Source organism: Silene latifolia, chromosome 3 (assembly GCF_048544455.1).
Source record: "Silene latifolia isolate original U9 population chromosome 3, ASM4854445v1, whole genome shotgun sequence".
In the NCBI taxonomy this organism is placed as follows: domain Eukaryota; kingdom Viridiplantae; phylum Streptophyta; class Magnoliopsida; order Caryophyllales; family Caryophyllaceae; genus Silene; species Silene latifolia.
The window spans coordinates 152,070,526-152,142,614 of record NC_133528.1 but is presented as its reverse complement, the minus strand read 5'-3'; the positions used below and the strand labels follow the sequence as shown (position 1 = coordinate 152,142,614).

The 72,089-nt window shown below is 39.2% G+C and overlaps 4 protein-coding genes, 3 long non-coding RNA genes and 1 pseudogene across 8 annotated transcripts; 5 read left to right on the top strand and 3 right to left on the bottom strand.

Moving 5' to 3' along the window:
* The first annotated feature begins 13,507 nt into the window (after positions 1 to 13,507).
* LOC141648536 (uncharacterized) lies at positions 13,508 to 25,036 on the top strand (annotated as a pseudogene).
* On the bottom strand, positions 17,936 to 20,386 carry LOC141648538 (uncharacterized). 2 transcript variants are annotated; one of them, XR_012546037.1, is made up of 3 exons: positions 19,530 to 20,377; positions 18,283 to 18,658; positions 17,936 to 18,116 (listed from the first exon to the last, which is right to left on the bottom strand). It is a non-coding gene; the product is annotated as an uncharacterized LOC141648538 (long non-coding RNA). The 2 variants fall into 2 exon arrangements; XR_012546036.1 differs by having other exon boundaries at positions 17,936 to 18,658; positions 19,530 to 20,386.
* A 14,510-nt stretch (positions 25,037 to 39,546) lies between the features above and the next one.
* Positions 39,547 to 41,606, top strand: LOC141648541 (uncharacterized). Its single transcript, XR_012546040.1, has 2 exons — positions 39,547 to 40,583; positions 41,064 to 41,606. It is a non-coding gene; the product is annotated as an uncharacterized LOC141648541 (long non-coding RNA).
* An 11,048-nt stretch (positions 41,607 to 52,654) lies between these two features.
* Positions 52,655 to 53,834, top strand: LOC141648535 (protein CASPARIAN STRIP INTEGRITY FACTOR 1-like). Its single transcript, XM_074457265.1, has 3 exons — positions 52,655 to 52,800; positions 53,072 to 53,115; positions 53,520 to 53,834. Exons 1-3 carry the CDS (start codon positions 52,722 to 52,724, stop codon positions 53,670 to 53,672), a joined length of 276 nt encoding a protein of 91 aa, XP_074313366.1. The 5' UTR covers positions 52,655 to 52,721; the 3' UTR covers positions 53,673 to 53,834.
* Positions 53,835 to 57,898: 4,064 nt separating this feature from the next.
* On the top strand, positions 57,899 to 61,059 carry LOC141648519 (putative receptor-like protein kinase At4g39110). Its single transcript, XM_074457245.1, has 2 exons — positions 57,899 to 59,584; positions 59,867 to 61,059. Exons 1-2 carry the CDS (start codon positions 57,947 to 57,949, stop codon positions 60,803 to 60,805), a joined length of 2,577 nt encoding a protein of 858 aa, XP_074313346.1. The 5' UTR covers positions 57,899 to 57,946; the 3' UTR covers positions 60,806 to 61,059.
* A 652-nt stretch (positions 61,060 to 61,711) lies between these two features.
* LOC141648539 (uncharacterized) lies at positions 61,712 to 62,473 on the top strand. Its single transcript, XR_012546038.1, has 2 exons — positions 61,712 to 61,880; positions 62,026 to 62,473. It is a non-coding gene; the product is annotated as an uncharacterized LOC141648539 (long non-coding RNA).
* Positions 62,474 to 62,579: 106 nt separating this feature from the next.
* Positions 62,580 to 69,406, bottom strand: LOC141648521 (SUMO-activating enzyme subunit 2-like). Its single transcript, XM_074457247.1, has 11 exons — positions 69,171 to 69,406; positions 68,884 to 68,973; positions 67,981 to 68,064; positions 67,687 to 67,905; positions 66,568 to 66,669; positions 66,024 to 66,476; positions 65,707 to 65,936; positions 65,340 to 65,433; positions 64,637 to 64,819; positions 64,454 to 64,551; positions 62,580 to 63,282 (listed from the first exon to the last, which is right to left on the bottom strand). The coding sequence occupies exons 1-11, from the start codon at positions 69,189 to 69,191 to the stop codon at positions 62,940 to 62,942; spliced, it is 1,917 nt and encodes a 638-aa protein (XP_074313348.1). The 5' UTR covers positions 69,192 to 69,406; the 3' UTR covers positions 62,580 to 62,939.
* A 326-nt stretch (positions 69,407 to 69,732) lies between these two features.
* LOC141649979 (uncharacterized) lies at positions 69,733 to 70,386 on the bottom strand. The gene has a single exon (XM_074458642.1). The coding sequence runs from the start codon at positions 70,384 to 70,386 to the stop codon at positions 69,733 to 69,735; it is 654 nt and encodes a 217-aa protein (XP_074314743.1).
* Between the last annotated feature and the right edge of the window lie 1,703 nt (positions 70,387 to 72,089).

The window sequence follows — 72,089 nt, the reverse complement described above, 5'->3', positions numbered from 1 at the left end:
CTGCCACAGGTCCATCGGCCGAGGGTACAACGGTCTTTTCACCTGATAGCCACTTGGCCACTAGGCCACTACGTGACAAAAGGTGAATGCCTATAAATACTCCTCAACCTTCATTGAGGAAAGGATCCAAAAATTGACCTAATAACCACTATTCATCTGGTAATATCTTCCTTATCTCTCTACAATATACTCTTAGCCAAGTCACAACAACTTCTCTCTAAGTTCACTGACTTGAGCGTCGGAGTGAGTACGCTCGGCCAAAGCCGAGCCCTCAGTTTGTTCATCGTTTCAGGAGACCGCAAGGAGGATTCAAGCAAGGACATCATTCTACTAGCTACGAGTGGTAACAAACATCTGCTCTGGAATTAAACCCGGAACAAAAATAAAAACACCATTTCAACATATGCACTAGAATTTTGAGTTCTTTCTTTATGGTCTCATCACCATTCAAGGTGCAAGTGAAGTTATTAGCAAAAAAATAGCAATGTTTGTAACTCTTTGGGGGATAATATGACTTCAAAAATTTATTTCTCGCATTAACTCGCTCAAATCTTATGATTTTGAGTCAATAAAAACATTGGGATGTTAGTAACATGTGACATGTAAATTTATGCATACATATATGTTGTAGAAGTTTAGATATGATCAAAACAAGAAGACTGCGCAAGAAAGCTACTATCTTCTGAAATATGGTCTGTCGCCACTCAATTTGCCATATCCACATGACCATTTTCTGATGTTTTCTGTTCAATATATTGAGGTTCGGTTATCTTCATTAGGTTTGTACTAATCTGGATAAGGGGGATACAACACGGGAGCATGGAGATTGATCGTCGGAAGTGCGCTTATAATGGATGGTTTAGATTTTCCCGGTAATTGTTTGCTCTTTTTCTTCAATATACCATCATGTAGCTTCATCAGTCATACCAATTTATTGTCATTTTTGGTGATGTTTATGGTCTGAAGTTGTTAGCGTTTTGTAGTTCTTTAGACCTTGTGTATTTTTAACATTACTGAGGTTGAAGTATTTTCAAGACTCTTCTCCAAGGCTACCATTTAGATGTAGGCATCAGTTACTCATTGTTGTCTTCAACGATGTAAAACAATCGGCCATGGTTAGTGCAAATATATTTTGGGGGCAACATTTTAGCTTATGAAGCAAAGCCAGAGACACTTGCAACTTTTTTGCTCCAAAGACCAAGTAAAAAAACCCGAAATCAAAATGCAGAATCTAACAACATAAGCACATAGGTAAGCCTGTAAACTAAAATATCTAAACTTTACCATACAACTACCAACATTAAAACGTGAAAGTCATGATAATAAAACAAGCAAAAAGAGAGAGAAAATGAAGGAATTGTGAACATATTGCAAGCTTGCGGTCAGATGATACAATCTCTTTATCGCCGATGTTGGTTGTTCCTTTGTCGCACCTTCAACTCTGATAACTATACTGATATACTCCGGAAGTTCAGAACTTTGACGCACCAAATCATAGCCTGTTCGTTTACAATACTATTAATTCGTTTGTTTGCTTATTGTACGTGGTATAGTGCTTACGTCTTCTATCTAGATCTTAGGAGACGTAAATCGCAATGTCCACTCTTACTATGACACTTGTTAATTGGGTCGTCTAAATGATTGACCAAATTAGTGCCTTGGTCACTGAGAAAGAGCTAAAACTTAGACAGGTTCGTCTCCCCTCTAATATATATGTTCAATTTTGTTTTGTGTTCCAAGAATTTTTATTTTTTTGATGTACCGAAAAGTCGAAACTAGTAAAATAAACTTACTCACACCGATCGGGATCAATAGGACAACTTACCAATAGATGTCAAAGTTGAATCAATAATTAAAAATTTTACAGCAAATTCGGTATTCAACATACAGCAAGAACAACTAATGACACAATGGTCCTTTAGACAGAGAGTGCAATTTTACCTGATGGTAAGCATTGAAGCATAGATCAGCTAGTAAAGATCTCACGTATATCTGTTTAACATTAACTCCCTGCCACAACAAAGATAAATGTATTATCAAAAATGCATTATTGAGTATTGATCTTTGGAACTCAAACACTTAAAAAAAGAAGCTTAAAACGGTGTTCTTACAGCAGCTTCTAGACACGCAGGGGTAAATTTGAGTCCTTCAGTAAACAAAGCTATTGGAGCTAACAGTTGAAATGGCATAATTGTTATGATGGAAAAACAACTTTTTTAATCATGAACATTATGATATATAAATATATTTATCTTGTGGTATATGTTTATTACCACTTCTTTGGAATCTTAATACATGAGTGAAGATAACTTTGTATACCTGAGGATAACAATGATTGGAAGCACAAAGGAAGCTAAGTCAAACCTCCATATCAAAGCAAGGAACATGAAACCGAGCTTCAGCACAAAAAGCACAAAAAGAATCATTAGAGTAAGCTATTCGTCAAATATCGTGGATCATAACAATTGTACTTGAGGAAAATAAACTTACCACAATACGGATAGTAATTGAAACTCCATAAATCTGCAAAAAAAAAATACAAAAATGTTAAAACTTAAAAAGTTTAGAAATAAGACAATAAAAATGTACAGAAAATAAAGGGGGTACAAACTGGGTAAGTTTCCATCTTTTGGAAGAGGTACCCAGTTTAGCTTTAGTTTTTGCATTCATAAATAGATAGGCCTAACACGACTACAATGGAACACAGGGCATGACAATGTTACCCGTAGTAACAATATGCTCTCCAGGAGCAAGGATACGACCAGGCGGACGCATGTAGCAGCTTTTGGTGCAGTTGTTTGAAACTGAGATAAAGTAGCGTGTGACAAATGAAAGTCAGAGTAATAGATGCTTTGCATCTAAAATCTTATCCGACAAGTAACAACTCACAAAATGAATGGAAAAAAACAGCCGCAGAATTCAAAAATGATACCTTACTTAAGAGCAAACAACATTCACAACTGCCCAGACCTCAGTACCTCGCCCAGACGCATACCAAAAGGCTTCATTCACACACTTAATTAGCTCCCAATTTGTTTATAGCATTAACAAACAAACAGGTAAAGTCTAAACTAAAAATACCTTTTAACAGTATCAACAACATCTAGGTACTTTCTTGTACTGCATTCAAGGTTTCTACTGAAAATCTCAACTCCGCCATCCTCCATTAAATGTATCTGCTTCAAAGACTGTAAATGTGATCAATAACCTGCAAATGCACACAACTCATTGTTTCGTTCTTTTATAACTCAAAATATAATACTTTCAGAATTACCTGAGCAATTTCTCCATCGTATTTGTATTCACATATGTATGGACAATTCCCAAATTTCTTTATCGCACCATGCATTGAACCAATTGCTTTGCACATCATAGGCGCCATAGCAGTCCCCACTGAAGGGACATATGACTTTTGGATCTTTCTTATGCCAATACTGAACATGAATGAGCTATCATATCCTCATCAGGAAGAACAGCGAAAGCCTACTGGATCCTTGCAGCACCCTGAAATGGAGTAAGGAAACCAAAAAAAATGCAAGTTTGAACAGGAGAATAAGATTTAACCGGGCACCAAAACTGTAAAACAACACAAGAATGTCAAGGAAACTAACTGAGAGTAACAACTGAAAGAATAGAAAGTAACATAACCAAGAGACTTCAAACTCTAAAATTCAACAGAGAATGAAAGTGACGGAGTGTTGGAAATACAATAAAACTCTAAAATTCAACAGGGAGTGAGACGAATAATATAAATCTACAATAATCACTGGGGAAAAAAAATTGAAGTAATCTTAAAATTCCAGTTTCATCCGCCGGTTGCTCCACATTGAGGAAAGTTTCAGGAGCTACCTTGTGGATGCTCGATCCATACTGAAGGACGCCAAAAACGATAGCTTGACAGAGCAGTAGCAGTTGCATCTATATGACGATATAGCAACTGCTGAACGGAACCTCCAAATAGCCAAGGAGGAGAGGACGGATATCATATAAGAGAATAGGACTCTCTATGAAAATATAAGAATTGCATTTTTATTAATGTAATTTTCTTTTTTTAATTTATGTATTTATATATATATATATATATATATATATATATATATATATATATATATATATATATATATATATTAATTATGTTTATCATGCATTCCTCACTATCATCTTGCTTCTTCTTTGTTTTAATTTATTTAATTTGTTTTACTAGCTAATTAAGCGAATAATACTTAAAGAAATAACATAATGGTCGATAAAAACACATACATGCAAATGAAATAATTAGAAAAAGAAAATAATGACGATGAAAGACGATGAAGCCAACAGTGACGGCGAGATTTACCTGATAATTAGAGAAAGTAAGAGACGATGAAATCAACAGTGACGGCGAGAAGATAAAGCGACGATGAGAAAGAGAGAAATAGACGATGGGAAAGTGTGTGTTTTGTGTTTGTGTTTGTGTTTGTGTTTGTGTTTGTGTTTGTCTGCTGTGTTTGTGTTTGTGTATTAAGGTTTGTGTTTTGTGGCTGTAGCTGATTTGTGTTTGTATGGTTTATAGTATGGAAGGTATTGACAACGGTTATTATATAAAAACCGTTGTTAAAACGTTTTAACAACGGTTGTAAAACAACAACCGTTGTCAAATAAGTTTTAACGGATTTCAAAAGTAACCGTTGTGATTACTTTTCACTAACTTTCCGTCAATTTTGCGCCAAATTATTAACAACGGTTGTGCATATGTTACCCGTTGTTAAAACTTATAACAACGGTTGTTATAACCATACCCGTTGTAATTAATTTTAGTAAAATTCGCGCCATACATTCTACAACGTCTATTGTGATTTTCGTGAATAATCGTTGTTAAAGGGGCGTTGTAGTTGTCTGGATTTGTAGTAGTGAGATTAGCAAAAAGAAGGGTAAAAAGGGGCCGAATGTTCAATCATCAAATCCCATATAATACAATTCTTTGATCTAACATAATTAGCTTGAAGGTGTACCATCTATATGATTATTTCCTTCATCTTAATCATTTACTTATATTTCAATTAAAACACTCCTTATAAATAATAAAAAGTCAACGCATAGGATGGAGAGAGTATATCCTAGAAACGACGATCAAATTGATCACTTAGAGGTGCTTCAATTGACCTTTTTAGAGATAACAAGAGCCAATACATTTATTGGGTGTACACAAAAGTAAAATAATTAATTATTAAGACTGAAGTGGTTATAAACGTTTAAGTCGTGTTACCTTCAATTGTTACAACTTATAACAAATATGAAATTATATCAGCTTATGTTATTTTACCGGAGATTAGCTACATTTTTCATGTAATTTGTCATACAGTTTCGTTAAAGAAAATGACATATAGCTTTATCAGGGATAGTGGTGGCGTATGAGAAAACAGTTTTATACTATTATGGGACAATTATATTACTTGTTTGCCTTAATTTTAGGCTACAAAATTGCATCATCACAATTTGGTCTTATTCATGCTATAATTAACAATATTATGTAAGCATAAATAATCCACTTTATTAAAATTTTAAATTAAGCATTTTGTGTATCACAAGAATTGGGAGAAAGAATACAATTTCCTTGTATTCTTTCAACTTCTTCTTGTTATCATCATTGTTTATTCAATCTCATCACCTTACCATGGTCATTTCAAAACAATTGCTTGTAATTATCTTTTCCATCATGTTAGTGTTTACCTTTGTTAATGTCGGTGAAGCTAAAGAAATTTCATATGGTGCAATCGGATATGGCGACCGCGCATTCTGTAAAGGTAGTGCATGTTTGGGTAAACCGGCCAACCCCATTTCTGGCAACCGTGCATTATGTATAGGTAGTGCATGTTTAGGTAAACCAGCTAACCCCATGTCTGGCAATCGCGCATTCTGTATAGGTAGTGCATGTCTTGGTAAACCGGCTAACCCGATGGCTAACTCTCTTAAAGGCGTAAACCGCAAGTTAATTAATGTTTGAAAGTTGTGTGTTCAGTGATTACGGAATACTCCATTCCACTCAACTAATTGTTTACTTATTATTCTCTTTAATGACGAGTATTTTAACGAAACCTAAACAACTAGTTGAATAGCAGGGAGTATATATATGCACTTAATCTAAGCTACACTCAATTTGTGGTCTTGTAAATTAAATTCATTGCTTTGGGTTGATGATGATTATCATTTTATGAAATGCTTCTTAATATATATTTATTTCATTCCAAATAATAACGTGAGTGATAATGTTTTGGTTGGAATTAATTTTTTTTCCCAAGAATGTATGGTGAATGGAATTAATTAATTAACCTTAATTTAATTGTCTTCCTCTCATTTTTTAAAGAGGTGAATATAGCATTAAATTTACTTTACGTCGTTGCGACGATATTTTATTCATTGCTTTCAACTTTAGAAAATATTATTTCCTTGTCCGATCATTTGTTTACATTTAGGGGTAAACCAAGTATTGGATGACAAGTGGGGTATAAATTGAGTGTGAAGGGTCAAGTTACCCATCAAATGCATTTCTAAGATAGTAAGGAAAACAACTGACTAAAATATCTCAATATGGAATTGGTAAGCAATTAACCGACACAAAAGGAGTATTTACGTAACACTTGATTGGATAAAATCAGAAGGTGGAGCTCTTCATAAACTATAATGTCCTCATACAGAACGCTAAGCTCACGTTCAACCCATTTGCTTAGAGTCATAGACGATCTAAAATCAATTTATAATTGAGTTGTATCATCATACATAGTATTATTTAAAAAAATAATTTAAAGAATGTAAATAGTCTAATGAAACAATTAAGTGTAATGAACATGATTTATTAAAATTTGATCTTTAACACAAATACCTGCAATACAAGTTTTCACATTTCGAGAAAAAAATTCACTCCTTCTCATTTCATAACGTCAATTTTAAAGATTGTTGAACATTGCATATTTTTTAGGATTAATTAATGAGATTAATCCATACTAAGGGTGCCCTTCCTATATTACTCCAAACTATGTATTAACTTACTATAATCCTAACTATCCTACAACCTTCTCTAATTACACCTAGCTTACCGGCTACCTAAATAAGAGGTAACCTTTTGTTTAAATGATTTCATGTCTCTTTATTTCCATATTCTCCCTCAAAGAGTCTTCCACATACTCTTCTTCCTTCTTCATCGATAATTTCCGCTCTTTCCAAAATCTTCCTCCCTAAATTGATCTGCCGTCATTATTTTTTTGGCCATTTATCATCATCAGAACATCATTTAACATATTAGCAGGAGCATATTTTGGTCATAGCCTGCTAGGCTACTACAACTTCGACCAATCTTCGGCACAACTCCTAATAATAGCCGCCATAACTTCCGCTGCAACTGTCGCGAAACTCGTCAACTTCGCATTTGGACTCCTCTCTACTGTCATTTCCTTCGTTTTTCTTCTCTTTCTCTTAGTCATTCTCAGTTTACGAATAAAAATGAATAGAAAAAGAGTACCAGGGCATTGAAGAGGACAAATAGAGTCGCCGTTATCATTGTTTTTGCTTGACAATTTAATTGTGTGAGTTTTAACTTGTGATTCTATTCAATGGCAGTGATGCACATTTGTTTGATTCTTCATTATTTAAAAGGAAATAAGTAATGAAGATATCAAATGATATGTTTTTTATATGTTTCCATCTTGTAATTATATGTAATTATATCCTTCCATATTGTTCATATTGTATCTTCTAAGTTTGGTTAGTATAGATTGTAATCTCCCCTACTACTAAGAGAATAAAATTCTCAAGTAGTTTTCCCGCCTAACTTACACTACTCTTTGATGGGCCAATCTAAGTTGGGCCGTCGACTTTTAATAAATCAAATTTGTTGCTACGTCAAGTCTAACGTATGATTTGAATGAATTGAAAACCTATACATGGAAAAAAATGTATGCTTTGACTTTTCGAATAAATGCAATCTTATACATGGAAACAACCTCTCAAATTATGCAATCTTTACAATATTATCCCGAAAATATGCAATCACAATCAATTACCCCCTAATATATTATGCAATTTTACAACATATCAATTGCACTCTCGAATTATAATATCTTTATTTTAGTAATATGGAGTATATGGAGTATTGAGTATTTTTTAAATAATGTATAACAATTTTTATGTATTTTCTTATAGGAAATAGAAAGTGAAAATGTTAGTTTTAATAATTTGTAAATTGTCTTTTTAGACGCGTAGTATATTATTTTTACCAGTTTTCTTAATAAGGCTAATAGGTTTTTTAACTAGATTTTACATCTAACTTAATCTCATAAATTAGTTCCCCTTATCGATTTAACATTATAGTGTTATTATTAAGTAAACTTTCTTTTCTATCTACTTACTATTATTATATTTAGTATATTATAACATTAAATTAAAAGTAGCTTTAATTTATGCAAATAATTTTATTAAAAGTTCCTCTTTATAAATTTCATCTTAAAAATATCGTGCTATAGCACGGGAACTACACTAGTTAGCTATATAACGTGATGTTGTAACCTTGTGAAACTCATTCAATACAATTAATCTTTTATAACTTTCATATGGTATCAAGTCCAGAGATCCATACCCCTCCTTCTTCTCCAAAACTTTCGTCCTCTTCGAGCATGGACAACCACGCCATTTCTGTCCCTACCGCCACTGATGACAATCTTCTCTTTGTCAATCTTAATCAGTTTGTCACCCTTACCTCCACCACATACGCCCAATGGTCTTTTCAGATCAAAAGTATCCTTTTCGGCCTCAACCTTTTCAAATTCCTTGACGGTTCTCATCCCCTGCCTTCCCCTACCCTCACGGTGGACGAGAAACCTCAACCTAACCCTGCCCATGACTTGTGGGTTCGCCAAGATTACCTAATTCTGGGTTCTCTTGCCGGCACCCTCGACAGTTCCATCGCCCCCCTTGTCCTCGACGCGAAATCATCTCGCGAGGCTTGGGATCTCCTTCCATCTACCTTTGGCAAAATATCTCGTGGTCGGATCTTGCAAATCAAAGACCGCCTCGATTCCATCCAGAAAGGAAATATGTCCATTTCCGAATATATGACTGCCATTAAGAAGTGTGTCATTGAACTTGCTCAATTAGGGCACAAAGTAGACATTACTACTAGAATCCTCAAAGGTCTCGACTACGTCTCCTATCTCCCTGTAATCCAAGGCGTTAATGCTCGAGACAATCCAATTGCATTCGAAGATCTCCATGAGAAACTAATTACCCATGAATTGTTTCTCAAGAAATCTTCCCCTGCCTCTGCAACTCTTTCCTCCTTCCCTGCCTCGGCTCATGCAGCCTATTACCGTCCCAATACCCCTCGTTATCCCCCTCGCAACTCTGCCCCGCTCCTCCCAACCCCTCATCCCAACACCAATAACACTCAACAGTCCGCCACCCCTCAAAATCCCTTCAATGGTAAATGCCAATATTGCCATTTCAAGGGACATTTCCTCTCTGATTGTCGTAACTTTAAACGTGATCACCCTACAATTGTGATTCCTCCTCGTCAGCCCCGTCCACCCAACCAGCCGCAGGCCCACACAACAACTGCCACGACTACTCCTCCCTCTTCGTGGCTTGTAGATAGTGGTGCCTCTCATCACCTAACGAATGACCTTAACAATCTGTCATTCCACCAGCCTTATGATGGATGTGATGATGTTATTATTGGAGATGGCTCTTCACTTCCGATCAATAACATAGGTTCCTTCACTCTCCCTTCCTCTTCTCAAACTTTACACTTTCTTAATGTTTTACATGTCCCTACTATCTCACGTAATATATTATCTGTGTCCCAATTTTGTCATGATAATAATGCGCTAATCGAATTTTCTTCTTCTCATTTTGTCTTTAAGGATTCACTGACGGGACGGGTCCTTCTTCAGGGACCACTTGATCGTGGTGTCTACACTTGGACTCCGCCCCGTCCTCAAGCCTTCGCCGCCACCCTACCTGCTGCCACGCTTCTACATCATCGTCTTGGTCATCCGTCAAGCGCCACCCTTAGTTTCCTTTCTCGTTGTTTTAAGTTCAAACATTCTCCTTTTGATTATTGTAATGCTTGCCAAATTAATAAATCACATAAGCTTCCTTTTACTGTTTCCGCAATTACTTCTCGTGCTCCACTTGAAATTATATTTTCCGACGTCTGGACATCTCCTCTCTATTCTCATGACAATTTCAAATACTATGTAATATTTGTCGATCATTTTACCAAATATATTTGGCTCTACCCCATCAAACAAAAATCCGATATTATCACTACATTTACTCGATTTAAATCCTTAGTGGAAAAAATTTTTAATCGCCCCATAATTCAATTATTCTCCGATAATGGAGGCGAATACATTAAAATGGCTTCTCTACTTGCCCAAAATGGCATCTCACATCTCACCTCGCCCCCACACACTCCGGAACACAATGGTTATTCGGAGCGTCGTCACCGTCACATAGTATAGACGGGTCTCTCCCTTTTAACTCATGCTAAACTACCACTTCAGTTTTGGCCATTTGCCTTTACAACAGCGGCCTATCTCATTAATCGACTTCCCACTCCTACTCTCCAAAATGATTCCCCCTATTATCGTCTATTCAATAAACATCCTAATTACCTCAAGCTTCGCTCCTTCGGTTGTCTAGCCTATCCTTGGCTCCGCCCCTATACATCCCATAAACTCTCCCCTCGCTCTTCCCCCTGCATTTTTGTTGGTTATTCTCCAACACAAAGTGCGTACTATTGTTATGATCCCGTCTCCACAAAACTCTACACTTCTCGTCATGTTACCTTTGTTGAAAATCAATTCCCATACCAGTCCTTAACTTCCTCTCCTACTCCCTCCACCACAACACCCCCGGACTGGTGTCTCGCCACGATACCAGTCCCCTCACCAGCCACCATTCCTTCGCCTACCCCTGCTCCTAACCCGTCCGCTGCCACTGACCCGTCCTCACCAGTGTCTCCTCAAACCCCTTCTGCTGCTACCTCCTCTTCCGCCTCTGATACTACTACTGAATCCATCACCAGTAGCCCTTCCTCCACTCCCCCCCTCCCCCTCCTCCTCCCCCTCCACCTACACGCACCATGACAACCAGACTCCTCAATGACATCACCAAACCCAACCCACGATACACTAAACCACCCAATATTTACAACAAATCAGCCTCCCCTGCCATCCCAAACTCTGCCCCCAACCTTCCAAATACCACAAAACAAGCCCTTTCCTCCCCTCAATGGCGCCAAGCTATGCTCGACGAGTACAAGGCTCTCATAAATAATAAAACCTGGACACTCGTTCCTGCCTCCGAAGGTCCAAATATAATCGGATGCAAATGGGTGTTCCGTATAAAATACAATCCTAACAGCACTATTGAAAAATACAAGGCCCGGCTCGTTGCTAAAGGTTTCAACCAACGACCCGGAGTTGATTTCAGCGATACCTTCAGCCCGGTTGTGAAACCGGTTACTGTTCGTTTACTTCTCTCTATTGCTCTCATAAATAATTGGCCTCTTAGGCAATTGGATATGAACAATGCATTTTTGCAGGGTACTCTTAATGAAATTGTATATATGCAACAACCTTCTGGTTTTATTGATGACGCCAATCCTGCCCATGTTTGTCGTCTCAATAAAGCTCTTTATGGTCTAAAGCAAGCTCCCCGAGCTTGGTATACTGAACTCAAGACTTACTTGCTTACTAATGGGTTCAAACCCTCTATTTCTGACCACTCCTTATTTATTATGCATCAACATACGCACACCTTATATCTCTTAGTGTATGTCGATGACATAATTTTAACCGGGTCCTCCCCCGAGTTTCTGTCCGACTTTATTCGTAAGTTTACTGCCCGGTTTAGTCTCAAGGATCTTGGAAATTTGTCTTATTTTTTGGGAGTTGAGGTCACACCCAATTCTCATGGTCTTCTTCTCACTCAAAATAAATATGTTCATGATATTTTATCTAAGCACAATATGCTGGATTCTAAACCCGCCACGACACCTATGATCACCCACTCTACCCTCACTCATGTTACTACGCACCCCATCGATAATGTCACGGAATACCGTGCCATTGTTGGAAGTCTCCAATACTTGTGTCTAACCCGACCTGAAATTGCCTTTTCCGTCAATAGGTTAGCACAATTTATGCAACGTCCCGACCAAACTCATTGGACAGCCCTTAAGCGACTTTTACGTTACATTCATGGCACTATGACTATGGGCATCCAACTTTATCGTGACACGCCCCTGCATTTACACGCCTTTAGTGATGCCGACTGGGCTGGGGACAAAGACAACTATGTCTCGACATCCGGTTACATTGTGTACCTAGGTAAAAATCCTATTTCGTGGGCCTCCAGGAAACAACGCACCCTTGCACTATCCACAACGGAGGCCGAATTCAGAGTTGTAGCGAATGCTACGTCTGAAATTCTTTGGGTTCGCTCTTTGCTTACGGAACTCGACATTGTCCCGCCCATAGCTCCTGTCATCTATTGTGACAATTTGAGTGCTACAAACTACTCCGCGAACCCCGACTTTCACAGTAGGATGAAGCACGTGGCTCTTGCTTTTCATTTTGTTCGTGAACAAATTCAACAAAAACAGCTGCGTGTTCAATTTGTTAACGGTGATGATCAACTCGCTGACTTATTAACTAAACCGTTGCCTCGGCCGAGACTGCTCATGCTTATTTCCAAGATTGGCCTTCATCTCCGATCGTCCATCTTGCGGGAGACTAATGAAGATATCAAATGATATGTTTTTTATATGTTTCCATCTTGTAATTATATGTAATTATATCCTTCCATATTGTTCATATTGTATCTTCTAAGTTTGGTTAGTATAGATTGTAATTAGCTATATAACGTGATGTTGTAACCTTGTGAAACTCATTCAATACAATTAATCTTTTATAACTTTCATAATAAGATGCAAATGATATTTTGGATAAATAAATTAAGTGGGAAAGAACCCAGTAATGTAATGGAAAAGAACGAAACAAAAAGATTAACAGATGAACTAAAGGGAAAGAACAATGATGAAGAAGGTCTCCTCTTTAAATAAACAAAAACTAAGATTACCGGCATCAACAGGTAAAAAATTGGATAAGTGCAATCAAGGAAGGGGCGTGGGATAGTTAGGATTATAGTAGGTTAATTCATAGTATGGGGTAATATAAGAAGGGCACCCATAGTTTGGATTATTCCCATTAATTAATCCTATTTTTTACGGAGTACTTTTTATTTCTAAAATATGCATGATATATACAAAATAGATCCTAGTTTAAATTAAGATAATAATATTATAATTAAATGAACCAAAACATTTTTAGGACATCATATTTACACAGAAACACAGTACACCATACTGCCATAATCGTAAAGGATATATGAAGTTAAAGCGGTTTTAAACGAGACGTACCGCAAAGTCTACAAGTCTTACACAATTTTCACTTGCCGATGTTCCCGCCAAATCCCCAACTTGTCTTAAAAATCTCCAATTTGTTCCCGCCATTTCCCAAAACCCTAAATTTATCCCGCAACTCTCTCTCTCCTCAATCATCATCTCTCCCAATTACCATTGCAATCGAACATCCATTTTCCAAACCCTAATTATCCAGGTATTGTCATCTATCGCTTTGTTACTTTATCTTTATCATAGCTCAATTGTTATATTTTCATTGCAATAATCAAACCCTAAGATTTGCGAATTTTAATCCTATAATTTTATGTGAAATCAAGGTTATAATTTAGAATGACACGAGAAGATGCTGATAATCGACAAGATGATATGTTAGTTGATGGCCCCGATTTTCAAAACCCTAACCCTAATCAAGGAAATGCAATTGCCGATGAATTTAATGCTAATTATCTCAAAGTTTACTACGGTAAGATCCAGCTTTTATACATTTTCCGTCCTTTTTTTTGATATAATTCTAGTTTTACTGTTTTCAATTGAGTACTGTATGAAATTTGACTTGTGTATGTTATATTTCAGCGAAGTTGTTTCCGTATTCTGATATATTCAAATGGATGTCTTACGGAAATGGTACGGCAATCATTTTCGCGATACGTCGTTTTGTTCTCGTAGTTTTCGGTAGTTTAATGTAATTCTGAAATCCTGAAATGCTGTGTTGCTGTATCTGGTAGATGGAAAGCATCCGTCATGTGATCAGTCATACTTTAGTAGAAGGGAATTTTCGTTCACATTGGATGATGATATATATCTCCGATATCAATCATTTAAGAGTGTTGCGGAATTTGAAAGCTCAGTCAAGGAGAAATGCCCCTTCAAAATTGATATCGGGCCTGTTTTCAGTAATGATGTATGGTTCCTCTTCTTGGCCGTATTTTGAATTTTGGTGGTTGATATTATATTACTCGTATCATTGTTTGATTATCATGTGTTACTTCTTATTGTTTGTGATGGAAGCTATTTTTATGTGTCATGTATGTACCTGGTGTTTAGGAATGTTTTTACCGTACAGTATTTGGGTCTCTAACTAAGTTGTTAACTGAATCAGTGCATTTGTTGAGGGAACTTCTAGTTGTAGTTGGCATATACTCCGTAGTTTGAATGTGTTCAATTTATAAGAAGGGTTTGGTTGCACCTGTAAGGAAGCGATAGAGTCACTTTATCTAAAGTAGGTTTATCTTAAAACAATTAGCAATGGGAGTCACTCCTTGTTTTAAAATCTGATCCACTCACCATTCTTTTGTCAATGTGGAACACTCAAACGTGGAAAAACATATCGAACATGTGCTCTTGAATCCCAATGCTTTCTTACTTGATCTTTGTCATTGGAATAAACCTGCTCCCATTACAGATTTTTTGGTGGACAATTTGGTGTGATTTTATGTCAACTTGGCCTTTTGATCTTCTGTTGTGTTTTAGAGTTGTTTTTCAAACTGTATAAGCAAATTTTCTCACTGCCTGGTAATCATTTGATGAATTATCGGTGATCATAACGCCACACCAAAATATACTCTGCCACTCAAAACCCACCTTAGAAAAGTCAAGTTATTAAAATAATGCCCTACATAGCGAGTGGCAGAGTACGTTTCATCTTTGGCATGATCCTCCCTTGAATTACACCTGGTATTTTTGCAAAACATGATTAATGCAGCTTGCGTTACAAAATTTGACCTATGGACTAATCTTTGTCTAATTATCGTGTACTTGAACTTCTCTGCAGCCATCCAAGCGACACGCCTATGCACAAATTACTCCTGTGGAGAGAGAGCTCGTATTTGATATAGTATGATATGCAACTACTAAGTACTCCGTATCAGCCAACATATTGGGAAAAATTAGTATGCCTTTTGCTTATGATTCGTTTCATTCTGCAGGATATGACGGATTACGACGATGTCGATTTTTCTTGCTCTGGGGTGACATATCTTTGTGATTGTTGGCCTCGATGACGATTGCTATTAAAGTTGTCGACACCGCTCTTAGAGGTATTTAACTTATAATGTGTATAATTTACAGCCGTCATCTTTCTCTCATGTTCACTTTCTTAAAACGTAATACCTAGACTTTTGATTTTGCTAAGAACTGAGAAGGCCTTAAATTGTATGATTGTATTAACACGAAATGTTGTTTTCAAAAAAAAAATTGATATTACTATTTGTGCTTTCATCCTCTAGAATTTTACTTTGGCAAGTGTATGTGATAGTTTTACGCATTATATGTGATTTGTACTTGAACAAGTTACATCTCTCGAAAATGTTACCATCGCTTTCGATATCTGATGATTTTGGTTTCAATCACATTCTCTCGGGTATTCGGTGGTCGACGTGGTGTACATTGTTGGGTTTGTGATGCAAAAGCAAGAAGGTATAAAGACGAGTTGAAAATGATCTTGATGTTAGGTATTTCATGATATGCAGGAAAATCTTTAAATCTTTAAATCTTGGGTGTCATACTTTCTTTGCAGGTTAACCAATGAACAAAGAGCTGCTATAACCTCGTATTTTCATGTGTATAAGGTGATTTATATCTTGCCAGATGGGCACCCATAATTGCCTTGATTACTGGTTATACCAAGTAACTGTGAAAGACTTGCTTAGCCTGCTCTGTTGTCTTGTCAGGGCAATGAGAACAGTCTGAAAAAGGTGTCTTTAGGTGGTCCTGCTCTTCATCCATTTCTTGCGTGAGTGTGCCTGCGATTACTTTTGGTTTTTGGCTTCCTTACATTGTCTGTATCACAAATTCATATCTAATTTTTGCAGGAGATCGTACACTGATTATTTGAAAACTTTTTTTTTTTTTTTTGAGACGTTCTGTGTAGCCGAAGCTACTATCATCTGAAGAGAGATATGAAAAAGTGTTGGACCCGATTCTGATGAGTGTATGTGATTCAAATTCGAACTGGCTTGCTATCAATAATATTCCTATTGTCACCGACATTGGTTTGTTGCATTTCAGCCTTGGTAGTCTTTCATCTATATTGTATATGTTTTATTGCAGCAATTACTTCTGAGCTCCGAGGGAAATGGCAGGATAGTCGAAGATCTTCCATGAGTAAAGATGTTAATGTGGTTCGATGGGGGCAACTGAAACAGCTTCTGCAATCTGGAAAGCAAAAGGTACTGCACTAGCTAGGAAAGCATACATGATATAATATGTGAGATTTGTTTTTGGAGAAGTTTTTCATGTACTTTCTCTGGTTTTTTGGATTCGTAATTTTTGTTCAAAATTTGAAAAGAATTTTTGAAATTGGTGCAAATCTAGAAAATGAGAGGGAGTAGATGCTAAAGCTGGGTGTAACAACTTTTGCGTAAAAGTAAATCTTGCGGTATGTTCTGGTCGCATTTTTGGACCGAAACCAGGGCTGCTCCCATCCATTAACTTATCAATGCATCGCAGAGTTATTACCATTTTGTACAAGTGTGTGACCTATTCTTAATGTACCCCAGAATTATACACAGTAATACAATATTGTATCATACTTCATGCCACCAACAAGCAAAGTTAAACTTTCACAGAGCTGTAAAAATAGCCTATACTGAGCTTCCTTTGAATCTCTTTCACATGCGTAACATGAATCATTTTCACCCTTTTTCTTTGTGTCTTTCAGTTTCTCATCTAGTGAGTGTTTCTAAATCCTAACACTGATTACCTGTTAGCTCAAGTGTTGGTCAATAGATATCTGACAAAAAGTTCTTATTGAGATTTGAGATGCTGAAATCACGTTTCAGGCACAGGGAATTCGTCGGTATGTTGAAGAGATTGTGTTCTCATATGTTTACCCCAGGCTTGATATGGAGGTGTGTAATTTTTTTTTTTTTTCCTCTGAAGAGTTATCTCAACCTCTGAACATGTCAGGAAACTCTAATACTGTAATAGACATGACTGTGCCTTCTTCAAGAAACTCTTTCTATATTGCAGGTCTCAAAGCATATGAACCATTTGCTCAAAGCGCCTTTCTGTGTACACCCCAAAACAGGTTGGTAGAGTTCTCATATATAAAGTCTTCTCTGGTCATTAAATGTCTTAGATGTTTGTGCATAAGCCTCTACTTACATTTGATGTGAACATCTTCTTCTGATCGGAGGGAGAACATAGGAATTGCCATGCCCGAACCACGCCATGGCATTTCCTAAAATTAGAATCAATCCGCTTAATCTCTAGACCAACGAGCCAAAATGTTACGCCATAATTTCTTTATTTGATAGCTTACCCTAAGCATCCCATCCGAGAGAAAGATGTATCTTGCTTTGTTGTTCAAGGTTTCCAATGACAGCTCCCTATTTGAACCGATTTCAATAGAGAACTTCCCAGCCTTATCATATTTGCCATATCTGTATGTGTAAAATAGTAAAGGAACCGAACGATAATTCCAGAAGAGAGGAGTAAAAATCCACCTTTAACTTAAACAAGCCAATAAAACTGAGGTGGGTAAACCAATATTCACAAGAGCTAAAGATGTCCTTTCTAAAGACCTCAAAAGGATATTTTAAAGGGAAATCTGTTACTTCCATGACACAGTCAGCTTGCCATACAGAATCTCCAGCGTAGCCAAGTCTAACTCCATCCTTAGCCTTCCATTGTCCCATTTCATATCAATATATCAAAGCTACACCCGCATGAAGGCAGCCATATCATTACAGGAGCTGTTAACACTAATTTCACCTCTAGTGTCTATAGATGATTTTCACTTGAATAAACCTAATTCAGCTATAAGAAACAACGATGCCATCAACGAAAGGATGGAGACCGGAAAGGTTCATGGAGAACTTTACCTGCCAGAGGTCATGAAGCTCTACTATCTCCCCATCCTGAACACTCTCTGGCAATATAAATTTCCTCTTTTGCCCCATTTCACATCTCAGCACATTTTTATCATCATCCACCACATAATAACTGTACTCACATTCAAGCCCGCTTGGAACTTCGACACTTCCATGTGATTTGTTGGAGTCAACACAAACCCCCTTTTGACATTCCATGAACCAAGCAATGGAACTGAACCACACACAAGTAGGCTCTGACCCCAGTGAGTGAAGTATGGTATTCTGAAGCTAACAGTCACTGATTTTGATTTGATTGCATTGTCATCGGAAAACAATCCGAAATTCACCATCTTTTCAATATATGGGGGGCTTCAACAACAATAATCTAGCATTTACACAAAAGAAACTTTGTTAATTAAGTATACTCCTACCCTTTTTCAGTGGTTACACACTGCCAGCTATGTTACTCCGACACTTCACTTTGGTCACGTATTGCGTGTCCCATATCAGATACTTAATACTCCCTCCATTCAACTCCACTTTACATGTATTCCATTTCCGTCCATTCAACTCCACTTTACAGGTTTCCTTATTTGGCTAAAAAAATGACAATTCTATCCTTATTAAAAATCTTTATTTACAAAAAATGCCACCCAAACCCCACCATAAACCCCACCTTTATGTTTTTTTTAATATTTTTAACCTCTTCTTTCTCTTTCCCATGTACTTTTAATACTTTTTTTAATCCGCTCCTTAATATCCGTGTAAAAACCAAAGTTGCAAAGTGGAGTTGAATGGAGGGAGTACCTTGCTGTGTCTGATATTGAAGCCGAGTCGGAGTAACATGGACTGCCAGTAAATGCAAATCTTGAAACTGTTCTCAAACTTGAATCAATAAGCTTAATTACAGCAAACTAAGAACAAATGATAAACTAACAACAATTTTGGGAAATTGGGCATTCTATAAAGCTATCCAATCATCAGCAAAGATAAGAAAATCTAGCATTTATCAAACCATATTAAAAAAATCACAATTTCACCAGAAAAAGGTAGCAAAAGACTGAAAAATACTCACTTAAAAAAAAGGTTAAAAATATTGATTCATCAATAAAATAACCATGTTTGGGAATTCCAGTCTCATTACATTCCGCTGCTAAAATTCCAACAATTAAAAAACCCCAATAATACACAAACTATATAAAGATTACAACTTTTTACCAACTTATGCAGCGAATGATACTAGTAATTTTCATTACCTAGAAAAGGTGGCAAAAAAAGTGAAAAAGTTCAAAATCCCAAAATGATGCAGAAGATGCCCAATTATTACAAATAAGCAGTAATTATCGTGTAGGATCGTTTCGTTCTAGGTATAAAAACACTCATTTATTAATAGTGACAAATGAATGTTTAACCAATAAAAATACCGTCTCATAAGGTAAAAACGTCTTATAATTAATAGCCAAATCCTCAATTTCCATATATTATCACCATTAATAACAAATCCTTACCTCAATACCTTCTCCATTCACCATAACCAATTAAAGCCACCATCTAATCAACATTTCACCCATCATTTATACACCACCATAATTACCAATTACCCACCACTAAGCCAATTCACAGCCATCGCTTTGTCGTTTAAAAAACCCGACATCAGAGCTCCTCAAATCGCACCGCCAGCTGCTAATTCGAGCTACCCACCACTTTCATTAGCACATAATATGTGTCGAGGGAATCCAAAATCCCTAATTTAGTGCTCAAGATATACCAATAAAGTTAAAGATTCATAACTTAGAAATCAAGCCATGGAACCGAAGAAATGGAGAAGATGGTGATGATGATGGATTTAATACAGGAAGGCTTTTTTTTCTTGTGGATGAAAGTGGAACAGAAAAGATCGGTAAAATTTACATAGTTTGAGAAGGTGGATTTTTTAATCAGAGTAAAGATGGACAAGGGCATTTTAGTCAATCCCTAAAAAATGATGGAAAGAGCAAATTCCTCGTCACATTTGTTGAAAAATAAAATAAAATAAACGCACAAGGCCATCAAAGGCATCAACTCTACTTGTCTCTTTTGTCCCACCAACCAACCCTTTCTCTCTCAATATTAATGTAAGTAATACTATTATTGCCATTTGCTTACACATTTCTCCTTTTTTCTTTCTTCTTCTCTCAACTTCTCCACTCAAAAATAATCTATCTGTGTTTATTTAAACAAATAAGGGAAAAAGACCTTTTTTTTTACCCCTAAAGGCAAAAGCTCATATTTGTCGTCTAAATATAATCAATAAATGGGTGTTTTAGTGTTGTGCTCATTATTAGCTGCTCTTTTGTTGAGCTTTACTACAAAGACAGATGCTCAATACTGTCTTTGTAAACCGGGTTCACAAACTCCAGATCCATATGAGAAGGTCATTAATTATGCATGTGGTAATGGAGCTAATTGTGGACCAATTCAACCAAATGGGTTATGTTACCAAGCTAATGATATTCAGGCTATTTGTAGTTATGCTGCTAATAGTTATTACCAAAATCAAAAATCAGTGGGCGCCACTTGTGATTTTGGTGGTGTTGCTGCTATTTCTACCACCCTCCCTTCTGGTATAATAATAATAATAATAATAATAATAATAATAATATCCCGACTTGCTTTCACTGTATGTAATATTTACTTGTCAATTCTAATCCTTTGGTTGTTCATTTTGTAGATGTACCATCAGGATGCACCTATCCTACAACTTCAGGCCCTGCAGGGTATGTATCACTTACTCCCTTTGTGCGGTCATTTGTTATCCTTTTCCATTTTTGGGTATCTCAGTTATTTGTTGTCCTTTTTATTTTAAGAATGAACTTATGAGTAATTTGATCATTGACATTCAATTTGTTCCACTTGTCATTAGCTATTGACTCTCTCTTCTTTCCTTGATCTTTGTGTCAAAACCAAATGTTAGTACTATTCATAATTCATTTCTTTTGATTACAGAACATGCATGGAGTATGTATATACAGTAACACATACAAACTCATCTCAGATGACTCCATTTATTTATACTACTGTTACATTACATAAATACTTTTAAATTACCGAGTTAAATTAGGGAGATCCAGAATGTTTGCACTCTTAAATCTAATCTAAATTATACCCTGTAGTATGCTATGTTTCATTGATTTGATCTTCATAATTAGGTTTGTTGGCATCAGCCTGCCTAGTGAGCTGTCAAGATGCTTAACTATCATTATTATTAGGGTAAATTGATAAAGTATATCTAGTATAACACCACTTTTTAAATTTTATATCTAAAATAACTTTTTTTTCAAAACTTATACCTTGCTTCCTATTTTCTTTCATACTTAATACCAAATTTTACCTTAGGGAGAAAAATAACCGGAATCCGGTAAAAATCAATTTTTAATTATTAAATATGTTGCTATATGCCCAATTTGCCCGTAGTCTTCTTTACCCAGTATTGTTTCAACCTCAAACAATCCACCATCACCCCCAACACTAACACCATCATCGCCCAACGCCATTAGCACCATACACCACCACCATCACGACCCAATAACACCTCCGTCTAACACTACCACCAACACGACCTAACATTCACTATCACCACCTAACGACACCACCACCACCATCCCTAACACCGTCTTCAACACCGCCCAACACCACATTATCTGACACACCGCCCACCGCCACCGCCACCGCCACAAGCATTACCTAAAACCAAACACCACTACAAGCACCTCCTAACACCTCCAGATCTGACCCACCATTTAAAAATCCACCACGAAATAAGCACACCACCACACACCTCGACTGGGGAGGTGCCGATGAAGGACCCTATGTTCTGGTGGCTGCATTGCATCATGGTAATCGATGGGCTTAGGGTCGTGGGCGGAGGTGCAGGGGAGGTCGGTATTGGGTCGAGCAGTGGTAGGCGGCTGAATGAGTAAGCGGTGACGCAAAATCGTAAAGGCGAGGGACATAGAGAAGGCGTCGGTTACAGGGATAGAGAAGTTGCCGATGAAGGTTCCTATATGGTGGATGGTTGTGATTGTTGATGGTTTGATGTGTTGGGATAGATTGTTGTTTGTTTTGAATGATGAAGAATGGGTGTTGAACGGTTAATGATGATGGGTTAAAGGGCAAGGGCAAAACGGTCACCTTGTCATTTTTTTAGGCGGAAATACAACTTGGTATTGAGTTTGAAAGAAATTAGGATATTAGCTATAAGTTTTATAAAAAAATTATCTTAGGTATAAAATTTGAAAAAGAGAATTATACATGGTATAAGTTATCAACTTATTATTATTATTATTATTATTATTATTATTATTATTAGCACCACTTTGCTATCCAAATAAATTGACTAAACAACTTATCGACCGACTACTACTCCCTACTAGTTTAGTTTGGTGTCTTTTTTCTGCTGTTTGTTGCTGCACCATCTTATGTCTTGTCTCAATACATCTTCTTTTAATCCTTCCTACTTTATCTACACTTTTAAGTATTCATTAATTGTTTCTCACCATAAACTTGGGTATTTTTGGTTTCCAAATTCTGCCACACTATTGGTTCAACGCTCCCTTTCATCGTCACCAAATCTTTACATTTGCTAATTGCTACTCAGAAATTCATAGTCCATTTCTCACTATCTATCTACATTTATATGTCATGTCATGATGTAACGTAAAGGGTTTTTCATTGAACTTTTTCATCTTTCTTCTTTCATCGCTTAACAAGATAAAAAATAAGACCATCATATTAACTTGATATATAAAATGACGATATCAACATTACCCTAGTCTTTCAAGGGCTCCCGCACATAGCCTGATGTGCCCGTAAGAAAAAAATATCATATACTCCCTCCTAGTCTCTATTTTCTTTCCTTTGTTTATGGGCACGAGTATTAAGGCGAGGAATAAAATAAGAGTAAAAAAGTTGGGTGCGATTTGGTGATATGAGAGAGGTATGAATAATTATGAGTTAAATGAGGAATTGTGGGGCCAAAACATTAAGGAAATTAATAAAATATGGGTAAAAGAGTTGGGTGGGGTTTGGTGATTGGAGAAAGGATGAATAAAATAAGAGTAAAAGTTTCCAAAATAAGAAAGAGGAATAAAATCTGAATAATCCGTTTAAGGAAATAGGGAAGAAAATAGTGAATAGGAGGGAGTATGATTGAGAGTTTCATATCTTGGTAGCCTGCTACGTACTTATCATGAAGTTAATTCATTGCTATTTGCTAGGCAGCTAGGGTAGTATCTTTGATCGTGGTTAAGGCGCTCTAGCTACCTTGATAATTACTGTCTTGCTACTATCTTCATGATTTCGTTGAAATCGATTACTTCATATAAGTTGTAGATCAGGTCATGGATTACGCAATTTCTTGTCCACGTTTACTTATTGTTTCAGGAGTTAGAGTTTTTGAAGGCTAAATTATCTATGTATTATGTTCCTTTTTTTTTTTACAATGAAATGGATAGTCTTAGACAATGTTGTTAGGATCGGGATTCTACTTTGGATCGACCGGGAGGGTAGGATCGAATCGGTAGAATCGGATCGTAGAATCGTAAGATTCTACAAACTCACTAAATATAATTTTTTATTTGCTGAAAACATATAATTGAAGAACAAAACACTTATTTATTAATATATATTCATAAAATATTGGTAATTAATGGTTTTAGTATAATTGTATGAACATGTTTCGACAACTTACACGAAATTTGGGTTTTACGGTGTCATTATATATAATGTATATTAATATTTTTATTATGGAATCGGAGCGTAGAATCGTAAGATCGTGTTATGATCTCATCTCTAGAAATTTTCAAATTAATAGGATCGTAAGATTCTACATCCATGATAGAATCGTAGGATCGAGGATCGGTTAATCATTTTTGGATCGTAAAATCGTAGAATCGTTGGATCGAATCGCGATTCTGACAACAAAGGTCTTAGAGTAGATGATTGTCACAATTTAATGATAGAGCGTTGTTTGAATTGACTACATTTTCCAACCTGCAGCCCAGTATCAAACAGTACTGGCATACCAACTTCACCTCCCGGTGGCATTAACACGCCTCCAGGTGGCATGAACACGCCTCCAGGTGGCATGAACACACCTCCAGGCGGCATGAACACTGGCCCAGGAATGACGAGTCCACCTGGCATCTTCAGCCCAACTAGCTTTGGTCCAACTGGCAGCTTTGGTGATCCAAGTTTAAGTGGTGCCACGTCTCTTCTGCAAATGTCAAGTTACATTGTATCGCTTTCTCTAACCCTCTTTGCAGGCTTATTGATTGTATGGGGTTAGAAGATTGTCATTTAATCTACAATCTCAATATTGATGGGGGTCAAGCTCAAGGATGAGATTTTACCGGAACGAAGGATATAATGTGGTCTCACTTGAGTATGTTTTTGTTTTTCACCTTTTTTTTTCCGGGTTTATTGGGTCTTTGTTATGTGAAAATTAAGCATCTGATTCCAGTTTGAGTGCTGAGAAAAGCATTCAAAGAGGGATTGAAAATGGGGATGATGAAGTGATGAACAATCCTTATCTTCCTTTGTAGATGCTCCACCCTTTCCACTTGAATCATATGTTTCCTTTGTACATCTAAAGCTTAGTTAGGTAGCCTCGAGATTTTAGACGTAGTTCTACTATTATTTGTATAATGCTACTACAATAATAATACTCATCTACTCTATTTATTTCGAATCTTTTTTCAATTATTGACAACTTTTGGCATCTAAAGTGGTTCCGTGCATTTTCTACCTTTGTCTATTGTGTATTCAAGTTCAACTTTATGGTGATAGAGCTTGTATTATTAGGGTTTTTTTTTGTCAAACACAACTTTAAAAAAAAAATATTTCCAAACACCACTTTTTTAAAAAGTGTCTCAAACACAACCTTTAATAATTTTTTTTTTGTTAAACACGATTTTTTGTCCGGATTTCGACAATTTCCTAACCACTTGCAAAAGGGTGACTTTCGGTCTATATTTGAGATAGCAAACGAGGTCGGTTTGATGTGTTCTTGGACTCGTTGGAAAGGTGGGAGTACAGGCTTTCCATGGGTTATCAACACGGTGGCCAAATGTGGCCTTATGTGGGGTCCACTGGTGCGTAAAGTAAGTCTGTTCAGAGAAAGGGTTGTAAGTCTGGGTTTACAGCGGGTGGTCTGAGGATTTTTCATGGGTCTTTTAATGGGTTTATGATGTTTTGTTTCATGTGAAATTTGTAGGTTCAGAGGAGTGTAAGGTATGTCGTAGTTGTGTTGTTTCTGGTGGTCATTGATTGCAAGTGGTGGTTCGAGGGGAGTGAATTTTTTTTTTTGGTAAAATATAAATATATTAAAACCAATAACACTTTCAATTTTACATCGGTCCACTAAGTCAGGCACCAAAGCTACTTAAGCCATTATCTCTATTCTTAGCATTGCAAATATGAAAAACTCTATTGCTAATCTCCTCTCTTATCTGTCTTACAATATATTCACGCCTACCCATGACATGCTCAAATCTACATCTATTTCTCGTCTCCCAAATTTTATAGACTAGGGCTTGAATAACAGCTGCAATAATCTTCTTCCTTAAAAGGCTTCTGACTCTCACTCTTAGCCACCATTGAATAACGTCATCAGTAGGAATTTGTATTCCCAACATGAGGGTCACTAGGTGCAAACATCTTCTACTGAAAGCACACTTTAAAAACAAATGACTGAGATCTTCGTCTTCAACTCCACATAACACGCATACTTTATCAGTGTAGAGATGCATGTTATGTAGTCTATCTTTCGTGAGAAATCTCCCATTAGCAACTAACCATCCTATGAAACAATGCTTAGGCAAACTCAGATGGGAGTATAGGCAAACTCAAAAATCATGGTTAGGGCAGTGAATTGATCCACGAAAAAATCACACTTTGACTTACATCAACCCTCTACCCTCTATGATCAGCCTTACTGTACACACCAATGTACCCCACATAAGGCCACTTTTGACCACCTTGTTGACAACCAATGTAAAGCCTGTACATCGTTTGCTATTTCAAACATCAACTAAAAGTCACCCCATTGCAAATGGTCAAATTCTAACCAAAATGTCGTGTTTGACAAAAAAAATTATTAAAGGTTGTGTTTAAAACAATTTTTTTAAGGTGTTGTTTGGAAATTTTTTTTAAAGGTTGTATTTTACAAAATAAAAAACCTATTATTATTAACAACTAGTATTGGTGCCCGGCTATGCCCGGGCTACCTCTATTTACCATTAAAATTTATTTTCAATTAAATAAAACTACATTAAAGTTGCATAACTCATAAATTTATCTTAATATATTTTTTTTATGTCATACCTTCAAATTACGGTGAAACAAATTATGAGACAAATTCACTAATCCCGCTATTAAATTTTACTTCAATCGATTAGTTAGCTAATTGTTCATATATGTTGTTGTTAGTGTTGTTATTTTTATTACATTCGTTATTACTAACGGTTACTTTCACTACTCCCGCTGTAATTATTGTTACTTTCACTACTCCCGCATGAATATTGATAATTTCACTACTCCTGTTGTTGCTTTTATTACTTTCACTACTCCCCTTACTAATACATACTTTAGCATGAATATTGATAATTTCACTACTCCCGTTGTTGCTTCTATTATTTTCACTATTCCTATTACTAATACATACTTTGACTATTCAAATGAGTGATTACTAACATATTATTATATCTGATGGGGCATATTCTGCACCGCTGACCAAGTCAACATATTGAGCAAAGTCAAGGGTATCCACAGCAAAGTCAACGACTTAGACAGTCTAGCCGATGGAGCCCATCGGCTGTCACACCGGTCTCGGCCGGAGAACTAGCCACCGGGACACAAATCCGCGTACTCATATCCAAGACCCTCGGCGAGCCCGCCACAGTCCATCGGCCGAGGGTACAAATCTGCTCTTCTCACCGATAGCCACTTGGCCACTTGGCCACTACGTGACAAAAGGTGAATGCCTATAAATACTCCTCAACCTTCATTGAGGAAAGGATACACAAATTGACCTAATAACCACTATTCATCTGGTAATATCTTCCTTATCTCTCTACAATATACTCTTAGCCAAGTTACAACAACTTCTCTCTAAGTTCACTGACTTGAGCGTCGGAGTGAGTACGCTCGGCCAAAGCCGAGCCCTCGCTTGTTCATCGTTTCAGGAGACCGCAAGGAGAATTCAAGCAAGGACATCATTCTACTAGCTACGAGTGGTAACAAACATCTGCTCTGGAATTACACCCGGAACAATTGGCGCCGTCTGTGGGGAGAGAGACACTAGAAGCTAGTCACATTCATTCCCAAACAACAAAAACAAAAACAAAAAAAAAAACCCACCCAAAAAGCTAAGATGTCAAAACAACAAGTAGTCGTGACCGACGAAACCGAGCTACACCAAGATGATACATTTCACCATTCTGGAGTAGTGCAACCCTCCACCGGCGGAGTTGTCCAACCGGAATTCGGAATGCCGATAATACCGGACACACCGCCGTCCGCCAACCAGGTCACCATCATGGGACAGGTGGTTGACGTAGCAAAACTGAAGACACTCCTGGACCTAATTGGGAGTACACCAGCTCACATAGGCACGCCGACACGAGCGGCGGAAGCCATCCAGGAGACCAGGGTCCAGAACGTGACTCCAAGAAACTTGAATGGAGCACTGGGAGAAGCAGACCCTACCAAGACGCCGGAGGAGCCCAGAGTGGTCGTGGTAAACGTAAGTCCTTCTCGCACTCGGGAGAGGACATCGCCGCCGCACCACCGACGAGACACACCCCGGAGAACCGTGGCCCGACTCGGGAGAGTCGGAGAAGAAGCCCGAGCCGGAGAAGAAGTCCTTCCCGCTACGAGGAGAGAAGCCGGACTAGGAATGCGAGGAGTCGGTCGCCGCGTGTCATCCGACACGTGGTCAAACACCCCTCGGTGATTATGTCCTAGACGCCGCCGTGCCAACCAAGTCAAGTTGCCGGCGTTCACATACAAAGGAGATAGTGACCCAACCGACCACGCCGAGGCTTTCGAGTCTTACATGTCGGTATGGGAGCAAACGATGAGGTCAGTGCCGAGTTTTCCCAACGACTCTGCATGGGATGGCTCAAAACTGGTACAAGGGGCTTCCCGACGGTTCGGTATACTGTTTCGCCGACCTAAAGGACGCCTTCTTAGCCCAATACTCTTGCAACAAAAGGACGGTCGTGGAGACGTCGGACCTCCTAACTATCAAGCGGGAGGAGGGCGAGTCTCTACGAAGCTATATGAAGAGGTTCGACGGCAAGGTCCAGGCAGATTCGGGAAATCAACCCCGAACTGGCGGCTTTCGCACTGATGAAGGGCCTCCCAAAGGGAAACTTAAAAGACGAGCTCATCAAGCACGGAGGTTTGGGCCTGGACGCCGCCAGGAAGATGACCGATCAGGCCATCAAAGTAGAAGACTACCACAAGACTGGGTAGGCCCCAGCGAGACTGAGCCCTCGAAAGAAGAGCGCGGGAGGACAAATGGATGAAAGGCGCCGTGGCGACAATAGGTCACGGTCCGATAAGTCCGCCAGAAATGTAACTCGGCGGGCGCGGGGAAGTTCGGCACCTTACTACCGAAAGCGATGACGATGATCACACCCCCGGTTGTATCCGCCGCAGGTCTTCGCCCGAGCAAAGCGAAGGTCGAAGTGGGAAAGGCCCCTAAGCCGAGGGGCGACGGTGACTCGAACCGATCGCGAGTACCACGGCCGCGCGCCACCTCCTCACAAATCTACCATCGAAGAATGCCATTGAAGAGCTAATCCGGAAGGGGAGCCTCGACAAGTATGTGGCCAAAGGCCAAGACGACGCCGGCGGCCCGGATAAGAAATCCGTTTTTCAACGGATAGGAGTTATCCATGTAGTCATCGGAGGTAACGAGAACGGTGGGTCGGCTCATGGGCACAAACGGCACTGAACGAGCCATATCGGGCCATCAACTTTGTGCCCAACGCAGCGACCACCGCCTCCAGCATTCCCGATATGACTATTGGAGGGAAGGACTACGAGGGAGTCATCGCCCCTCACAAATGACCCACTCGTAGTCAACTTGGACATATCCAACCACCTAGTGAAGAGATGTCCGATAGACACGGCGCCTACACGAACATCATGTTCGGGAGTGCTTCCACGACCTCGGCACGAGAATCAAGGACTTGAGCCCCCGCACCCATCCACTATACGACTTCTCCGGGTGGCCTGGTACCCCTGGGTTCAATCAGACTACCGGTGATGTTCGGCGAGGGGAATGCGGCCAAGAATGTCCTAGCCGAGTTCGTCGTCATCAACGGCTCATCCGCCTACAACGCCCTAATAGGCCGAGTTACTCTAAGCGATGCCGACGCAGTGATGTCCATCCGGGCCCTGACACTAATGTATGTCTCGGACCGGGGGGAAGCGCATAAGCTCGTCTCCAAAGACGAGAAGGACGAGGTGGTCAACATCCAGATATCTCGCGAGGATGCAACATGCAATCCCTTAAAGTGGCGAAGCGATCGGAGAAGGGGAAAAGCTCATCCTCACAACCGAAGGGCGACCTTATGGATGCAACCGACGGGTGACGGGGAACAGCGCCTCGATGAGGCATTAGGAAACCGATAGACTTTGTATAGCGCCGGAGGTGCCCAAAACAGCTGTGGGCACCCCGACGCATGTTAATATCAAATGTAAAATCAACCAAGTCTCCCATGAAGATGTCCATTTTCCCCATAAATCACTGGCAGGAAGAAAGAAGCCGACGCCGTCTCATGCTGTCGATTCGACAAGAGCGGCAGTCGTTATAAGAAGCCGACGCCGTCTCATACTGTCGATTCGACAAGAGCGGCAGTCGTTATAAGAAGCCGACGCCGTCTCATACTGTCGATTCGACAAGAGCGGCAGTCGTTATAAGAAGCCGACGCCGTCTCATACTGTCGATTCGACAAGAGCGGCGGTCGTTATAAGAAGCCGACGCCGTCTCATTCTGTCGATTCGACAAGAGCGGCAGTCGTTATAAGAAGCCGACGCCGTCTCATACTGTCGATTCGACAAGAGCGGCAGTCGTTATAAGAAGCCGACGCCGTCTCATCTGTCGATTCGACAAGAGCGGCGATCGTTATGAAGAAATGTAGTCTTTGTGGCGATCACCCCAAATAGTAGACGCTTGGCGATCACTTAAAGTGGTAGACGCCGCGTAACACGCTATCCGGCGCCACTCACACTTGTCATAGACAAGAGCGGTGGTCCCCATGAAGAAATGTAGTCTTTGTGGCGGTCACCCCAAATAGTAGACGCTTGGCGATCACTTAAAGTGGTAGACGCCGCGTAACACGCTATCCAGACGCCGACTCTTCTTCGTCGCATCGACAAGAGCGGCGATCTCCATCGAAAGCGACACCGCGACATCGCGGCCAAGCGCGATTGATAAACAAATCAAAATGCCTTAAAAGCGTTAAAAACAGTTGAGATGCACACTCTAAACTGCCTCGGCCAAACCAAGGCTCAAACAAAAAGAGACGCTCAATTAATAACGTAGGAGGGCAACTCAGACAAAAACGAGAAAAAACCTCGGCCAAGCCGAAGGCAAAGTGGAAACACTAAATACCGTTGAGACGCTCAAAAGAAATAAGGTAAAGACCTCGGCCATGCCGAAGGCAAAAGAAACGAACTCTTATTAATAATAACAGTTTACAGGCAAAGAGAACGGAGATGACAGCCGTCCCCATTGGGATAAACCAAAACACAACCTACCAAAGCGGTACAGAGTACAAGGAGAAAAGCAAAAAATACAATTGTCATTTGAAACACCAAAAATGGCAGGGAATAAGGGATTAATGATCGGCGCCCGAACAGCTGAAACGGATCTGCTGTAAACATGTTCTCATCAAGCAGCACATGATGGTGTGTGAGGAGCTGAAGCAGATCTGCTGTAAACTTGTTCTCATCAAGCAACCTATGCCTGGCGCCTTACCATCGATGTAGCGGTAGCCGCATCTTCTTCAATAGGCAACCCATCGCTTTTCCTAGCGGCCTCGCTTTGGCCTCGGCGTCATCGGCCGCCCTCATTCTCTCAGCTTCCTCCTTGGCCGCCTTGGCCCTCTCAGCAAGAGCTGCTTTCTCCGCGGCCGCCTCCTTCTCAATCTTCGCCCTCACCGCCTCCTTGGCCTTCTCCACCATGGCGTTCTCCTTAGCCTCGAGCTTGTCATCAAGCGACTTGTCATATCTCGCCCCACGGAAAGGAACCATCAAGAGGGAAAAGCTCCCCGATCACTTCCCTAGCAGCTCCTTCGGCCAAGTCCCGGAATTCAGCGCACAGATTGGGGAGCATGACGGTTTGGAGCATCTCAATGTCCGCCTCCTTCGCTTGATGATGGCCTTTTTGCCCCGAATCACCTCCGCCTGGGCCTTAAACAGGCCCTCGGATTCGTTCCTCTGCTGGAGATAGAGGTCGGCACGCCCCTGAACATGGTTACACTTCTCCAGCAGCTTCGCAGCCTCGGCTGCCGCAGCCTCGGCCTTGGCTCTCTCAGCAAGGACCTCCTTTTCAGCGTCCTCCCTGAGTTTTCTCTCAGCCAAGAGCGCCTTCTCAGCATCTCCCCTAAGCTTCCGCTCATTGAGGAGATCCAGCTTCGCCGACGCAGCCACCCGCTTAGTGGCATTACGCTCATGGACAGCTCGAGCCACGGCCTTCTCCTGCTCCATGAGACGAGCAGCGGTAACCACGTTCCACCTTGCAAGCTCCCTAATTAGCTTCGTGCCTTCCTCTTTGAGTTGGGAGACGGAAGCCTTCTGGGATGAAGGGACGGCGGGAACAATTTGACCACCAGCCTGCGGCTGGGAGAAGGATGCCCTCTGGGATGAAGGGTTGACGGTGGCACCTCGATCACCAACCTGCGCAGAGGTCCCCTCCACCTGCAGCCCAACGAGAGCAGAAGCCGGCTGCGGCTGGTCTACAAAAATTTAATAAAGACGTCAGTATCAACGTATATCGACATGTCAGGAAGCTTTGTCATCGGGGCACCCAATGACTCGGCTAAATTTAAGCCACGGAATGAATAGGTACCGTGCTTCGCCTTCTTGGCCGGAGGAGGCACTTCCTTGCCAACGGTAGAGGCTGCCTCCTTCCTCTTTCGGATAAGGGGAGATTCCTCCGCATCGGAGTCCCCCTCAGACGGAATATCAACAACCTCCACCGTCTCCTTTTTAGGAGGGGGGGTGGGAGTTGGAACCGGCGTCGACGCCCTCGCCGCCGAAGACATTGTTTTCCGCGTCCGACGCACAACGCCGCTAACAACCTTCGCCTGAGCCTCCTCCACGCTCAAGCCCTTCAGCCGCTGCTCCATAAGATCACACAGCGACTTCCTACGGTCGTGGGTTTGAGCCTTGGGATGCAAGTTGGCAACGGTTCCATCTTTGTGCAGCCCCATTCTCCGGAGAATATCCTCAGACAAGCCCGATCCAAAGTGGTCTGCGAAAGAAACAAAGCAAGAGTTTAGAGGAAATAAACCGAAATTCGAGGAGCAAGAGCATTAAGAACGGCGACGGGCCTCACACCGACCCCACTCACCCTGTGCTAGGGCCGGTATGAGGCCGACGTGGCAGAGCGGCTCATCCTGAAGAATGATCTGCGTCGGGGAATCCATCTTTTCGGCACCCCACTCTTGTCCACCTCAAAGAGCCTCATTGCCGACCTCTCATCCTCCCGGAGATAGACACTGCTGGGCATCCATTTTGAGCTTCTTCCGGAAACCCATCTATCGTGCTCCGCCCGAGTCTCACACCGCAAGTTAACTCGGTCTTTGGAAAAAGGTGGGCGAGCGGATAGTCATCCGGCACCTTAACGTACACCCACCGGCCTTGCCAGTCCTTGCAAGAAGAAAGTTTGTTGACAGAGACATAACCCGGCTCCATCTCCACACTGTACCACCCGACGCGGCCAGAAAATGGTTTGAGATGGTGAAGCCGGCGGAATAAATTCACCGTTGGGGCCTCTCCCTTGAAGAGACAGAGCCAGACAAAGCCGATTATGGTCCTCATAGCCAACGGGTGCAATTGTGCAACGGCAACGTTCATGGCTCTAATAATGGCCATAACGTGCTCATTCAACGGAAACCGGAGCCCATACTCCAAATGCCGCATATACACGCCGGTGTGGCCCGGTGGAGGGCAACAGACGGTCTGACCCTCCTCAGGGATAACAATTTTGTATCCCCTACCGAAGAAAAAATGGCCCTCGAAAAATTTCTCGCCTGAACAACTGGCGAGCTTATGAGTCCAAGCACGGTCAGAACGGACCTTACAGGCGTCGCCATGATCCATAACATACTGCCTCCCTTCGTTAGGACGAGGCCTTTCCACTTCATCACCGAAATCATCACCAAAATCACCATAGGAATCGTCATCCTCCCATTCCTCCAAAATTTGAGGGTCAACTTCAGGAGAAGGAGGCCTAGGGCCCCCGACGCAGTTCACTAGGTCCAAAGATCGAGAAGACATGTTCACAACAAATTATTAGCAAGATAAAAAAGAATTTGTTTGTTTACCTCAAAGAAAAACACTCACGGATCGAAGACCGAAGATTGGAAGAAAAGAAAGCCCTTGAAAGTTTAGAGAGATGAAGATTTTGGGAGAAAATTTTCGAAAATTTGAGGAAATGAAAGTAATGGCCAAAATCACGGAATAATCGCCTATTTATAGGGAAAAGCCCATGAAGAGGGACCAATCAGGGCACAGCCCATGAAGCGTCAACCAATCAGCGAACAGACACGTGTCAGACATGCAACCACGGAATGTCAATCGGCGCAACAGTTAAATGTCAAATCAATGCTACAGTTACCAAGCGTATTCAACACGCCCATTCACATCTCTTCGCCTGTTCATCTCCCTCAACAAGTTCCTAAGTACCTGCCCTCCGCCGGCAACATAATCGACCAAGCCAGGAAGCACCGGCCGGGGGCAATCAAAAATAACCGGCACTCTCAGCCCTGGTCTCGGCCAGCGTCACATTATTTCCCACATCGGATACCCTTTACGCATCCATGTGGAGGGGGGATATATGACACGGCCTAACAAGAACCACGCCGATGCTTCAGAAGAAGCCGATACCAGAAATTTTGCAAAAATACTTGCGCAGAATATACGCTCAACATACATCGGAGCCCATACCACGGCATAGACTACGCTGGGAGCAAATTGATGGGGCATATTCTGCACCGCTGACCAAGTCAACATATTGAGCAAAGTCAAGGGTATCCACAGCAAAGTCAACGACTTAGACAGTCTAGCCGATGGAGCCCATCGGCTGTCACCTGGGTCTCGGCCGAGAACTAGCCACCGGGACACAAATCCGCGTACTCATATCCAAGACCCTCGGCGAGCTCCGCCACAGTCCATCGGCCGAGGGTACAACGTCTTCTCACCGATAGCCACTTGGCCACTTGGCCACTACGTGACAAAAGGTGAATGCCTATAAATACTCCTCAACCTTCATTGAGGAAAGGATCCACAAATTGACCTAATAACCACTATTCATCTGGTAATATCTTCCTTATCTCTCTACAATATACTCTTAGCCAAGTTACAACAACTTCTCTCTAAGTTCACTGACTTGAGCGTCGGAGTGAGTACGCTCGGCCAAAGCCGAGCCCTCAGTTTGTTCATCGTTTCAGGAGACCGCAAGGAGAATTCAAGCAAGGACATCATTCTACTAGCTACGAGTGGTAACAAACATCTGCTCTGGAATTACACCCGGAACAATATCCAATATTAGTACTGAGATGTTAATACAATTATTTTCACTACTAACATAATTATTTTTACTATTTAGCCATAAAATTTTAGGAGTTTATATATTTATATAAATATATTACATATATGCATTAAATCAAATCGAAATAATTATACAATATTATATCTTTTGGAAATCTAGCTTGATTTATTTAATTTTTAATAATTTCCAAAATATAATCTACTTATATTATATTTGTGTATGTTAAATAATTGTATAATTATATGATGATACTAATTAATAACATAAGTGGGTCATGTTTATTTTAAGGAAAATCACCATATTTTGATATTATCTAAATTTATAGTTCAATCAAAACTATATAATATTTACATTGAAGTCCCTTGATCGGGTCCATCACACAGTGCTATCGTTTAAAAACTATATAAGTATAATTAAGTTGTATAGATTTATTTAATTACATTGGAGTCTTTTGGTTTCTGGAATATATATATATTAGTATTGGCGCCCGGCTTCGGCCGGGCTACCTCTACTTACCATTAATTTTTTTTTCATTAAATAAAATTACTTAAAGTTGCATAACCCGTAAATTTATCATTAATATACTTTTTTATGACATATCCTAAAATTACGATAAAATAATTTTTGAGACAAATTCACTACTCCCGCTATTAATATTTTACTCTTATTAATGAAACAATAGTAATAACATTTGACTACTTTCCCGTAATCATTGTTACTTTCACTAATCCCGCCGTAATTATTGTTACTCTCACTACTGCCGCATTAATATTGATTATTGCACTACTCCCGCCGTAATTATTGTTACTTTCACTATTGCCGCATTAATATTGATTATTTCACTACTCCCGTTGTTGTTTCTACCACTTTTATTAATCTCGTTGATAATATTGTTACTTTTACTATTCAAATGAGTATTCAAATGAGTGATTACTATCATATAACTATATCCAATGTTACTACAATTCTTTTCCTTACTGACGAAATTACTTTTACTACTTAAGCATGCAATTTTAAGAGAATTCTATATTTATATAAATATATTACATATATGCATTAAATCAAATCGAAATAATTATGCAATATTATATATTATAGAATCTAACTTGAATTATTTATAACCTACTTATATTATATTTTTGTATGTTAAATAATTAACTATACATCTAATAAACTATAAAGTTTAATAAAATTGCATAGATTTTAAATTTAATATATAATTTTATGATGATAATAATTAATGGCATAAGTGTACATGTTTATGCAAATTAATTATTTTATTTTAAGGAAATTGACCATCTTCTAGTCTTCTATAAATATTTATAAAATTACCAAACATCTTCTTTCTTTTAGTCTTCTTGAAATTGAGCATCTTAATTAATTATTTTATTTTAAGGAAATTGACCATCTTAATTAATTATTTTATTTTAAAGAAATTGACCATGTTTTAGTCACTTACAAATGTTTAGGAAAATTACTAAGTTTCTACATAATTTAATTTTAAACCAAACTATATAATATTTGCATTGAGATCCCTTAATCGGGTCCATCACACGGTGCTAGTGATTTAAAACTATATAATATAATTAATTTGTATAACTTTCTTTAATTACATGGAAGTCCCTTGGTTTCTGGATTTAATATATAGTATTGATGTTTATATACTAATACTAGGGTAGCTAAGCACAATAATTTTTGGATTGCGCGGTAGTGATCTGTTAGGGTGCAAACTCATATCCCACATCAGTAGAATAAAGATGAAAACTCATCTTTATAAGCGTCTACAAAATATAATAGTACGAGGCCTTTTGGGAAGAGCCCAAGAGTAAATCCGTGAGGACTTGGCCCAAAGCGGACAATATCGTACTATTATGGATTGTGGACACAGATGCAGCAGATCCCTAACACGGGATATTCACGCTTTCGCACAACAAGTGGTATCAGAGCCCAAGGTTCTACTTGGGCTAGACACGGAGATTCATCAGGACCAAGACTTGAAGACGTGGAACTTCTATAGCTCGAGGGAGATCTAATATGTTCGCGAGAAACGACATGGTCTCACAGCGTTGAGACGGCAGGCCGTCCAAGAGAAGATCGTCAGCGACCCGGCGAGGTGGGCTGAGGCTTAATGGAGGCAATAAAAGCGGTCCATGGTAAGTCCAATGGCAGTTCCGGGGCGACGCACACGGGGAGGTTATCAAGACTTGGTGATGCGGGTGTCTAGAAGTTGGGGCTGTAGGTGTGGGAAATTCTCCGTAGAGGCCAAGGCCGGAGTCAAGATGATGGTCCTTGGTTTGAGGGGAGGATTGTTAGGGTGCAAACTCATGTCCCACATAGAATAAAGTTGAATTTATAAGTGTCTACAAAATATAATAGTACGAGGTTTTTTGGGAAGGAGCCCAAGAGTAATCCGTGAGAGCTTGGCTCACATGGAGAAATATGGCGAAGTTTTTGCTTAAATGGGGTTAAAACCGAAACTATTTAACAAAATGGTGTCGGTTTCAAACTATTTACCAAAAATGGGTCCACGTCATTATTTCCGCATTTTCCTTTTTTTTTTTTATGAGTTCTTAGTTTCTCCATTTGTGTGGGACAAACGAGAAATGTCTTGCTATAACGAGTTGTTTGACAAGCTACTTTGTCCCCGCCGTTCTCCTTGCTCCGACCACCAAATAACGAAATACCACCACCGTTCTCTTCTTCTAACTTCCCTTATCATACACAAATCTTTGTTTGAGTTATTAGTTCAATGGTTTGTGGCAAAAACGGCCCGCAATATCACCCGTCCACTAACGATTTCGGTTTCGGCAATTCATTTATATTGGCTCAAGCGGCAAAAACTATAAAGAAGCAACAACTATTTGCACCACTGGATGCATTGGATGCCTCTTATTTCAATGATTTGGTATGGAATATGATATCTGAACCAAATTGTTGCTATTGGTTTGTTTTCGATCCTGGTGTTTTGCTCATGCACATAAACAGAGATGATATAAATGATCATACTAAGCTTTTTGAGATGATAAATGAATGGAATGCAAATGTTAACTATAAAGAAGTGCATAGCTGGGGTAAGTTATATGTCACCTTAACTTGGAGGGAAGGTCTTGAAAATTCAATTTGGTCATCTACTATAAATTATATCCGTGATGTTGGAGTTGTTACTATCAAAGCTAAGATGTCATTTGTGACACCCTTTTATCCTACAACGGTAACACTGATTTTTGATTTAGCTCTTGATTTCAATGTGTTCACTGTTTCTCCTATTAAAGTTGACTGCTATGTGAAGCTTACCATACAATGGCACAAGCATATGCTCAAGACGCATACCATTTTTCCTCTCTGCCAGTCTGAGGTTAAGGGTATGTATTTTTGTCATACGAACAAACAATCAGCTTAAGACAGTATAAATGAATTGCCGAAACCGAAATCGTTAGTGGACGGGTGATATTGTGGGCCGTTTTTGCCACAAACCATTGAACTAATAACTCAAACAAAGATTTGTGTATGATAAGGGAAGTTAGAAGAAGAGAACGGTGGTGGTATTTAGTTATTTGGTGGTCGGAGCAAGGAGAACGGCGGGGACAAAGTAGCTTGTCAAACAACTCGTTATAAGAAGACATTTCTCATTTGTCCCCACACAAATGGTAAACTAAGAACTCATAAAAAAAAAAAGGAAAATGCGGAACTAATCACGTGGACCCATTTTTGGTAAATAGTTTGAAACCGACACCATTTTGTTAAATAGTTTCGGTTTTAACCCCATTTAAGCAAAAACTTCAAATATGGCAGTATTTAGTCAATTGATTATTTTAATTAATTTGGATCTCTAGGGAAGAAAACCCTCTGGTTGAAGATCCTTACAACTTCCCTGGGATTTGAATTTACTGTCCCCAAAACAACAGACCTAAATTTGACCCGTCAGCTCATGATTTTGGATTTGATTAAAGATGTGTGCCATCTCCCTACATCACAAGAGTCAATAATGGCTTCTTCCATATTTTACTGTGTTTTTTGACACTGAATTTGTCGAAAAGTCCCGGAATATGGATGATGGTGATAACTAGTTTAAGAAAAACGATGGCTCACATGGAGAAATATGGCAGTATTTAGTCAATTGAAGAGTGCCAAATTGCTAACTAGTTATGTTCAAAGCAGCCCATGTGACGAGTTTGACGGGGCCATCTATTTTTTTTGAAGGGAGAAGAGGGTAAGAAACAATAGTCGAGGCCAATAAGGGAGCTCGCCCCCACTGAAATTAGAAAAGTCCGAATTCTTTAGTAAATTTTCGAATTCTTTTCAAACTTACCTTACAAAATTTCGTTCGTCTCCGCTGAATTTTTTCGCCCCCGCCAACCCCTCGGGGGAAAATCCTGCTCCGCCACTAGAAAGATATACGATATTGTTTTTTGTACGAATATGATTCAATATGTGCCTGTCGTTTGATAAATTATAAATTCAAGCTTTGTGATGTCTCAGAAGTCACAGCTAAGGGAGATGACGAAACAAGTTGAGGGGTGATGCCACCAAAATAATACTAGTAAAATGAGAAGATTTGTCACTTTCTTGCTTGCTTTTCAAAGATTAGGTTCCTTTATGAGATTTTAATAAGGGAATTATCTTAATTGTCGAAAAAATCAAATTGCCCACTATTAACACCATTTATTATAGGACTGTGTCATTATAAAACACTATTTTTTTTTAAAAATACATTTCATTTTTCCCTACATTAAAAAGGTTATATGAGAATATATCAAATCTGACCAGATACAAATACACAAAAATCATATAAAATAAATTTTCAAGAGAGACATATTTGTCTTAAACACCAACCGGTATATATAGGCTTAACATATGAGTATATGACCCTCCAACATTTTATAATGACACCCTTATCCTATCATCATCCTTCCATACTAGTTCTCTTTTATCAACTTCAACTCCAAGTTTGATCAATTCTTCAAAAAAAACAAAGCATGGTTTCTACTAATAATGAACGTTTAGCACAACTAAAAGCCTTCGACGAAACGAAGACCGGTGTTAAAGGTCTTGTAGATGCCGGTATAACCACCGTTCCTCCTATATTCATCCACCAACACAATGGTCCAACACCATCCAAAACACTCAACACAACCATAAGTGTTCCTACCATAGACCTAAGTGGGATCGACACGAACCTGACACGAAGGACGGATATAGTTAAGTGTGTACAAGATGCTATAGACAAATGGGGATTTTTCCAAGTGGTAAACCATGGGATTCCACAAAGTGTGTTGGATGATATGTTGGATGGTGTTAAGAGGTTTTTTGAGGATGATGATGAGGTTAAAAAGAGGTATTATACTAGAGATTATACTAAAAAGATGATTTATAATTCTAACTTTGATTTGTTTAGTGGTCCGGCTACAAGTTGGAGGGACTGTTTTTCATGTTTCTTGGCTCCTTCTCCTCCTAACTTTGATGATATCCCTACATCTTGTAGGTGAGTGTCTTTATCCATTGCTTAACTTTCATATCTTATTCTTTGTCTGTGTAGACACCGAAATTTTATATTTTGGTATCTATTTATTTTATAATATCTTTTGTATTTTAGAGATAATTATCAGAAAATAATGTGATAATATCTTAGAATATTCTAGAATTTGCCGTCTTGACCTCCAAGCTACTAGACTATAAATACAGCTCTTGTGTTTAGGGTTTAAGAGGAGAGTAGATGGATTAAGTCAAACGACCCCGTCTTCCTACTACCAAATTGTAGGTAGGATGGAATAAGTCACAAAACGACTCCATCATCTCCCTACGAGAATAAGTCGATTAGACCCTCGTAGTACTATCAAAACCCTAAATCCCTTAGAGATGGAATCAAGAGAGTTACGTAAATTATAACCCTCCATCTTTCAGTTATAAAATAAAAATCTTGTTTCCATATTGTTTTTTTGTTCCTCCTTATTTATTATCGCAGGTTCAAAATTTTATGGTTTACAAATTGGCACGCTCGGTGGGACGATTTTCGCTCTTCATCTCCATTCTCAAGGGTCAAATTCAGTAGCATATTCGAGACAAAGTTGCAACCGACATCAAAGTCTCTACAACCAGTCTCGAGGGGGCATTTGTAGACACCGAAATTTTATATTTTGGTATCTATTTATTTTATAATATTTTTTGTATTTTAGAGATAATTATCAGAAAATAATGTGATAATATCTTAGAATATTCTAGAATTTGCCGTCTTGACCTCCAAGCTACTAGACTATAAATACAGCTCTTGTGTTTAGGGTTTAAGAGGAGAGCAGATGGATTAAGTCAAACGACCCCGTCTTCCTACTACCAAATTGTAGGTAGGATGGAATAAGTCACAAAACGACTCCATCATCTCCCTACGAGAATAAGTCGATTAGACCCTCGTAGTACTATCAAAACCCTAAATCCCTTAGAGATGGAATCAAGAGAGTTACGGAAATTGTAACCCTCCATCTTTCAGTTATAAAATAAAAATCTTGTTTCCATATTGTTTTTTTGTTCCTCCTTATTTATTATCGCAGGTTCAAAATTTTATGGTTTACAGGGGCGCCACAGAAAAAGAAAGAAGAATTCCTGGGTAAAGGAAGGATTGAATACTTAGGTATCAATATCTTTCGATTTGAATTGACACTTTAGTGACATGAGGAAACAACTTACTTACAGCGAGAGAATATCTTGCGATTTGAATTCCTAGCTGAGCTTCGGTCGATACCCCCCACAACACATATCATACCTTCAGAATTGTGATCGTTCCGCGATTTTCAAAGTGCAACGCGCTCTTTTTTTTAGAGCATTGCGTTTACCTCGGTACTAATAGATGTGTTCAGAAGACTTCTCATAGTCTTTATAATCAACACACCTACGTAGGTGGCTCAAGTGCTTCTCAATAGCACTTCTTGCATGAGCCATTAAGGACATAAGTCCAACCTTATGTATGATTCATCAAGTGCGTCTCAAAAGCACCACCAGTTAAGGCTATGAATCATATAACGCCATAGGAATAGAAACTTTAGGCCTAGTCACTCTTGACTTAAGGACTTAAGTCCCATTCCCCTCGACGTTTCAACGACTAGTCTCCTAGTCAATCCCTTAGTGAAAGGGTCATCCAGATTGCTTTCGGACTTCACATAGTCTAAAGCGATTACTCCATTATCAAGGAGTTGTCTAACTACAAATAAGTGCTCGATTCGAATGTGTCTTTTCTTCGCATTATAGACATTATTCTTAGCGACCAATAGTCGCTTGTGAGTCACGGTGTAAGGAGACCGGAATATTTTGTCCCCCCCACAATGGTACATCTGCTAATAGGTTTTTCAACCAATCAGCCTCTTGTCCTGCCAACTCAAGAGCTATGAACTCCGACTCCATGGTAGAGCGTGCAATACAAGTCTGTTTAGTAGACTTCCACGATATAGCACCTCCACCCATGGTGAAGACATAACCACTAGTAGAACAGATCTCATCGTTACACAAAACCCAATTTGCATCACAATATCCTTCTAACAACACAAGAGAAAATTTACTATAATGCAAGCAAAGGTCAACTGTTCCCTTTAGGTATTTTAGTAAACGATGAAGAGCATTCCAATGTTCACTACTAGGGTTATGTGTGTAACGACTCGCCTCTACTAACTGCATAGGCAATATCCGGTCGAGTACGATTCATAAGAAACATCACACTACCTAGGATTTTAGCATACTCTTCTTGGGATACACTCTTACCCAAGTTCTTACATAAGTGTATACTAGCATCGTAGGGTGTCCTAGCAGCACAACATCAAAGCATTAAACTTTTTCAACACTTTTTCCACATAATGAGATTGACTTAAAGAAATTCCTTTAGAGTTTCGAACAACCTTAACTCCTAGGATCACATCTGCTTCTCCTAAGTCCTTCATCTCAAATTGTGATGACAAAAAATCTTTGGTTTTAATTATTACCTCCAAATTATTACCAAGTATTAACATGTCATCAACATAAAGGCATATAAGCACACAATCAGATTCTATTACTTTTGAATAAACACATGAATCAGAATTGTTTACCATAAAGCCATTACTTACCAAAGTGTTGTTAAATTTCTCATACCACTTTGTTTAGGTGCTTGTTTCGATCGTATAGTGATTTATTCAGTTTACACACCTTATTCTCTTGACCCTCTACCACAAACCCTTCAGGTTGTGACATATAAATCTCTTCCCTTAGCTCACCATTCAAAAAAGCGGTTTTGACATCCATCGATGTATAAAAAGGTTATGAATAGCAAACTAAGGCGACAAAGAGTTCTAATAGTCGATATTTTGGTCACGGGTGAATAAGTATCAAAATAATCAATATCTTTCTTTTGTGTAAAACCTCTAACCACAAGTCTAGCTTTGAATCTTTCTATTGTACCGTCAGGTCTCATTTTCTTTTTGAAAATCCATTTACTCGTAATGGGTTTACTACCTTTAGGTAAATCAGTCAACTCCCAAGTCTGATTAGACACAATAGAATTAAGCTCACTTTTAATAGCATCTTTCCAAAAATTAGCATCAATGGATTTCATTGCCTCACTATAGGTTTTTGGGTCATCTTCTATTAAAAAGGTCAAACAAACTCATCACTAGCACAAACAAGTGTAACCATGTTCGACAAAGAATGTTGAAACAAAATCAGGTCCAAAGTTTTTAGGACATCTAGGTCTCTTAGTCCTTCTAGGTTCAGCAACATGATCAATAGAAGTGCTACTACTAGCATGTGAAGAGATATCAACAGATGTAACAGGCAAACTAGGAGATGAATCAACATTCTTCTGTAATGGAAAAACATGCTAAAAAAACACAGCATCTCTAGCTTCAGATATAGAACGATCACTCAAAGACATGAATCTATATGCAGAACTATTTTGAGCATAACCTATAAAAACACAATCATAGGTTTTAGGTCCAACTGTAGGTCTTCTAAAGTCAGGTAAACCCACTTTAGCTAAACACCCCCATACCCTTAGGAAGCTCAGGTTAGGAAGATAGCCTTTCCATATCTCGTAGGGTGTCTTGTCTAACTTCTTATGAGGTACACGGTTAAGAATATGACAAGCCGATAGAATTGCTTCCCCCACATATCCTCGTAAAGGCCGAACTTAAAAGCATAGCATTCATCATTTCTTTCAAAGTTCTATTTTTTCGTTCAAATTACTCCATTGGATTGAGGTAAGTACGGTGGACTAGTCTCATGTATTAGACCGTTTTTCTCACAAAACTCGGCTAAATAGTTTGATTTATACTCGCCTCCTCTGTCAGACCTTACCCTTTTGATTTTTCTATCAAGTTGGTTTTCGACCTCACTCTTAAAACTTATAAACGAATGTTCTCGCTTCATCTTTTGTTTTAAGCAAATAAACACGGTGTACCTTGAACAAATGTCTATAAAAGTGACATAATAATTTTTACCACCTCTACTTGCAACATTTTTGAAGTCGGCTAGGTCGGTGTGAATTAACTCAAGAAGACTCGTTTTCCTAGTGGTAACTGGTTTACTAGGTTTCTTTGTGAATTTAGCCTCAACACAGCTAGCACATTTAGAGAATTCTTGACTCGTCAAACTTGGAATTAAACTCATAGTTCTAAGTTTTTTAATATAGTCAACATTCACATGACCTAATCTACCATGCCAAACATCAATAGACTCGGCGATATAAGCGAAGTAGAAGCAATATTATTAGAAACCGAATCGGTGTTCAATACAAAAAGACCCCCAGAAAGATAACCCTTGCCCACAAATTCCCCATTACGCGACATTACCACCTTGTCGGCCTCAAAAACAAGTTTCAACCCCTTTGTTTAATAAGGCACTGCACACAAGGTTTCGACGTAACGAGGGTACATACAAAACATTATTTAGAGCAAGTGTTTTCCCCGAGGTGAGTTTGAGAAAGATCTTGCCTTTGCCTTTGATCGGAGCGGATGAAGAGTTACCCATGAAAACGCATTCCCCATCGCCTACCTCCTCGGACTCGGAAATAACCCCTTATCAAAGACAGAGGTGTCTAGAAGCGCCGGTGTCCAAGACCCATTCAAAGAACATTACCCACCACATTAGCTTCTACAACCACAAAGCAATGATGTCATCGATCCACAAAGATTCGCTTCAAAGATTTCTTTTCGGAGCATTGGTAGGCTTTGTGACCAACTTTTCCACGACATAGCAAACAATTTGGCCCTTTGGTTTCGAATCTTCGCCACTTTGGTTTGGTATGCTTCCCTGGACCATTTTTCTTAGCAGGACCCTAGTTCTTCCCCTGACCAACCTTGGCCTTACCCTTACCCTTGAATTTTTCAACATTGGACGGACCACTCGACTCAACCAGATTAGCCTTGACAGAAGCATTAGAAGCATTTACAGACACACTAATTGTTTTGTCTTTGAGACGATTTGCCTCCTCGGTCCTCATGTGACTCACTAATTCTTGGAGGGAAAGGTCTTTTTTCTTATGTTTCGAGATGGTTTCTATAGTCGGACCGGGAAGGGGGAATTTTTCCAAGAACACATTTGCTAGAAAAATCTCATCTAGTTTCATCCCTTCATTAACTACGTCGACAAAAATTCTCATAGACATGAACTTGTTCCATTATAGGTTTGTCATCTACCATCCGGAACCCCACCATTTCCCAACGACATACTTCTTTTTACCCGCATCATCACCCCATATTTTTTTTCTCAAGTAATTCCCATATGGTTTTAGCAGATTTATGAACCATAAACAAGTCAAATAGGGTATTAGTCATAAGATTAAGGAGGTGAAACCTAACTGTTTTATTATCCTTATCATGTTTTTTAATAGCCTCTTCATTTGACTTGACAAATGAAATTGCGGGGAGGTGTGGTCTCAACGGATGATGCGGCAATTTCGATTCTGTGTAGGCGGGTCGAAAAATAAAACGTAATCAATTTCAAACTGCTCAAAAAACATCAGTAATTTTTGAGACCAACGCTTATAGTTCTGACCATCTAAGGGTTCGACTTTTGACAAATCAGGAGCATTCTTAGACATGATCGACATTGTTACAGCAACAAAGTTATAGTTTTCAAATTGTTGGAATAAAATTACAGTAACAATGAAAAGAGAAGAGATAACCAGTTTTGTAGTGACGTGGTAAGAGAGCCACTGCCTTGAAAACTATATTTCCGGTACGACCGTGGTGGCGATCAGCAGATGACCGGTAGTTCTCCAAGGATTTACACTACTGCACTCAGGCACGCCCACTCGAGACTGAGAACATTGGAACGACTGAATTTTTCTTTACCCAGAAATTATGTAGAGAAAGAGAAGAGAAGAAGATAGAAATGTGTGATGTGTATTTCGGAATGAGAATAGCCTGACTATTTATACACGAAAATAGTCAGCTGAGGAGCAAAAAATGCAGCAGTCAAAGATCGTAATTAAGGAGAATTAATCAGCGCATTAATCACCATTTAATTGCATTTGACTATGAACCTGGACATTTCGCACCTCGCATCTGGACACTCCAAAAACACGCAGCTCTGCCCAAAAAGATAGGCACAGCCCGCCGCAGGCGATTGCCAAATCCCAAATCCCGGATCCCGGCCGGGCTCGGGCACGCGCACGCCCGCGTGTGCGAGCTGAATTAAGCACCTCGCAAGGTGTGACGATCCGCACACTTGAACCCTTAGATTTATTTTATGCTTATGTAATTTCATTTCCCTTGTACATTTGTAGTAAGTATTTTCTTAATAGTTTTAGAATAGGTTTCCATAAATAGGTATATCGCTATTCTGAACTAAACTTGTAAAATCAATGTTTCCTGCTACCAGGATGTAAATATCAAATTTCCCTCTTTAGGGAGTACTAGTGAATGAAAATCTACTTCCTACCTTGTGCCTTCGTTTTGCTTGTTGTTGCTTTGTTGTGAACGACTCTTTGCCTTCACTTTACTAACAAGCCGTGTTTGTGGGATCGACACTAGGATCCCGACTCACACCCCGAGACCCGAGTATCGTGCTAGTGGGCAATCCCTCACTAGTACGAAGATCCTTGTCGCTTGCATCTTGCCTTGAGACGGGCAAGGGTGCGCGCCACGGTCCGGCAAAAGTAGCGGACCGTGACATTTGGTATCGAGCCGGTCTTCGGACGGGTTTTAGCTTCGCACGCCGCATTTGTTCATCGAGATCGAGAAAATGGGCGAAACAATCGAGGACCGAGTGGATGCCTTAGAGGACGCAATCGACGTCAAGCTTCCCAAACTCGAGGACATCGTTATGCGGATGGCTGCGAGCCTCGAGGAGTTGCAAAAGACGGTTTGTGACCTTGAGACGAAGGTAGATGGGATGGATATCCGCATCCAAGCGATCAGTGGTGCGATCCCCGACGATCGGGAGGAAGAGATCAATCATCTGCATCGGAAGGTTGAGATGTTAGAGAACACGTGTGCCACGCTCGTGAAAGCGGTGGCCAATGACGGGAAATCTGTGGGGAGCCATAAGGTGAAGGCCCCTCCACCTCGTGCCTACGATGGGGCGAGGGATTCGAAAGCGGTGGATAATTTTATCTTCGATATGGAGCAATACTTCCGAGTAAGTGGGCTCGACGAAGACGCGGAAGTTGTCACGGCAAGCATGTATCTAGTCGACGATGCCAAGATGTGGTGGAGGGCTAGATACAAGGAAATCGATGCGGGCACGATTACGGTGACATCGTGGACCGACTTCAAGAGGATCTTGAAGGATCACTTCTACCCCGAGAACACGGAGTTTGTTGCTCGGAAGAAGTTGAAGGAAATCAAGCACACCAAATCAATTCGGAATATGTGAGGGAATTCTCAGCGTGCATGCTCGAGATTAGCGAAATGTCCGAGACGGATAGGACATTCGAGTTCATTGACGGGTTGAAGAGGTGGGCACAACAAGAGGTCATGAGGCAGAATCCCAAAACTCTGTCTTCGGCCATATCGGCTGCGGAGCGCCTACTCGACTTTCACGGGGAGCGAGAGGCACCAAGAGTTGTGGCACCAACGGGGAACATGGGTGCATCACAAAGTGGGTACAATGGACAAAGGCCACAAAACAGCGCCATTTCAGTTGGGAACAGTCGGTTCCGCTCACAAGGAAGTCAAGCCCAATCGGCGAACACTACAAACTCGCCCTCAAGCTCGTCTTCTAAGGTGGGAAACTCTACTGCTTCCACAACGAAGAGACCGTTCGCGTGTTTTGTGTGCAAGGGTCCTCACAAGATGGCCGATTGTCCGAACCAAGCGGAGTTCAATGCCATGTTCAAGAAGATGCCGAAAGGGGCTCAAGAACGTCTTGATGGGGCGTTGGCCGACTATCACCAAGAGTGTAACGAAGACTCGAGTGATGGTGAAGACCAACCACGGATGGGCTCACTCCAACGGATCAGCGCGATGGGGAAATACGAAGATTCCTCCGCCAAGAAATCCAACGGGCTCATGTACGTGGACTTGATGGTGAATGGGAAGAAAGCACGAGCCTTGATCGACTCGGGCGCCTCCCACAACTTTGTTACGAAAGAGGAAGCTGATCGGTTGGGGCTAGTTCTGCGGGATGCTAACAGCTGCCTAAAGCCGGTCAATGGGAAAGTGAGACGCGTCCAAGGAGTAGCTAAGAAGGTCGCGGTCTAAGTGGGTGAGTGGGCAGGGGAGCTCGACTTCACCACCGTTCCGCTGGATGACTTCAAGTTAGTACTCGGGATGCGCTTCTTTCGAGAAAGCATTGGTGGTATTGAAACCGAGTGACGGATCGATGCTACTAATGAGGTCTATCGTAGTGAAGACGGTGAGACGGCGAAAGACAAAGGGGCAGATCGAATTTCGGCTATGAGGGTGATACCGACGCCGAAACAAGGGGTGTGACCTTGGAGAATGCCTACAGGTTCGGTGGAGCCGAGGGCGAACAAGACCCAGGCTAACTACGATGCTAAGTGGCCTGGGGGACGAAAGAAGAGTCTACCCCCTCACCGAGGAGTAGACAATGAGGGCCGAGATGCCCAAAGAAGTAGGCCTCGTACCATCAGGGAGCCGCGTCGATGTCTTGAATCGACGTCCTGGTTTGCGGGTCGGTCGACCCAGAAATAAGGCCTCGTACCATCGGGGCCGCGTCGATGTCTTTGAATCGACGTCCTGGTTTGCGGGTCGGTCGACCCAGAAATAAGGCCTCGTACCATCGAGGGGCGCGTCGATGTGTTGAATCGACGTCCTGGTTTGCGGGTCAGTCGACCCAAGAGAGAAGGCCTCGTACCATCAGGGGGCCGCGCCGAAATGCTGATTCGGCGTCCTGGAGATCTCACATTCCCTTGAATGCAGGTGCTGAAGTGACGAGAGACAAGATGAAGGTCCGTTGGGGCCAGTACTTGAAGGAATCCCGAGAGAGGACTTTTCAAGCAGCGGCAAAGTGGACGTTCCCGAGAGACAAAGAGCACGTGGTGAACTTGGAGAACATGATGTTCGGCAGCTTCTATGTCAAGGAACTCCAGCCTATCCTTGAGGGGACGAAGAGGCCAGTCATTGTTTGGGACGAAGCGCACATTCAAGCCGAGTTGTACAAGCCAATCCCCAACACTGCATGGACAATCGAGCTCACCGAGGATGTCTCACCAAGCACCGTTCGAGATTTTTGTGTTGCCGAGGGCGGCAACAGATTAGGTGGGGGAGAGTGTGACGATCCGCACACTTGAACCCTTAGATTTATTTTATGCTTATGTAATTTCATTTCCCTTGTACATTTGTAGTAAGTATTTTCTTAGTAGTTTTAGAATAGGTTTCCATAAATAGGTATATCACTATTCTGAACTAAACTTGTAAAATCAATGTTTCCTGCTACCAGGATGTAAATATCAAATTTCCCTCTTTAGGGAGTACTAGTGAATGAAAATCTACTTCCTACCTTGTGCCTTCGTTTTGCTTGTTGTTGCTTTGTTGTGAACGACTCTTTGCCTTCACTTTACTAACAAGCCGTGTTTGTGGGATCGACACTAGGATCCCGACTCACACCCCGAGACCCGAGTATCGTGCTAGTGGGCAATCCCTCACTAGTACGAAGATCCTTGTCGCTTGCATCTTGCCTTGAGACGGGCAAGGGTGCGCGCCACGGTCCGGCAAAAGTAGCGGACCGTGACACAAGGCTTCCACAAAAGCCTCCCATGACCCACTAGTGATATGGTATGAGAAGGTTTGATATATAAACACAAGAAACAAGCCTTTCACTACCAATGTGGGACAAATGAAAAATACTCAAGGCATAAAAAGCCCCTATTTTCCAACAAAAAGGAGAGGCGGTGGTGGTTTGGCGATGCCAAATAGTAGTTTGGCGACAAGAAATAGTGGTTTAGCGGGTCGCAGGTGTTAAGAATTGGGGTTTTAGGGTAGAAGGTGCTAGGGACTTGGAGAGAACGAGAGGGTGAGTTGAATTGGTGGTGGATTGGGTATTTGGGTTTAGTGTTTTACAGAGTAGTAGAATAGATATAAATATTAGTTTTATTTTTATTTTTATTTTAAAAAAAAAGTAAAAAAATGAAAATAGTGGGCCAACCATACATAAGAAACCATTTTTGAGGAAGATGGTTACTTTGTTTATTTTATTTTAGTGGGCCAACCATACTTAAGAAACCATTTTTCTGTAAAGCATGGTAATTTTAATCTAAGAGACCATTTAGAAACTGATATGGTTACTTATTAGTGATTTCTTATCTATATTTCCTAGTAGTGCGCGCACACCGAAAATGGTAAGTGACAATGATAGGCAACCGAGTTAATTTAGTCTTCAACTAGCATTTAAAGCAAATTTTAATTTAATTTACAAGTGATTACAATTTTTTTAATAAATTTTTTTTAATAAATAATTCACAATTGTTGTAATAAATATTTTTTTAATGATAACATGATAAGTTAACAGTCGAAAACTTTAAAATATGTTTTTTTTAGAAAAAATAATACATAAAACGCGAATGAATTACATACATAATTTTTTAAAACTACAAGGTACAATAATTTTTGTTTAAAAAATAAATCATGACAGAGTACTTACTTGGACTATAAAATATTAATGTATTTTGGTTAATATTATTGTACCATGCAGCAACAACACGACAACATAATTTTTTAAAACTACACGGTACAATAATTTTTGTAAAAAATAAATCACGACGGAGTATTTACTTGGAGTATAAAACTCGGCAACTTAACTATCAGCAACGCACACCGAAAATGGTAGGTGACAATGATAGGCTACCGAGTTAATTTAGCCTTCAACTAGCATTTAAACCAGTGTATGTGAACACGTGTTTGTAACAACTTTAAACATAAATTATGTAGATCGTAGATTTAGACCAACTAGATAAGTACAATAGAAATGCAAAAATAAATATACATCCAAAAACATTAATACTTTTTAATAAATACATACCCGTGCAATTTTGCACGGGTTTAAAACTAGTATCTACATAATATAAAAGCAACTTTTTTTAACCTTTCTGATTGGCTGAGAGATTTAAGGAAAATATGCATTTATTTTGTTAGTGGTGGGCCCCATTAAAAAAACATATTAACTAAGTTTTACAAAACACTATACCAACGTTGCATTATTATATTAATAATATTGTCATTTCAAATCTAAATTGTGTTTCCCTGCACTTTAAATTTTAATAAATTACTTTACAATACCTCGACAAAAAATATACTTTTAATTTTGTACAAATTTAAGTCAACAAATAAAATTAACTCGCAAAAGGAAAATCGATTTTTGAATAGAAATAATATAATGTGATTTAAGATTATGTACTGTATGTAATATGTAATGTATTTATTATATCTAGCTTAGTGTATTTATGAACGTGATGTTCACTCTTTTCACATTTTTTTTAGTAAAATGCATTATTAAAATTATCCGTGCATTTTTTGCACGGCATTAAAACTAGTGATATTGTAAAACTGTTGTAGAGGAGATTTACCCTAATTCAAATTAAGCAGTTAGTTGCATAGAATATTAATGATATAGTTATTATATTAAAAATTGTTTCCTTTGAATTTACTCACAATCTACACAAAAATTTACTCCAAATCTTTCTTAGACGATGATTATTATTATTATTATTATTATTATTATTATTATTTTTAAAAACTGCAACTTTTATTAAGAATAATAAAAAAGTTTACAAGAAATTAGTGGGCAACCGAGATACAATCTGGGCCCCACTCCCTTAGCGATAAACCGATAACAAAGCTAAGTCTAGGAAAAATGTAAGCGCCCGCGCGAGCCCCTGCATTTTGAGAAACAGAGAATTTCTGGATCCCCTTGAGCCGAGATATTATTATTATTATTATTATTATTATTATTATTATTATTATTATTATTATTATTATTATTATTATTATTATGTTCGTGCTTTCCAAATTTATAAACCTCAAGAAATAAAATCTCGAACTTAAGCTTTCCATATTTTGTTTGTTTCCCAAACGCACCACCATCAACTATATAAACATGACCTAAAATTAACCAAAAACACATATCAAAATCGTTCCTTCTAAGTAAAACGCGGCGTGTTCGAATTCTGATCGCTTTTTTCATTGTCTCGCCGCAATTCTTCGACATGGATTTCCTGACAACCAAGAAACTATGCATGCTCTTAGTCATCATATCTGCCTCTCTTATATCAATTTCATACGCAGGTACATGGAGTATATATTATGCTCATCATAGTAACTCACTCTTTAACAGTGAAAATTTAACGTTTCTAAAGTTAAAATTCTGATCTTTTTTCTTATTTACTTTCTTCTAATACGTATTTATTTACTAAAAAATGTAATTCCGCCGCTATTTATGTATTTATGTTGCGATGCTATATTATACGGAGTATATATATATATAAACGCAAAATACTAAAAGTGACAGATTTTCTGAGAATTTGTGCTAATTAAATTGGTTTGCCTTAAATTGCAGGTCGTAATATTCGGCCAACTGATTCATTGTACAACGTAAACAAGGTGAGCTATTCATTAGTCATCGTATACGTATCTTAATCTTCTAATCGTTTTTTTTTATCGTGTGTCCTAAAGACACACATTAATATGCTAGCTAGATAGAGAAAGACTTAGCTTGCAAGATTATCTCATTAATTATGTTAAAAATAGGTTTGTTAATCTTGCAACTCTTTCTTTAATTACTTAATTAGCATATTAAATTATTAATATGTGTCCTTAGGGCACGCCTTTTAAAAACCGTTTTCCGATCAATATTCATTCTTTTTAAAGAATTTTCTACGTTATCAATTATAATTGGGTCAAATAAAAGATGTTGCAAATTTTTAATACTAGATTCACGTCGAGTTTTTTTTAACCTTCGATTGTTTCTTGAATATTTTTCACCGACTATTTTTGCGATAATGCAGGCAACATCCTTAAGCATGGATAAATATTATAACGACGAGTTTTTAATTCAAGAACGGGCGCTGAGGGAAACCACCCTAGATTATGGAATTAATGATCCTACACCGTCTCGTGATGATCCTCCTAATGGAGGTATTCCTCATCATCACGAGTAAAACTAAGTTTCGAGTACATATGGTATGAAGTACTCCCTTCCATTCATGGGAATCATATCAATAATACTCCGTAGTTAATACGGAATATATTATTTATGATAGGATTATATTTAGAACGTAGGTGTGGCGTATTATTGATGGGAAAGAATCATCAAAGTTTTGTATTGTTTAATTGGCCCTAAAATAAAAATTAATGAATTCAAATTGCTTTTTTTTTTCTTTTCTTTTTTCGATCGTATATAAGTTACAACTTATAAGACAATATAATACAGAGAAAAACATGCTCAAATTGCATGAATCATATTGCATGAACATTTGGAGTTTCGACAAATGAATGAAGACCCGAAACACGAAAACCCGAGTTGGATCCTTTGAATTATATTACCCTATATTATAAGCTCATTCGCTTCATTGGTATTTGTGTTTATTTATGCCTTTTTTCTTTACAAATGGAGGAAAAACAACTTGTCTATTAGGAAGGAATAAGAGATATGGTATATTAGAATATACCATATATCTTACCGTATAACTTATATGAGTATTATATTACTGTCTTGCAGAATAAGTTAGTATTCTAGATCTAGGGTTAAGGTTTGAGCTAGTATTATAAATACGGTCTTATGTATTCATATCATATCACAAGTTTATCAATAATATAAATCGTATCTTATGAAATACTCTCCCCTTCTAAAATCTATCATGGTATCAGAGCCCATGGTCGAAAAAACTAAAACAAAGAACTGGGCATGAAAAATAGAAAAATAAAAAATTGGTCCGGAAAAATTGCAGTTGGACAAAAGACTTAAAAAATCCAATCTGCCTGAACAAGGACCTCACATGTGAGGGGGAGTGTCAAGATACAGCTCACCTATGATAAAGGCACATGTGACTATACCAAGGAGTTACTCCAGCCATCGCCAATTGGTTTTGGGATGGAACTTCCTTGAACTTATAAGTCGGACTCTCTCTCCTTCATGCGGGTGCGGCCCAGGCCCGATAACGGAATTTATCATTGTCAAATCTAGTCAAGTTTTTCACCGAGTTGAGATTATTTGTCCCGCTTTTATATTCCATATTATGTTTCACTAACTTAATCTCGCAACACTTCATATTTTAAATAATAAAAATAGTGAGAATTTATATCACATTGATTATGTTTCATAATAATCCGAGAATTAATAAAACACAAGACGAGACACCAAACTGTATGGACATAATATTTGCAACTTTGCATGCATTGGTTCACGAAGAGGATGGAATGGTGATGTACTCTTACACGTAATATATGGGCACTTGGGTACAATTGTTGACGTAAAATTCTTAGGGTTTAAGCTTGAGCGTTGACCGCGTTATATCATACTCCCTCCGTCCCGGACATTTGTTGTCCATTGGTTTTGGCACAAAGACCAAGGAAAAGGGAAGAGGTCAATTACTAAATGACATGTGGAATAAATTTAATGTGAATGACAAATTACTCATCAAATTCATTCTTAAAATAGAAAGAATAACAAATGACCGAGACACCCCAAAATGGAAAAGAACAACAAATGATCGGCAGAGGGAGTAACAGTTTATAAATTTGAATATCTATACTAAGGTGGTTTTAAAAAAATATTTTATAACGACTATTTATTACTTGTGTTTTATGAGAAACATACGAGAATGTTCGAGGCCGGTAAAGTGAAGAACCTCACTTCATTTAATCACTAACTTGAACGTAAATTGTTACACATATTTAGTAGCTTCTTGGAGTTTAAGTTTGTTCTAAGATATAAAACAGGATTAAAGCAACCTAATTAGTTGTATCCTCATCCTCATCGTCCTAACTTGTGAAAGATCTATAAATTTCTTGTGTAACATACTCCGTTAATGCACACAGGTTATGAGATTGTTTTAATTGAAACAATTGATGGTTTGCTAGAAGTTTTGATAACTCTTAGTTTTGATGTTAATAGTTTTAGTACACATAAAAAAATTACTGTTTTAAATTGCATTTTGACCTAAAATTGTTTCAAAACTACTCCACTTAAGTGACTTGTTTCATCTGTTGTTGAACGCTCCCTCCATTTGTCTATAGTTATACCTTTCAAAGTATAAATTGACTAAGTCACAAACGGAATAAGTTCAAAAACAAATGAAATAAGCCACTTAAATAAAAGTTTTTGTCGAAGTAATTTTAGGTCAAAATGAAACTTAAGGGCGTAATTTATCAGTCTCCAATGAACTTTTGACTAAGAAAGTAAGAAGGCACAAATTTTTTGTACTTTCCTCGTAATTAAGGATAGAATTATGTTGGCAATTCCAAAATAAGGATTTTTATAAATTTTAGGTACCTTCCTGCAGTGGCGGAGCCAGAGGACTCTTTTCGGGGTCCCGGCCCCAGCACCACAATCGGAATTTTTTTGCTATATTTTAGTCCAATTTTTAGGTAAAAATAGAGTAATTTTATATTTTTATGTACAAATAGGTGTAATTCTCATGGAAACCTATAAAGAAATTTATCTGGATCCGCTAGTGCTTTCCTGATAATGTTTATCTAGCTAGATTATCTGATTAGGGCATGTAATCAACAAAGATGGTATGATGTCCCAATGTAACTGCATATCTAATTTATTACCAAATTAAACTCTTAATAATCTTTCCACTCTTGTTTCATTCATTCATCACAAGTTGGACTACTACAATATAAACTCGGACTCAAGTCGGCGAAATTATCAAATCACACAAATAAAAAATCGACATTGAGTTTAGTCTCATCGAACATGGATACCTTGTCAACTAAAATACTACGAGTATGCTTGATTTCCATTCTCATATCTGCCTCACTTATATCAATTACATACGCAGGTACGTATACAATACACCTTACGTCGAATAATAATGCATGGTTGCAAATTATGCTTCCATACTATTGTAGAAATACAGATTAAAGCAATATTGTTACTTGTATAAGCTCTAAATCGAGTTGCCTTAAATTACAGGTCGCAATATTCGATCAATCGATGTAGACAAGGTGAGCTTTATATTAGTCATCCTATTTACGATATAAAATTTTCAAATTTTATAAATTTAACAATAAAAAACACGTCTATTGTCCGAAAAGATGATTTTCATTGTTAGCTCCACTTTGACCATTTTAACATTCGACTCGATTGTTCAATTGATTGAATACTGTATATGATCAATGATTCTATATGTATTGATGTAGGAAATAACATCCGTAAGCATGGGTAAAAATAATGACGGTTTTTCAATCCAAGAAAGGCTGCTGAAGGCAATCACCCTTGATTATGGCATATATGATCCGCCACCGTCTCATCCCGATCCTTTTCACAAAGGCATTCCCCATAACGAGTATAACTAAGTATTTCTTCGTGATTTTATTTTTAAAAAGTATTTGATATTAAATTTAAATAAATGACGGTAAAATTTGACGTTAAATATAACTTATTCTCATTTCTAAAACCAAAAACCAACTTATAATCAATCTATTTCGACATCTCATTACTTGTCTAAAGAACATCATTTGCCCACCAAATTCAACCATATAACAATTCACGTCATTTACCTTAAATTCAACATTTCGTTTGAAGGTGTGTCCAAATACCATGGACACGGCTCAAAATACCATGGACACGCGTCGGACACGTGCCCAAATAAAAGATGAAAGTTAGACACGGCTTTACAAGTGTCCGACACATTTTGACGTGTGTCTGACGAGTGTCGTGTCCGACACGGGTGTCCGACACGAGAACACCGATTACGAGGAGTGTCCGTGCAACCTAACCAGTGGGTTGTATTTAGCATTAGCCTTATATTTTTTATGCCGTACACATATATTTAACCGTGATTTTGGAGATTTAACAAAAGAGACCTATTATTTTTTTCATCATTGTTATTCGTTATGTTATTAGTTAATTTAGTGTCGTAGTAATGTAATAAAATACGAAAAAAAAAATTAACTAATAGAATTATATGTTAATAAAGCATAAAAATAGCATTATTAACAACCCAGCAAATTTTCTTAATTTTAGGACATTTTGATAAGTTAATTCTAACCATTTATTATCAATCTAACACAATAAACATCATATCAACAATTAGCAAAACCAAAATCCCTTCCGATTTTCAAGACGGAGAAAAAAGTGCAAAATTAATCAAAACAATTACCTGTAATGGTTGGTTGTTCCAGTTTTTTTCCCATTTCTCTTTCTCTCATTCTTTTGCTCTCTCCTTTTACCTAAGTCCACCACCCACCTCCTGGGTTAGGAGGAATGATGATTGACAACGACGACGACGACAACAACAAAACAAAACTATTTACTCTTCATTCCTCCTCCTCCCCTTCCCCCTCCCCCTCTATGCCTCGGTTTTCTCCTCTCGCTTTTGCGCTTTTTCTTATTATCCTTTCAACTACCTCTGCTGTGGCGGATCCCACCTCCTTTAACCCGAAAGACAATTTCTATATTGCTTGTGGAAGCAATGATAAGGTGACAACCCCTGATGGAAAATCTTACCAATCCGATAAGGAAGCGCACGGCTTTCTTTCGGCTGAGGATAATTACCTCGTAACTGACCCAAACATCAATGTTTCATCTAAGATATATTCATCTGCACGGGTTTTTAAGAAAGATGCCACTTATACTTTCCATTTGCAAGACTCGGGTTGGCACTGGGTTCGTCTTTATTTCTTTCCTCTTAAGACGGATGTCTTTAACCTCGAGACAGCAACATTTAATGTTTTTACGGATGAAGTCACCCTTCTGCATGGATTTAGCACGAATAATATAACGAAAAAAGAGTATTTAATCCATGTTAAATCTCAACGATTCTCGATCAAATTCTCGCCTCAGAAAAACTCGGCTGCCTTTGTTAATGGAATTGAAGTTTCGACAGCACCTGATAAATTGATAAATGATGCAGGGCAGTCTCTGTCTCCTGTTGCTCAAATTGATGGTTTAACTCATAGCAATCTTGAAACCGTGTATCGTGTCAATGTAGGTGGGCCCCTGATCACGCCTGAAAACGATACTCTTGGTCGAACGTGGGAAACAGACGATGATTTTCTCACAACTAAGCCTATGGCGAAAAGCGTGACAGTACAAACCTCGATTATTAAATATCCACAAGATGTCACACCGTATATTGCACCACAGACTGTTTACGCCAGTGCGGTTGAGATGGCAGATTCGCAAACTTTACAGCCAAATTTCAACGTCTCGTGGGAATTTAGTGTCGAAAATGGGTATTCTCATTTAATCAGGCTGCATTTCTGTGACATTGTAAGTACCGCGTTAAATGATTTATACTTCAATGTGTACATTAATCAAAAAGCCGCGATTTCTGGGTTGGATTTATCTTCCTTGACTAGCCAGCTAGCGTCTCCGAATTACCAAGACATAGTTGTCGACTCGTCTCTAATACAAGACAAGATCTCGATCCAAATTGGTCCGGCAAATATTCAATCCGGACCTAAAAATGCTATTCTTAATGGGGTAGAAGTGTTTAAGATGAACAATACAGCAAGGAGTTTAGATGGGGAGTTTGGTCCGGACGGGATAGCTAGTGGTGGGACCGGAAAGCACGCAGTGGCGGCAGTTGGGTTTGCTATGATGTTTGGGGCAGCGGTTGGGTTGGGAGCGATGGTGGTCAAGTGGCATAAAAGGCCTCAGGACTGGGAAAGGAGGAATAGCTTTTCGTCGTGGTTGCTTCCTCTTCATGCAGGGGATTCAACTATGTTGGGTAAGAGCAATTATGGGTCTAATCGGAGTAGTATCTTCACTACCGGCGGGTTTGGTAGGAAATTCACCTTCGACGAGATCAAGGAATCTACTAAAAACTTTGAAGCTAGTGGTATTCTTGGTGTTGGAGGGTTCGGAAACGTCTACCTTGGGATCTTGGATGGCAATCAGGTTTGTTTCGGATTTTAAGTCGAAAGCATTTCTCAAACTCACATTAATTGTATCAAACAGTGGTGGAGCCAGGGGGCTAGCAGGGGCACTCGCCCCCGCTGGCATTTGAAAATTTCGAATTTGTTCGAGGTCTCCTTATAATATTACCCTTCCATCCCTGCTGACTTAAAATCCTGACTCCGCCACTGGTAGCTAATTCTGGTCTCCAAAATGAAAATGTTAATTCTGGTCTTCTATACTGCAATATTGATAATGATAATGAACTCTGAATTGCGCGACCAGGTTGCAGTGAAGCGAGGGAACCCTCAGTCGGAGCAAGGCATCAATGAATTCATGACAGAGATACAAATGCTGTCAAAGCTTCGTCACAAGCACTTGGTTTCCTTAATCGGGTACTGTGATGAGAACAATGAGATGATCCTGGTCTACGAGTACATGTCAAACGGGCCACTTCGTGATCACCTATATGGCAAGAACTTACCACCATTGTCTTGGAAACAAAGGCTCGAGATCTGCATTGGTTCTGCTCGTGGGCTTCACTACCTCCACACAGGGTCAGCGCAGGGGATCATTCACCGTGATGTCAAGACCACCAACATCCTCCTCGACGAGAACTTTGTCGCCAAGATGGCAGATTTCGGACTCTCCAAGGATGGACCGGGTCAACAGGCGGACCATGTCAGTACAGCGGTCAAGGGAAGCTTCGGGTACCTTGATCCAGAGTACTTCAGGAAGCAACAACTTACCGATAAATCAGATGTATATTCATTTGGTGTGGTGCTACTCGAGGCTCTGTGTGCCCGGCCAGCCATCAACCCGGCCTTACCTAGGGACCAAGTCAACCTAGCCGAGTGGGCCATGACTTCAAAGAGGAAGGGTAATCTGGAAAAGATCCTTGACCCGATTCTAGTCGGGTCAATAAACCAAGAGTCCATGACGAAATTTGCTGAGGCGGCCGAGAAGTGTTTGGCTGAGTACGGGTGTGATCGGCCTACAATGGGTGATGTCCTCTGGAACTTAGAATATGCCTTGCAGTTACAAGAGGCCTCTCCTGAAGCTAAGACTGACGATCCCAGTGTGGCGCCTACTACGACAGTCGTAGTGGACCCAGCTCCAGTGGAAACACGCTCCAGCGCCATTATCCCCGAAAATATCCAAGGAGCCGGCGAGCAGTCTGGGACGGCTCTACTAACTCAATTCAGTAACCTCAGTGGAAGATAAACAAAAAAAAGGAAAACCCGATTTTTTCCCTGAAAACTGAAATTGATGTAAAGAGCCAATTTGACAGTTCAGGTCAATGGTATTATAGCATTGCTGTATATCAAGATTAAAATGTTGTAACGGTTGTTGAAGCTGCAAAATTCGAACCACTCTAAATTGTTCTTTTTACGTATTCCTCTTTTATGTATGAGCGCTCATTTTTTCGACAGTTAAAAAGTTTAATTAAAGAAGATAACCTTTAGTATGTTTCTACATAATTTTGTACGACATTATCTTCTCACACCATCATTCAGTAGACATAATTTTGTTTTCAAAGGCATGCCAAAAAAAAAAAATCTCCTCTCCGAGACAACACGTGATCTAATCGAGAAATTCCCAACTTCTATCGGTGAAAACAATCTACTCTGATCAGAAACTACATAAACCATACGATATCTAAACGACAATCAAACCGAAACAAACCAACCCGACAAACAAATATTGTCAAATATTATATCAAAGGTTATGTTAGCTGTGAATTATGTATAACACTCAACGGAATGTCGTGATTTATCATAAGTCGAATAAGATCAGAACCCGTCATAGGCAAAAACAATTAGCAATCGATTGTAAATTCAAATGTTAGCCCATCTAGTATGGACACAGAGAAAAAGACGGGATTCTCAAACTAACCATAAGAGATGCTCCCTCCGTTCCAATTATTTTTACATTTTTTTTATTTTTTATGAGAGGTAGTTTAATAAATGGTAAACAAATGATCAGAACGGATAGAGTAATTGATTAAATGTCATCCATCAGTCAATTTTTGTGGATGTATAAGCCTAGATTTAGACATTTTCCGAGACTTTTTCTATCAAATATTTTTCTTCCGACTATAAATGAACAACTCCCTAATATGACGTTCTAACAATCTTTGTTTTTCTAGCCACCAATATATTATATATATAAATATATAAATTTAAGATTCCATCTCTTACATTCCCATTCTCTCTTTTCACGTCTCGGTCATGGAGAACGAACCCCGAACCATGAACGTCTTTGACATGGATGAGCTTCTCATGAATCTCCCACAAAAGTAAGCAAGCTTTCATGGATTCAATTTTGTATTCGTCCTTTTTTTTTCCTCTAAGAAGCTTGTTTAGGTCGAAAAAGCATAGCCCTATGATCATCTCCACAACCGACTTGTTCTAATGTTTTGTTTCTGTGTTGGCTTGTAATAGGAAAGGGTTGTCGCGATACTACTCGGGGAAATCAAGATCTTTCTTCTGTTTGGCAGACGTGCATACATTGGAAGATTTGAAGAAAGAGGATCATAGAGAACAAAAAAAGAGGACAAATTATACAAATAAGGAGGCGGCCATGCCAATTCCTCCGACTCAATGCAGGCACTTATCCAGCAACTCGCAACCTTCGTTGCCATGCATGGTTTGAAGAAATCATGCTGAACACTGGAGACGAAGTTAACCTTTCTCCCCCTTTTTTGCTAGAAATTTGTAGAAAAAGAAGAGTAGAATAATGTAAATATAATTTGGAATTACCGCATTTACATTTTGAGGCGGTATAGGTCACATTTTTGAAAAAATGATCGAAATCAGGTCACGACAATTTCATCATGAGATCATGATTGAAATTGATTTATAATAAGGTATTGTTATATTTGATGTAAAATACTGTAAATACTGTGGGAACAAATCCAGATCATAGTATAATACCATGGATACGATTAGGAAAACCGTTAAAAAAGCTTCATCTGCAGACAATCAGAACGAACAAAGAAATCAACGCAACACAAAAGTTGTTACGGTATAAGATAATACTTCCGTAATCCACAATTTCCAGCTGACATTGCAGCTAGCAAAAAAATCTGTCGAGTATTCAAGATTCCGACATATCAGACTATCAGTTACTTACAATGTGCATCAGCTAACCCTTCCTCCAGTCACGGGATGATTAAATTCGATTCCAATTTTTGGGAAGGAAGAGACAAAAGTCGGCTTGTGTCAGAATCAACTAGTTAAAATTAGACCTAACCCCGCTAACTCAGATCGTTATACGCAAGAGGAATCTAACAGACCTCTATCTAACAAAATAAAGATCGGAGAAAATTATTTCAAGCAAAATATTGACAGTAGTTTCATACCAATCTCGCCTTCTTACCTGTTTCAGTATTCCAATGATCAAGTACAACTAGATCATCATCATCTTCTTCCACAAGTACCTCTTTCTTCTTACTTGTTTTATCATCAACTTCAGTTGAAGGGTGCGAATTGGAAGCATCTAAAACATCGTCTGATTTCCTTTTCTTGGACACTGGGTTGATTTCAACAATTTCCTCAACTTGTTCGACCTCTAAAAGCGTCCCTTGAGTTGTACTCTCACCATTTTCTAGAGAGGCATCTTTCTCAGTTTCAGATGGAGCTGAAGACCATCCAATGAGAACCATACTATCTGGCTCCTTCTCCTCATCAAACTCCTCTCTGAAACGAATTCAGATACATGATTCATAAAAGGCCCACAATTTCGGGGTTTTGGAATAAAATAAATAATGAACCCGTGACATCTACATAGTTTGTGAAGTACTGAATTATCATCTGTACTTTTGTGTAAATGGAGCCAAAAGGACAATGTTGATGCTGACAAGTTTCCGAACCCAAGATATGAGCATTACCAATCAAAGAGTTTACCTTGTAAGCTACTGGAAATCTGCCTATAATTTCTATAATGCCCTAGTCATCTCTAAGGCCTTGTTTGGATAGGAAAAAAGGAGGGAAAGGGAGGGGAGGGGGAAGGAGGGAAAAGAAAAGAAGGGGAGGGGAGGGAGAATGGAGGAGCTGATTTTCCCTCCAAATCTTGCCTATGTTGGTGGGGAAATAATTTGCCTTGTAGGAGGGAAATGGAGGGATCTATTTTCCCTCCCCTCCAAATCCCTCTACTTTCATTTTGCTAACCAAACAATGGATTTCTCATCCTTCCAATTCCCTCCCCTCCCTTTCCCTCCAAATCCCTCAATCCAAACACACCCTAAATATATACTTGTATATATCAAGGCAAACCATCAATCGTTGACTGTGATGCTAAAAGGCAATACCGTACTCCATCCCATTTATTTCGTCTCAATTTCTTTTTGTGTCCATCCAATTGTGTCCAGCCAAAAATGATATGGCCCTATCTAAATTTACCAAGGTAAAAATGAACTTTCTATACAATCCCTAGTTACGGAGTATATAACATCTAGTAATAGTGATGGGTGTAGTTCTTGACTTTATTCCGAATGAGTAATAACCCTTTAGCGGGTTATAAAGAATTAGAGATATTTCATTACTAAATCTTAAATGTAACCTCTAGGAGTCTAGTCAAATTGGGAACAAGTACGATCACTACGAGGGATTGAGAGTATTGGCCAATGTATACCATCACTCTTCAATCACGTTAAAAATCAAGTAAAATTTTACAAAAAAGGATCGCATAAATGTTTATTTTACCCTCCACATTGAGAAATAGAAAGATTCCAATCAATCGCCCACTCAAAAGCAACCAACAAGATAAGAAGATTCTGTTAGGTGAGCACTCCAACAGCATCTATTCCTCCATTTAAATATAGTGGTTAGCCAAACTTTAGATAGCCAATGAGACGAGGAATAAAAATACCTTTGCTTTATGTTGATGTTGCATGCAAGCTCCTGTTGGAGATCCTCAACTGTGATCATTGTACCACCAATAATCGGAGTTGGAAGTTGAGAAAGGACCTGGAACGGATACACATGGTATGAGAATACAAATAGCACAATCTGCACCAATCAAACTTATCTACAAGAACAGAAAGAAATATACCTTCTCCAGGTTTGCTTCATAGTTCTTTATCATATCTTCATCAAGATCATCACCAACCTCATAGAGAAGGGATAAACCATGCATAACTAATGGTAGATTCATGCCCAACTTTGCTCGGACAATCTTCTCAACAAACTCGCCTAACGTTGTCCGTGAACTATCTACCTCAAGAGTCAACGGGGTCTACATACGTAGCACCATTAACATCAAGTCATCAACATAATAACTTTGAAAATGAGGAAAATTATTAGGGGGTGGGGCTGTGATGCTCAGACTCTTCACCTAACCTCTTCACCTAACCTGAGGATCCGGTGGACACGGATCCGGACATGGATCCTTGACGGATCCTTCTATGAGAAATCGGTGTGAGAGTATTTTGTTCTTACACTCTGTTTTGTACAGCAGTCAGCAGCCCTATATTATGAGTGATCTTGACATGAATTTAATGCTGTAATAAAGTCTTCATTCATGTTAAACATGAAGAAACTACTTTTCCTTTCTTTTCTTTGTTTTTTATAACTAATAATCAATTTTTTCAGAAAAAAATAAAAATTAGCCGAGTCCAAATTTAAATTTGGATCCTCGTATCCGAGTCCTTGTTTTTGAGATTTCAAGGATCCGACACTCGGATCTTTACCCGTGTCGGATCCTTGTATCCAGGTCCGAGCATCACAGGGGTGGGGTACCCGGGTGGGTATATTACCTTGGAACAGACAAAGCAAGCTTTATTTTGTTCAAATGGATCGACTGGCATGAGAAGCATCTTTCTTTTTGGAAGCTCATTGCAGTAAGTCATCCTGCATTCATGTTGCCGGATTTAAAACGAGTAAAGCTTCAAAAACAATTGAAATGAAATTCCAGCTTGGACATCCACATTAAGCAGCTCTTCTCATTCATAAGTTACCCCAAAACATTGTCTAAGTAAGAGTAACAAATTTCTGAAACTACAGGCCAGCTACTGTAATAAACAGAGAATAGTCTATAGAAAAGACCGGCAGCATTCAGGTAATGAAGGCGCCAAAGAGGATGATGACAAGGGTATCAAAAGGACGCGCAGGCCAACAACATACCTTAAGTTGTCAAAGTCCTGCCTTAGGACCTTCATGGCCTCAATAACAATCAGCCCGGCAATAATAGCATTAGTTGTTGCCACAGCATGAATAATATTGCCAGCAATGCCTTTAGCTTCGAAGAGGCTGTGCATAGGAATACCAAAGGAAGCAGCTCGTATATTTGCAGCAGCGGTGACGAATTCAACAGCTAACTGGTCATCTTTATCAAAAACCAGACTCCCAACTTCCTGTTCAGGAAAGAACCAAAATTACCCCAAAGGCAAACAAAGTTTCAAGCGTACCAGAAAGCCGGATCAATGGGGAGCAGAACAAACCTTTTCTCTATTGAGGAAAAATAGTTTCAAAGCTTTGAAAAAAACTTTAGAGTTCTCTTCAAGGCTCCACACTTCCTGCGGATTCTTCAGACCAAGTGTAGCCATTGCTGAGATTGACACTATATCACTACCAGAAGATTCTTCGTTTGAATTCCCATTTGGCTCGCTATCAGATATTACATCTCTAGCATATATTGGCTTTGGTTTGGTGCGGTTTTTCCAAGTCTCTTCATTGGACAAAGCCATTTCAATATTGTAGCCAAAAACATGATCATATATTCTTCTACCATAGCATTCAATATCTTCACCATTCCTACGCTCGAATACATCATCAGAATGTTCCGAGGAGCTAGCACCATCATTCGAGCGCACATTGAGATCATTATCCTGATTCTTATCACCAAACAACTTGGCAAAAAGCAGGTCTTTGGCCCACACAATACAGTGAACAAACTGCAAACCAGAGTATGAAAATTACCAGCAATGTGAAGAGAAATTAAGCTGTGTTTTGGCAGCAAAGTATTAATAAACTAAAAGATGTTACCTTTGTCGGAGTACTAGTAATAGTACAAACAGGGTAAGTTTTTGGAGAAGGCTTAGGATAGCACTCATAGCATTCTGTTCTGTCTTTTAGATGCACTGAAACCTGATTAAGTCACATCATAACATATTAGACAAATACAGAAATCCAATAAAATCATAAAACACTATCTCATCCAAGAGGCGGCGTGACAGGAATATAGCGTAGATTGGGTAACAAGATGACAATTGTACCACTAAAGGAAACATTTGTATTCCTAACCTATCTTATGCAAAATGTAAAGCTTCAAGAAAAAGACCAATTATGTAAAAAAACACCAGATTAACATTCATCACAAAATCTGTGTCAAAACAGACATATCAGTAGGTTTTTTACTCCACGTTAAGCAAATTCCTGCTACATAAGTAAGCGCTAGAATAGTTCATTGCTCAGAATAAAAGATACAAGCAACATAATTCATGTTCAAAGATGACATAACAAGTAATAAAAATCTTAGCGGATAGGTATATGTATGATGATGATGATCAAAGTCTGGTTTCGAAGAAAAAGTTGAAGTAGCTAGAGCTGTATAAGTAGAAGTAGAACGTGTCATTACGTTTGCCCGGGTAACTTCTATTACAAGTGGAAAGAGAACATTTGAGGGCAAAAGGCTTTCCTAAGAGTAAGACAAGCGTCCCATCATTTGAGGGGATAAAGACAGGAACAATGCAATAGTTTCGATCCAAGATATTGAGAAAAAGAGATAGCTTAAGCAATAAGCATGGAATGAAGAAATTCAATCTTTTTCTAGGACTGTTACAAACATATAGTAGACTGTAGGCCCTTCAGAAGCGCACACGCGCACACACACACACACACACACACACACACACACACACACACTAACTTTATATCTTCATGCGAAAGAAAGTCCATTTGACATGGTGATGTATTTCTATAAACATATAACAGCGCCTTTAAAATTATATGTTTTCTAAATCAATTATCAGGACATTTAGCAAGGACTGCAAACTACACTAGTAGCCAGAAGGCAATAAACTGAGGAACGAGAAAAAGCAGTAAAAATGGATGTCTAGACTTAGAATTCCACATCACAAATTTTTGAAATTAAGAGAAAGTCACCTGTCCCAAAAACCCAGTGGTCCCACTCTCAATCAATGGGACGCCAGCAGCCAAACAGATGCGGTTGACATGGCGTCTGGCATCAAGATTATCAAGGCCGTTCAGAACCACATTGAACTGCTTGAAGAAATCCACATTGAATTCAGGGCTCTTCACATTGGCATGGTAGGCTGTAATACTTATATCAGGCCTGACCTTTAGCACTGCTTCTCGAGCAACCTGGTCAAGACTTCATTAATGACACTAACCAAGCAATTAGAGATGAAACCAGTGAACCAGTACTAGATTACATACTTTTGCCTTAGATTGTCCAACATGTGACTTCCTGAACAAAAATTGTCTGTTCAAGTTGCTGACTTCTATAGTATCCATATCAACCTGCAACCAGAACTGACAATTAACTTACTTTGCACATTAGAATATAGTTTAGCCTGCTCAGTGGAAAAAGGCGTAGACTTTACCAAAAATATGAATAAATTAAGATAATTCGAAATTGAATTTTTTATAGTAATCTCAACTTATCCCTCCGCTCAAATGAATATAGTGTAGCCTACTAAATGGTCAAAGGTGTAAACTTTCCTTGATAATATGAACAACTACTCGCAAGTTCAATTATTTGTTATAATCCCAATTTGATTCCTTCATACGTATGGATATAGTTTAGCCTACTCAATTGCCCAAGGCGTAAAATTTCCCCAGAATACATAAACAACTAATCACAATTTGAATTATTTGTGATAATCCCAATTAGATTCCTTCACACCATACACATGAATATCTAACAAATTAATTCTACTTTACTTCCAGCAACTGATCACTGATGTAACACTCCCAAGTTGATTAGTTAAGCACATTTAGCAACTTCGGCATGATACTTATCCAATACACACAAAAAAACACAAATTCTAGTGTAAGGCCGCCTTACACAAGAGTGTGTGTTAAATGGATTTTTCTTAACCCTTTTTTTTCACTCTTTTTTTCAGTTAAAACAAAAATGGCTATGCTTCTCATGGTTGCGGATCCGTTTTACATAATAATAGCATAAAACGATCTTACAAGAGACTAACTAACAAAAGAAACAACTTGATTTCACTTGAGCAAAACCCTAAACCCCTAAAACCTCACCTAAATTTCAATAATTTACATCAATCAACTAAAAACCAACTTCAATTATTGAAAAAGAGAGAGAAAACTAACAATATGAATGTCTCTGAAACCGGAAAGAGCTAGGGTTTTGAGTAGTTCACACCCAATTCCACCTGCACCTACCATCATCACTTTGGAACCCTAATATTCAAAATTAACAAGAACCCTAATTAGAATTATAACAATAATAAATACCCAGAAGATTAAACTTGTTATTAAGCAACTTCAATCAATCAAAACATCAAAAACAATCATATTCTTCTACTTGCATTATATTAGCAGTAAAAAAAAAGTAAAGTATGAAGCATTAAATGCAAAAGGGTAACTGAGGAAATTACTTTAATATCTTGGGAAGCCATTGATGCAGCTTGAAGGTGAAGGGAGAGAAAATTGGGGATTAAAATGATTTGATTTTAGGTAGTTAATTAAGAGTTAAATACTTGATTAATTAAATGTGAGATTGTGAGAGCAGGGAAATTGAAGAGTTTAAAATTAAAATTTGAGGTTTTATGGAGTGAAAAAGGGTGGGAATCCTATACCCGGGATTTTCGTTCGGTTTGGATCCTTTTCATTATTTCCATTTTCCATTTTTTCTAAACGGTTTAGATACTATCCTGAACTCAGCTAAGGGTCACAAGTCTCACAACTTTACGTAATGGATGGCGGCTGGATGCTATTATGCTAAGACAATATGTAGGAGAAATAATATATAAAATGAATTAATTAAAAACAATGCATCATGCATTACTTTTGAGGTAATAAAAAGAATTCTAACTCATTTTCTTAACTTTTTTTTTTTTTTTTTTTTTGAGGAAACCCGAAATGGGTTAATTCATTAACGATAAATCACACTCGGCCAAAGCCCGAATGTAAGTAGGAACATCAATCGTCCACTCACGCCTACCCAATAGCCAAGGCCCAAGGGCTATGATGTGCGAGTGCATGAGCTACACTATTCAGCTTACGACTAACAAAAACAAACAAGCAAGACTCGAAAGAATTACAAATGGATAAAATGTCATTATAAATCAAATAAATGCTACTCCGTCCATGTTTCCGTGCATTCAACTCTTCAACCACGTTCAAACAGTCGCTCTCGATGATGACCTCCTTCTCGCCCCTTCTTCTCGCCTCTTGCACTCCATGGTAAATAGCTAACGCCTCCGCCGTCTTTGGTTCGAGTTCCCCTTCGTCTTGGATCGTAGCTGCCCATGTGATAGCCCTCGAGCTCCCTCGACATACCACGCCCCAACCCACTCCTTTTCCTGCAATCAAACCCGCGTCAACATTCACCTTGTAAAATCCAGCCCTCGGTCTAGACCACCTCTCCCTTTCCCCCTCCGTCGTCCCAGTCGCCTCTCTGCTCTGTCCCACACCTCCGCCAGTCATCCCCCCATTCTTCCCCTGCCTATCCCCCCTCTCACCCACACTCCGCATCTCCATTAACATATCCTTCGCCCTCCTAATCACCCAGTCCGCTCTCCACTCCCCGTCATCAAACACCGCTTTATTTCGTCTTTCCCAAATAGCCCAGCAACCTACTAAGAACTCCATTCTCCTCGCTACCCAATCTCCTTAAACATGGCTTCGACCCATTCTTTAACCCCTACACCTCCCTCCTCCGTCCTTACCTCAATCTCCAGCCCGTCCCACACCCCCCCCCCCCCCCAACCCAGCCACAGTCTCGGACAACATGAAGATTCGTCTCCACGCAATCACGACACCGTGGGCAAAAGATATCCGTCAATTTCGATCGGGCTGCTATATTTTTTTTGGTTGCTAATGAATCGTTACACAGCTGCCAATAGAAAATTTTAATGCGAGGTAACACCGGAACATTCCAAATGAGATTCCATAACGCTTTATCTCGCTCCCAAGACGACTGTCCCACCTCATCCAGCTCCTCACCCGCCATAATGTGGTATGCAGACTTAACCGAGTACTCACCATTCTTGTCGGGATCCCAGCACCATTCATCCCGCGGTTTCAAATCGCTAATACGAATTTATAAAATTCTATCTGCTTCAAACGGGAGGAACAAAGAGCGCACCTTATTTTGGTCCCATCCATTGTCGTTAGCTTCCATCAAATCACCAACCCGTAAATTCTCATCCCCTTGGCCCCTAGGCGACACAACCCGTCTAGATTGTGTTTTTGGAATCCATCGGTCCTTCCAGACATAAGTGGACTGCCCATCTCCCATGCGCCTCCGTATTCCCTTATCTAACACTCCCCTCGCCTCCCAAATCCCCCTCCACGTATAGCTAGGGCAGCTCCCAAGCTCGGCTTCCATGAACGAAGTCCCCGGAAAGTACCTCCCCTTTAGAACTCGGACTGTAATACTCCGTATTTATGGTCTTGGGGGTACTCTATCGAGTAGCCCTTACTCTGTCGAGTAAGGGTATGTTGCAGAATAAAATAGTTTCTGACCTGTTGGGCACTCGATCGAGTAGCTGGGGCACTCGATCGAGTAGGGGGGTACTCGATCGAGTACCTTGGGTACTCGATCGAGTGTCCGGTTTTACGGGGGAGTTTTCTCGGGTTTTGTTAATTACGCGATTAAGGTATTTAAACCAATTCGTCTTTGTTCTAAATCACTTTTTACTAAACCTAAAACCTGTTTAAGAGAGAAAGCAACTTGTTCTTCTTCCTTATCGCGTTCTTGACAATTCCCGGAGTTCAGACGGTCGGTTTGCATCGTAGTTCGTGTCGTTGGATTCCTTGCGTCGAGGGTAAGCTTTTAACATAAGTTTTATAATGTTTTGATAAGGTGGTTGAAACCCTAATTTAGCAATTGGGGATTTTATGAGTAGGAATTGAATAGTAGTCTTTATGTGTTATGTATGATAGGAGGAGAATTCGTAGAGGAGCCGTTTTGAGACAGCTGTAGATACCGTCTGCGTGTGTGTGCTTTCCAGGTAGGATTTCCTACTCAGTATTAGTCCCATAATGGGATATTGGTGATGTGCTGTAATTAGTTGTTTGATATGATGATTGTGATTGTAATTGTGATTGTGGTTGTGGTTGTTGATGGTTCTCGAGATGCGTTCTCGGCTGAGTGGGGTCACTTGCGGGAGTGGCTTCACGCCCTAGTTTCGCCTTCTGTGGAACCCGCCACAGAAGGGATGTGCACATTAATGAGCAGGGTTATCGCTCGTACGATGAGCGGGGCTTAGGTGGGAACGGCTGCGGTCCCCCACTGGCGGGGCTGGTCCAAAGTGGACGATCGATGATTGAGACGGTTGGTTTGGTGTGTG

Coding starts and splice junctions, on each gene's coding strand:
- LOC141649979 (XM_074458642.1), bottom strand. CDS start 70,386: ATGGAGTTCTTAGTAGGTTGCTGGGCTATTTGGGAAAGACGAAATAAA.
- LOC141648519 (XM_074457245.1), top strand. CDS start 57,947: ATGATGATTGACAACGACGACGACGACAACAACAAAACAAAACTATTT. Junction 59,585..59,866: donor GGATCTTGGATGGCAATCAG/GTTTGTTTCGGA, acceptor TTGCGCGACCAG/GTTGCAGTGAAGCGAGGGAA.
- LOC141648535 (XM_074457265.1), top strand. CDS start 52,722: ATGGATTTCCTGACAACCAAGAAACTATGCATGCTCTTAGTCATCATA. Junction 52,801..53,071: donor TATATCAATTTCATACGCAG/GTACATGGAGTA, acceptor CTTAAATTGCAG/GTCGTAATATTCGGCCAACT. Junction 53,116..53,519: donor CATTGTACAACGTAAACAAG/GTGAGCTATTCA, acceptor GCGATAATGCAG/GCAACATCCTTAAGCATGGA.
- LOC141648521 (XM_074457247.1), bottom strand. CDS start 69,191: ATGGCTTCCCAAGATATTAAA. Junction 66,477..66,567: donor TTACTAGTACTCCGACAAAG/GTAACATCTTTT, acceptor TCTGGTTTGCAG/TTTGTTCACTGTATTGTGTG. Junction 65,434..65,706: donor CAGGACTTTGACAACTTAAG/GTATGTTGTTGG, acceptor ACATGAATGCAG/GATGACTTACTGCAATGAGC.